General features: G+C 46.6%; 4 protein-coding genes across 8 annotated transcripts; all 4 read right to left on the reverse strand.

Annotated features, from left to right (window-relative positions):
- Positions 1-19765: 19765 nt before the first annotated feature.
- Positions 19766-21375, reverse strand: HOXC4 (homeobox C4). The gene is made up of 2 exons (XM_010221465.2): positions 20724-21375; positions 19766-20142 (listed from the first exon to the last, which is right to left on the reverse strand). The coding sequence occupies exons 1-2, from the start codon at positions 21271-21273 to the stop codon at positions 19820-19822; spliced, it is 873 nt and encodes a 290-aa protein (XP_010219767.2). The 5' UTR covers positions 21274-21375; the 3' UTR covers positions 19766-19819.
- A 1219-nt stretch (positions 21376-22594) lies between these two features.
- On the reverse strand, positions 22595-59924 carry HOXC6 (homeobox C6). Of its 5 annotated transcripts, none has more exons than XM_088536689.1 (3): positions 59721-59922; positions 46964-47188; positions 45519-46204 (listed from the first exon to the last, which is right to left on the reverse strand). In XM_088536689.1, exons 2-3 carry the CDS (start codon positions 47115-47117, stop codon positions 45879-45881), a joined length of 480 nt encoding a protein of 159 aa, XP_088392815.1. In that variant the 5' UTR covers positions 47118-47188; positions 59721-59922; the 3' UTR covers positions 45519-45878. The 5 variants fall into 5 exon arrangements, 4 of the variants coding, with proteins under 4 accessions (XP_088392815.1, XP_088392816.1, XP_010219763.2 ...); XM_088536690.1 differs by having other exon boundaries at positions 46964-47106; positions 59721-59921; XR_015914016.1 differs by lacking the exons at positions 45519-46204; positions 46964-47188 and adding an exon at positions 22595-22770 and having other exon boundaries at positions 59721-59924.
- HOXC5 (homeobox C5) lies at positions 40846-42431 on the reverse strand. Its single transcript, XM_010221462.2, has 2 exons — positions 41960-42431; positions 40846-41071 (listed from the first exon to the last, which is right to left on the reverse strand). The coding sequence occupies exons 1-2, from the start codon at positions 42411-42413 to the stop codon at positions 40857-40859; spliced, it is 669 nt and encodes a 222-aa protein (XP_010219764.2). The 5' UTR covers positions 42414-42431; the 3' UTR covers positions 40846-40856.
- Positions 59925-66788: 6864 nt separating the features above from the next.
- HOXC8 (homeobox C8) lies at positions 66789-69673 on the reverse strand. Its single transcript, XM_010221460.2, has 2 exons — positions 69210-69673; positions 66789-67225 (listed from the first exon to the last, which is right to left on the reverse strand). Exons 1-2 carry the CDS (start codon positions 69643-69645, stop codon positions 66933-66935), a joined length of 729 nt encoding a protein of 242 aa, XP_010219762.1. The 5' UTR covers positions 69646-69673; the 3' UTR covers positions 66789-66932.
- Between the last annotated feature and the right edge of the window lie 281 nt (positions 69674-69954).

Raw genomic sequence — 69954 nt, forward strand, 5'->3', positions numbered from 1 at the left:
CATCTTTTCTCCATAAATTAAGTGCCATATATGTATGTATTTATATGTATATATACATGGTGGACTCAGCACTGAGCATGTGGGAGAGGGAAATCACTGCATGTTATGCTGAAAGGGAGGAAATCACCCCCTATTCCCAAATCTTGGTCCCTATCTGGAATGCAAGGGATTTTTATGCCTTTTTCCCTCTTTTTTCCTTTAGCTCCTGTCATGGAGGGCAGCTCCATTTGGCCATGGGAATAAAAAAAGGGACAAAAGAAAAGGGCATTGAGAGCTGTTTGCAACTCGTTCCAGGAGAAAATAATTTAGAAAATAAGAAAAATTCCTCTTTTCCTGAAGTTTGGTGCCAAAAAGGCCCTGGGAAGGAGGATCCCCCTTCACAACTGCAACATGGAGATGATGACAATGGGAAAAATTGAGGAGAGGGGGAAAAGATCGTATGGATAAGCGGAGGCATCGGGAAGCAGAGGCCCCTTCCCGCTTCGGGCAGCGCTTTTCCAGCCCGCATCCCTCCGGAGCCATCCGGGATCGGGGAGCTTTGTGCGAGGCGGCTCCAAAGGCGGAGGAGCCGGAGGAGGGAAAAGCCGGGGGGAGATGAAAAGGGTCGGAGGGCGCCGGGAAGCGGCGGCTGTCGCGGTGATGGATGGGGGTGAGCGGCGGGTGAGGCCCCTCCTCGGCGAGCGGCAAAAGCCGCGGAGAACAAGGGAGCCCTGTTCACGGCGCCGCCAAAACGCGGGATAACGGGGCTGAATTAGCGGGAAATGAGATCGAGAAGGAAATGAAATGATAAAATAAATAATAGAATAGGATAGGATAGCAGAGAAGAGCATAGGATAGTATAGCATAGCATAGCATAGCATAGCATAGCATAGCATAGGATAGGATAGGATAGGATAGGATAGGATAGGATATAGGATAGGGTATAGGATATAGGATAGGGTATAGGATAGGATATAGGATAGGGTATAGGATAGGATAGAACAGGACAGGAGTAGAGTAGAACTAAGCTAAACAGAACAAAATAAAATAAAATAAAATAAAATAAAATAAAATAAAATAAAATAAAATAAAATAAAATAAAATAAAATAAAATAAAATAAAACAAAATAAAACAAAAACAAAACAAAACAAAATAAAATAAAATAGAATAAAATAATCCACTTAATTTCCCCTATATCCCAGCTGAACAGTGCTCTATGCAAAGCCCTCGTGCCGAGCGCTGACTCTATTCTTCCTCCTCCTTTTTTTTTCCTTTTCCCTTGTTTTCCTTAATTTATTTTCCTACAAATAAATAAGGGCCACGCAGACGTGTAAATGGCAGCGAGAAGTGGGCGCCGCCGCTGGGGCTCGGGGCTGCCGGGGGTTTCCAGCTCTTATTTGCTTAGAAAACAAAATCCTCTCGGGAGGAAGGAGGGAAGTGAAATCCCGGGAGCCGACGGGGTTTTTCCCAAGCGGTGCCTCCGAATCCGCTCCGGGTGGATGGACGGATGTCACTTTTGGTGGCCGTCTCTAATCTGCTCCATCCCACGTGGATCAGAGCTTCCCCCAGGGGACCCCCGTGCCCCCAGATCTCCCCATGGATGTGGGGATCTCAGTGCTGGATCTGGCTGGGCTGTGCCCACGTCTTTCCCTAATTCCATGTGGGAGCCAGAGAGATGGCAACTGGGAGCTGAATGCAAGATACCAGTGGTTGCACATTATTATTATTATTATTATTATTATTATTATTATTATTATTATTATTGCTATTTTTAATGACAGAACTTGTTAAGGACAGGCTGGATCCACGGCATCGTGCTGCCCCTCGGATGCGGACGTTTCCTTCTCCACTCAAGGTGACCCGGGTGCCTCTTGGGGACACCAATGGCTGCAGGAAGGACCCCTCACCTGGGTGACCTTCCCTGAGTGTCCCCAACCCCACAGGATCCCTGTACGCACCTCCACCCCACAGGTAAATCTCCATAGGGCCCATGAGGAGCCTATGGACAACGTATAGACAGAAACACGGAGGCAGGGACGTGCTGTAGCTCCATCCGGATCAACCACCCCCAAATCCTTCCTTATCTCTTTCCCTCCATGTCCTGTGCATGCAAGGACCATATATATACAGCGTGCACGTATAGAGGGCAAGCTCTATAGGTGCATCAGGCCAATATAGACCCATCTCTAGAGTGTCCCCAGGTCCCTCTCGCTGCATGCGGAGCAATTTGCATCCACACATGTACATGCATGAGCCGTATATAAAACCCCCTATATCTATATATCTATAGTCTCCAAATTGATGGTGTTGCACATGCATAAATCCGGCTGCTGCGCAGGGCGGCAGGAGGGATCCATAGGGAGCGAGGCCCCGATCCGGCTTTATCCACCATTGGTTTGACCCGGTTGTGTGAGCTGGAGAATCCGCTCGGCCCCACGCACCATTAGTGAATTTGCATCTCATTAGCATTCCCGACGGGGTGATTTTGCAGGCAAAAGCGGGAGGGCGGCTGCCGGGCAAGGAAAAAAAAAATAGGGATGCAGGAAAAGGGGAATGCAGGGGGGAAAAGAAGAAGGATGTGGGGAGAAAAGGGATGTGGGGGGAAAAGGGATACAGGGAGAAAAAAGATGTGGGAAAAGGGGAGATGTAGGGAAAAAAAAAAAAGAAAAAGAAAGGATGCAGGAAAAAGGAGATGCAGAAAGAAAAGGGATTCAGGGCCTGGAGGGGATGCAGGGACCAAAGAGGGGTCGTGGGGAGCAGGAAGGGGACATGGTGATGGGGAAAGGGATGTAAGGATGGAAAAGGGGATATGGGGAGCAGGAAGGGGACATGGGGATGGGGAAGGGGATGTGACAAGGGGACATGCAGAGTGGGAAGGAGACGGCGGGAGCAGGCCCCGGCAGTGGGAGCCGCCGGCGCATTGGGAAGCGAGTCACGTCAGGTAATTTATGGATGATGCTTGTGCGGGAGTTGAAGACCTCGCTGCCTTCCATAAACTATTTTACTTGCTTAAAACCCACGGCGCGGAGGAGGAGGAGGAGGAGGGAGCAGGGGGGACGCAGAGGAATTCGGGGGGCAGGGAGGAGGGAAGCAGCTTCGTTCCCTTTTTCCTTGGGAATATGGCAGGGAGGGGGGGGAAGCCAGGCACCAACGGGAAGGATCCCGGCTCCCCACGGCTGCTCCAGGGAGCAAGGAGGAACCGGTGGCTTTGTGGGTGTCGCAGCACCCCTGGGTGCCCTTGGCACCTTTTGCGCCCTTTGCAATCTTTGCACCCTTTGCACCCTCGGCACATTTCATGCCTTGCGCATGCTTTGCATGCATTGAAGCCTCTGCAAACTTTGCACCCTTTGCATGTTTTGTGACCTTCACAACCTTTGCATGCCTTGCACGCTTTGCATCCCTCGCACGCTTTGCATGCCTTGCAAACCTTGCATGCTTTGCAACCTTTGCACGCTTTGCATCCTATGCATCTTTTGAGTCCTTGGCATGCTTTACTCCCCTTGCACCCTATGAGTCTTTTATGCCTTTCACACTTCGTAACGTTTGCATGTTTTGCATGCTTTGCCCCCTATGCATCATTTGAACATTTTGGTGCTTTGCAATCTTTCTACGCTTTGCCCCTCATGCATATTTTGCACCCTTTGCACGCTCTGCAACCTCTGAATTCTTTACACGCTTTGCACCATCACCCCCGTGCAAAACAGGGAGCTGGATGAACCCTTGGATAGCGCAAGGAAGGAGGGCAGGAGCGAGGGGCAGGCGAAGAGCCTGCACCGATGCGGGGCTGCAAGCGCGCGAGCGAGCGCACGAGCGCGCAGCCCTTCCAATAGTCCCACTTGTCAAGCGAGACCATCTTTTAGCCCTCAGGAACAGCAAATCCCCGTGAACTCTGGGTGAACCAAGATTGAAGCCATAAATCAGCGCTACAAAAGCCGGCTGCCGGCTGCGGGTGCCGGGCTCCTACCTTTAACGCTTTCACGGGCGAGAGGAGGAGGGGGAAAAAGGGAAAATATTAAAAAAAATACAAGAATGAACAGCAAAAGTTCAGATTATCCACATGGAGGGAGGGGGGATTGAGGAAGAAGAGGAAGGGAGGCAGGAGGGAGGATGGGGATTATTTCCCGTGATGATTGCAGCCTGGTGCACCCAAAAAAAATGGGTGCTGGGGGTTTGGGATTCTGGGGGGGTTGGGGTGCTGGGTGCCCCATGGGACTTGCTGCTCAGGGGTGCTGGGGGGAGGAAGGAGAAGAAAAGCATTGATCCGGGAAAGGAAATAGCCGCCGTAATGGATCTGGAGGCGAGGGTTCCTTGGCGGAGGGGCCATCGATCCGCTAATGGGTGAGAGTAAATGGGGGAAAATGGAAGAAAAAAAGGGCTGCTAGGAAGGGCTGAGGTGGGGAGGGTGGCAGGGGACAAGGGCATGTGCATGGGGTCCGGGTGTGCACGCGGAGGCTGTTCTTGCACACACGTGTCTGTCCATGCACCACAGGGAGTGGTGCGTGCACACACTTATCCACCTGCACACGCACTTATGCATCTGTGCACACTCGTGTCTGCATGTGCACATGCTTGTGCACACGCTTATGCACGCGAGTGTCTACACATGCACACCTGGCCATGCACACGTCTGTCTGTCCTTGCACACTTGTGTCCGTGCATGCATGTGCACACCCATCCATGCAAGTGTGTCCAGCCATGCACACTCATCCCTCCATCAATGCACGAATGTGTCATCCGTGTGTGTCCATCCATGCACACACACATCTATCCATGCACACACATGTCCATCCATAGTCAGCAGGGTTTGTCCATCCATGCACACGTTTGTCCATCCATGCACATTTGTCCATCCATGGATGTGTCCATACACAAATACACCCATCCATGCACACGCATGTCCATCCATGCACACACATGTCCATCCATAGTCAGCAGGGTTTGTCCATCCATGCACATTTGTCCATCCATGGATGTGTCCATACACAAATACACCCATCCATGCACACGCATGTCCATCCATGCACACACACATGTCCATGCATGTGCAGACACATCCATCCTTGCACACCTGCCTCTAAGACTGTCCCTACACCCCAACACCCTCCAAAACAACCCACCCCACAGGGACATCCCCAGATCTCTCCCCCCACCGAGGAGGAAGAAGAGGCAGAGGACGAAGCACCCGCTCGGGGCCACCAACTCCCTGCTCCCCCCGAGCCCCTGCGCCCCCATCGCCCCACGCGCCGCTAATCCCCCCTGACAAACCCTGTGATGGATTCGGTTTATGTTAATGCACGATGCCCTTTTCCTGCAGAATTTAACTGTAAGTTAATGTACACCGGAAACTCCGACTCTACATGCGCCGCTAATGGGTTGAGGTATTAGCTGCTCCTAACGATGCATACAAATGTACTTGTCTCTGTAGGCTGCCCCAAGATTTATGGCTCTTTTGCCTTCTGTAGCTGTAAACAAGGAAGGGAAGAGGGGAAAAAAACGGGGAAAAAAAAAAAGCCTCTGCACCTCTTACTACCTGAAGGAGCCTTTAAAAATGTACAGATATAGATCGTAGGTGGGCGATGTGCAAGCAGGCAAGGCAAATGTGCGTGTTTTTTGGCAGGGTAAAAACGCATGTGTGTAGTGGGGGGGTTTGGGGGTTGTTTTGGGGTTGTTTGGGGGGGGTTGGGGTTGTTTTGGGGGTTGTTTGGGGGGTTTTTTGCACCCGCGGCGCCACGCGGGGCTGGAGCATCGTGCGCGGGAGGGGGGTCCCGGTAGGGGGGGGGTCCTATGGGAAGGGGTGGGGGGAGAGGCCTTGGGTGCCTCCCACCCTCCTCCCAAACCCACCCCTCCCTCGGGGATAAGGGGGGGGGCGCAACCCCCGCGCCCGCGGAGGCTCCATAGGGAGGAGGGAAGCGGGGGGGGGCGGGGGGCGCGGAAGGGACGAGTGACCCCCCCCTTATACCGGGGGAGGGGGGTAATTCGGGGGTCGGGGCAGGGGAGGGGGGGGCAAATAAGAGGAGGCGCCCGCGGAGGCTGCGCGGCTGCGGGCGGGCGGGCGCCGGCGGGGGCAGCTCGGCGGCTGCGGGCGCTCGGTTTATTTTATTAGTGGTATTTGCTTCATCATCATCATCATCATCATCATCAGCCCGATTTTTAAATCTCTATTTGCAGAGAGAAAAGCGGGAAACTCTCCGCGCGGATCCGCCGCGATTTTTTTTTTTCCGCATCTGCAGGCGCTTCCCCCGGAAGAGATTCCAAAAAAAAAATAAATAAATAAAAAGGGGAAAATAATAAGGGAAAATATTTTTAAAAATCAGCCAAAATGAGTGATATTTTTCAGGGAAATATTCGCCGCTCACCGCTTTTCTCCCCGTGACCGGCGGAGGAAGAGAAGCCCCGGCAGAGGCGCCGTGAAGCTCTTTGCAGCCAGATTTGGGGCGAAAACGACGGAATTTGGGTGCAAATCCGAAATCTTTGGGTCTGGGAAATAATATATATATTTATATATATACATCGTGTTTTCTTGTGCTGGCAGGTGAGCGGGGTGATTGTGTGATGGGGCCCGTTGGGCACACGCGTGTCCCCAAGCGGGTTGGGACCGCGGGAAGGCCCCGGCGACGCGCGGGACTTAAGCGGCCCTTAAGTTTCTTTTTCTCCTTCCTTTTACCGTGGCGGTTTTGGGGCTTTTTAGGAAAACTTGGCTACTTTGGGCAAAGTTACGGCTCTCGGGGCTCTTCGGCAAGTACCTTTCACGCGCTTTGCTCTTCACCATCGCGGCGAACATTATATATTTATTTAATAAATGTATATATATGTATATACACGCTCATACGGTGCTATGTCTATAAAATCGGATTGCATGAAGAGGGGAAAAATCAAAAACTCACCAAAATTCTCCGAGGAGAGGTGGTGATGGGCTCTGTTTGAACTCGCATTGGAAGCACCTTGCTGTTTGGAGCCGCGGTTTTGAGAGCAAAATGCAAGGAAAAAAAAAACTTTTTTCTCCTTCCTCTTTTCGCAACCAATGTTTGTGAATATTTTTATTATTATTACTAATATTATGTTGAGGGGAGGGAAATAAAAAAGACATCCTAAAAAAAATGGATGGCAGTTTTCTTTTCCGCCGCATTAAGAGAAAGTTCGGCTGTTTTAAGTATATTTTAATATCCACTTTAAGACCCGAATCACTTGTTTTTGGGGAGGGGGCTGTGCTGAACACGCTCTTTCCGCGCTGTGCCCCCGGCATCTGCTCTCTTTTAAAGCCATTTTTTAGGGAGGAGAAGGGGAGGAAAAAGTCAACAAAATACAAAATAAATAAATATAACCGCGCGGACGGGGTAAGAAAACCGAGTCTGCGGCGGGTCGGAGCCGCACAAATGTTCTCTTGGAGATGCATAAAATATTTAAAGCCGCAAGTCAATGGGTTTTCTTTCTTTCTTTCTTTTTCCCCCCTATTTATTGCAGTGTATAATTCAAAATTATCGTGTATTAATAAGCCAATAATGATAATCTCTATAGGAAAAGCCCGCTCGTTGGGCTGGTTTTATGACTGCCCTTATCCTTCCTAATAACCTTTGGCTCGGCTCGGCAATAACTCACCGCGAATGAGCAAGTGTCGGGAGGGCCTTAAATATCTCCCAGCGTTTTTTTTTTTTTTTTTTTTTTTCGCTTTTTTTAAAGCTCCTCCGCACCCCAGACCCCGCGCCCCTCCCCGCGGCCTTGGGGCTGCCACGTGATCCTTCCTCCAACTCCTGATCCTCGGTTCGAGTCCCGGCTCCGGCCGGTTGATCGGGGACAGTTTGGGGACATGGAGTGCGGGGACAGAGAGGAAGAAGAGTGTCTTTTTTTTTATCTCCAAAATCTCTTTTTTAACTCATTTTCACCCTTTTTATTATGATCATCAATTATTTTTTTCTTATTTTTATTATTATTTGTTCCTTCCTTTCTCAGCACCAAGTTTTGGAGGAAAGCAACCCCTGTGCTTGTTTTCTAGGAAAAAATAAATAAAATAAAAACGGGGGGCGGAATTTGGGGGAGCCTTTTGTCTTTTGAGGAGGGGGAGCCTTCGGGCAGGTCCTGCTGAATCCTCCCTTCCATTTTTTTCCAGAGGGAAATTCGGGTTCTCGGGAATGTTTTTGGCTTTTCTGGAGGGAATTGGGACCTGGCCAGAGGGACGTGGAGGAGCGTAAGGCCACGTGCACACGCGTGTGCAAAATGGGGTGCGCTCACTGCACACCAAGGGCACGGCCCACAAGTGCAACTTGCACACGCGCCTCCGAGTGTGCAATGCACACAGTGTGCACAACCACCTCCGAGTGTGCAACACACGAACACATCATGCACACCCACCCCCGAGTGTGCAACACCCATGAACACCCCATGTGCACCCACCTCCACGTGTGTAACACCCACAAACACCCTTCCACGCTCACACGTGCAGCCCCTAGCCGGCTATCCCAGGGCTCTACCCCAACTCACCCTCAGCCTCCGGGGCCATTGGAGCTTTTCCACCTTTTCCTTTTAATCGAGAGCCGCCAAGGCCTTTTCCAATGGCTCCCATGGTGCTTCCAGAGCTTTTGGGAGCACTGGAGGGAAAAAAATGGGCCGGGATCCATGTGTAACGGGACACTGTCCTGCTGCAAGGTCCCCAGCAGTGTGCATGGTGGGGACATCCCTCAAAGATGTATGCACGGTGCAGACCCCTCCATGCACCCCCAAAATAGCACATGAAGTGAACCCCCCTCCCCAAAATCACCCACACACAGTGCAGACCCCCCCAAAATAGCAAGCCCAATGCAGACCCCCCCCGTATGCCCCTAATTGCCAAGTCAATGTGAGCCCCCCACCCAGACACCCCTCACCATCTCCTACTATAGGGGCAACAACACCTATATAGGGCAGTAACCCTATTAAGAGCACCCCCACACACCCCAAATCCTTAATTAAGATCATCCCTCCTTAGCATCCCAGCACATTCCCAAGACGGAATGTGGGATTGGGGGGCCAATGCGTTGGCTCCAGAGCTAGGAGGCCACTTGGCTTTTCCCGTCCCTTGCTCCAATGGGAAGAGGGAATATTGGGAGAGGGGGATGGAATAACCCACCCCCCCATTCGCTCTGCTGGAGCAGGAGCGCGATGAGGCCAGCGAGGGCTTCTGCCTAATTAAGATAAATCTCGTCCGCGCCGCGGGGCCCCGCTAACGAGGGCGGCGAGAGGCGGCGGGGAGGCAGCCCCGGCTTTTCCCGGCTCCCCGGCGGCATCGCCATGGTTACCAGGAGCACCGAGAGCTTCCCCTTTTTCCCAACCTTTCCAGCTTTTTCCAAAGGAAAAAATAGGCCAAAACTCCAGCACGATGTCAAGGACTCGCTGGAGCCACCGGCAGGGCATGAATCCCACTCCAGGCCTGGCATTCCGGGGTAAAATGCAGGGTAAAAGCTATAAAATCAATCAGGGCTTCTCATTTCTCCTCAGGGATGTTTTCAAGGATATTCTGAGCCGAAACATCTTTTTTCTCTTATTTTGTTGCTGGCAGCTCTCATCGGAAGCAATGGATTCCACTCGGCCTAATGGGCTCCAGCCTTGCTTTGGGAATGTGCCCGGCACATGCTGCTCCATTTATGTATATATATATATATGGTGTGTATATATATATATAGTGTGTGTATATATGTGTATATATGGTATTTAGGTGTCTACCCAAGCATGGTGCATGTGGCTGGCCCGGTGGAAAATGCAGCGACTTCCCTTCTTCTTCTCTTCCTTTCATTGTTTTGTGGTTTTCTTCCCATCTTCTTCCCTAAAAAACCACTGATTATCCCCAAAATTTGATCCCAGAAAAGATGATTCCCCAAAAATGCAGTTCCTCCCCACCAAAAAAACACAAAGCACAGGAGACATTGGAGAAGTGGGATTTATTTCCTCTCCCTGCAAAGCGGAGCAGCCCTGGCATGGAGCGGGTCTAAAGGGAGCTGCTGGCTGGGTTGAAAGCTGGAGAATTGGAGAAAAATGGGAACGGGGAGAAGAGAAAGGGAGGGAAGTGAAGGCCGCAGACGGCAACATCTGCCACCAGGGATGGGATTTATGGCCCGTGCGGCGGCTTTCTGAGGAATCCCCTCTTCCCGAGGGAGAGGAAGGGCAGCCGCGCACAGCCGGGTGCCTGGCAGGCACCACCGGACGCACAGTCGGACGCACAGTCGGACGCACAGCTGCACCGCGCCAACGTGTGCATGGGGTCCCACCAGCACGTGGCCTTGAGACACCCCATGGTGGGACCGTCTGGACACCCGCACATCTGGGGAGCACCCCAGGTAGCGCCCCACATCTGGCCACCATCGCGTGGGGGCGGGGCCACATCTGGACACCAGAGGAGGGTGGGGACACCGCACATCTGGACAGCTTCTCCCAATGGCAAGCTCTACCTGCACCCCCAAAGGTAGCACCCACATCTGGGCACAGCCGAGGGGACACCCGGACCCCCTCCCAACAGGAGCGCCCCACATCTGGCCACCCCACCACGGTCACGCACATCTGGCCGCCCTCCCGCACCCCACATCTGGACACAGCCACCTGACCTCGTCCCCCCTCTACATCTGGACACCCCCCCACGGGGGGGGGGGGGAGGTAGCACCCACATCTGGACCGTGCCAAGGGGGCACCCCCAGCCCCCCGCCCCCCTGCAGCCCCTCACCGTGGCCCGGGTATTTTCCCCCCTCCCGTGACCTTTCCAAAGCCCTTTCCGCTCTTATCTACCCAAATTAGGAGAAAAAAAAAATGCTCTTCAGGCAGATGCTGTCCAGATAGTGAAGGTGTTTAGATTAACCCCCTCCCCGTGCCCCCACCTGCAGATCCCCCCGGACTTAGTTTGCCTGGAAGACGTATATGTATATGTATATGTATATGTATATGTATATGTATATGTATATGTATATGTATATGTATATGTATATGTATATGTATATGTATATGTATATGTATATAAAGCGTTTCAAACCCCCGAAATCCACAGAAATGAGAGGGCATTTCCAGGGCTGTGGAAAATCCAGCCTGGAAATTCCAGGCTGTGCCCCCCACCCGCCAAAAAAAAAAAAGAAAAATAAAAGAAAAATAAAAGAAAAAAAGGCAGAGGAGAGACCTCCAAGCCCCCTCCTTCCCTCCCTGCTCTTCTTTCTCCTTAAAGCCTCCCCAGCCCGGATTTTATTTTAAGTGGGGATTTTTAGGGAGCTTTTGCTTTCCTTTTGGAAAAAATAAAGGCAGAAAAATCTGAAAAAAAATAAGTGGCCCGGGAGGGAGTGGGAAAGGGAAATGTGTTAGGAATTATCCTGTGCCTCTCCTTCCCCGCAGCCGAGGCGAGCTGAAGTTTTCTCGGCGGGTATAGATGAGTGCATAGACATACATAAGATGGGTGCATAGACATATAGAAGGGCGCATATAGCTAAACCTATGTACATAGGCACCTATGCAGCCCAACGAGTCGCTGGGCCACTCAGCCAACGCCAGGGGCGATAAACGCTCCGCTAATAAGTGCAACGCTAATAAATATCTCTATTAAATATTGCTAATAAATAACACTCAGGAATAGTGCTAATAACTCTAAGATCGCTAATAAATACAGCTAATAATTTCCGCAGCTCCTTGAAGGGCTCTTTTAGGCACAGTTTGGCACGTGGCGGCCTCGGAGGTGCCTCTCTCCACGCACACACGTTTTTCTTTATTTTTTTCTTTTCTTTCTTTATTTTTTTTCACTTTTTCACTTTTTTTCTTTTTATTTTTTATTTTTTATTTTTTTTTCCAGATCGACATGGAGCATCTGTCCCCTTAGGAAGATAAGTTTCAAGGCGGCGGGAAAAAAATAAATGAAAGAAAGAAAGAGAGAAGAAAGAGACGAGCAGTCAAAGCCCCCTTTAAGAGAGGGGCAATAAACCCATTCCCGGCTGCAATTAAAATTCCCCCCGACACCACCAACATCCCGACTCGCCTGCGAGTCCGAGCCCATTTTGGGGCCAGAAACGGGGAAAAATGGGCCGGCCGAGCCACTCTCGGGCTTGGCTGAGCGGAGATTCCCACCTCTTCCCTCCATTCCCATGCAATTCCCTGCCATTCCCTGCCTCCAGCCTCCGCACTGCGCGCTGGGGTGGGGAGAAAATCCGCGCGGCCCGTGCTGCGGCGTGCACAAGAAGCTCCGTTTTCAAAGGTTTTATTTCTTAATTTATTTCTCAAACCCCAGTCTTAGCCCTATACGGGGCTGGAGAGAATGTGACTCATTAAAAAAATTAAGAAAATCTGGTATTTCCTGCTTCGAAACCTCCATCACCCCCAGCATCCCAATCCTGCTTCCCGGTCCAGAACAGGACACAGCCGGCAAACTTTTCACCCCAGGCTCGAGGGCTGGTGCCCAACCAGTAAATGAACCTGTTAGGATTTCTTTTTTTCCGTCTTTTTTTTGGCCACCCCAAGCCCAGACTGCGAGTCCGTCCCTCCAAAAAAAGCCCCTTTTGTCCTACTGTCCAAAGCCGAGGTCGTGACCCAGCTAATGCAGAGCCAACCTGGACGTAAACACTTGGTGGGCTCTTCTTTAAATATTTAGAGGCACTCGGAGCAACCTGCCCTGGGGTTGAGTCCTGGGGGGTGGGAGAGTTGCAAAGAATCCAAATTTCTCTCTCTTTTTTTTTTAACAAGAAAAATCTCGGCTCGTCCAATTGCAAAAGGATCCATTTCCCCGCATCTTCAAAAAATATATATATATATATACATATATATGAATCTGAGCACGGAAAATAAAACAGAGCCATCAGAGATGTGGTGGGGGTTGTTTTCACGTTGGACGTCTGATTTTTTTTAAGAGAAGATGAATAATCTTTGATGCATTTAAAATAATAGTAATAATAATAATAATAATAATAATGGTAATAATAATAAAGTGCAGTGGTTGTTAATGCAGCCTGGACACGGTATTGGTGGGTCCCTGCTCACGGACACGCGTGGGCGCCCCCGCTTTTATTGCTCCTGGGGAGGAGCAGGGGACATTGGTGGCCGGGTGGGGATGGAAAAGCCTCCCTAGAACTCCCTGGAAAATATGGGATAATTGCACATGTTAATTAAAAACGCCTCTTTCCGTGCACCCCCCCCATTCACTCACCGGTGCCTATAAATAAAGCCAGGGGAGATATGGCTGGGCACTCACATATGTATTTAAGTTAAAAGTAGCCACTTAAGGAGGGATAAGGATATTTTTGGGAAAGGGTCGCCCACTTAAACCCACAAACCGGTGCATCCAAGCAGCCCTGAGTCTCCCTATGGATTTCTTTCCAGGGAGGGGACAGCTGGGAGCCCATATATTTCATCAAGTTATTTAAAAAAAAATAAAATAAAGTAAAAGGGGAAAAATATTTTTAAAATAAGAGACTTAATTTCCCGAATCCCGAACCTCTTCCACCTTGTTTAAGTTTCTGATTACATAACGGGGGATTAATTGGGGGGAAATGCGGAGCAATTCCCAAGGAGAGGCCGGGGAGTTGGGGGGAAGGTGGACTGCGAGCTTCATCCTTCCCGAGGAAGAGGATGGCAGGAGGAGCTGCTGGGGATGCCCTGTCATAAATTAGTCCTCGTTTCCCACGTTTGCCTATGCTCCTTTTCGATGCTAAAATTGGGATTTTATGGGCGCAGGGGGTATTTGTTATGGGTTTAATTTATTTATTAACTCCGCTCGATGCCGGTCGGGATATTCTGCTCTGTTCTTACACCCTAAAATGACAAAATTATTATTATTATTTGCCAAGATAAATGCTATTTTGCTTCTTTCTGTCTTTTCCCCCCTCCCCTTGTTCCTTGAAGGGAGGCAGCGCCCGAAATAATCCGGGCCAGGACGGGGAGAAACTGGGGGCTCTTGGCTGAGTGACAACTGTCAGAAAAAAGGGGAAACCCCCCAATTTTAGCCACGAAAAAGGCAAAAATAGTTGAAGTTTGGAAGCAAACCTGGCCAAAGCCCCTGGCCGGGGCTGGGGCGGGAGAACCGGCCTTTTGCGCTCCAGCCAAAGGCTTTTCCCTGGCTGCTCCCTCCTCCTCTTCCTCGGAGGAAGGCCTAAATAAGCAATATATATATTATTTTTATTTATACATATGTATTTATGCACTTTATATATTATATATCCTTATATTGTATGTATTTTTATATTTTGCTTATATCTTAAAATACTATAATACATATAAGCCTCAAGAGATCCGCTGGACGGGGGAGGGGGGGTGAAACTACTGGAGTATTTTTAGTCCAACAGTTTCAACATCTGCTAAAGGATTTGGACCAAAGGTTTAAGAGAGAAGGGAAAAAAAAAACACATATAACAAGTTTCCTTTGGGGGCATAAAGCTAAATATTCCTGTTGCAACAGTCCCACCTCTCCCCTTCGCTGCGTCCCAGCAAATCCATTACATGGCTGGGGAAATTATACAATACATATGTTGGGTTGGAGAGCGAGGAAAATGTTAATTACGACATGGGAGGAAAAGTTAATCATTTACAAAGCAGGATTTAATTCCCTATGCAGAAAGGGATGATTTATTTATTTACCTCGTTTTTATTTTTTTCCCTCATTCCAGAAGCCTGGAGCTTGTCCCCTGCACATGTATTTTCCAGAAGGAAATAATAATGATAACTAAATATATATATATATATGGGAAAAAAACAACACTTTTTTCACGAAAAATAAAAGAAATACGACTACACTGAAAGTAAATCCCCCAACAATCAGCAAGAGGTCGTATTTGAAAACTGCCCTGCAGTCCCATCCTTTCTGTTGCTTCGAGAGGAAATACGAGTGTTTCCCTTCAAAAAAAAATCCCAAAAATGTTTAGTTTGGTACCTTGCCCATCAAAATTAATCACGGCGACAGATTAGGAAGTGCATAAAAACTATATCTCTGCGTCATGATATACGAGTGCACAATAAATAAAAGTTGCACGTTGGAGGTGCTGTCAGGTCCGGGGCGAACCAGTAATTCACTCATTTAACCCCGAGTGCGGGTTTGCCTTTTAATTACAATTAACGCCGCGGATGATTTTCTTTCTTATTTTTATATATTTATTTATTTATCCATCCTTTTTTTTTTAAACCCAATTTCCGAGGAAATTGCTGCAAGCTGAACCGCGCCACTTATATAGCAGAAACCGGGGGGCAAAAAGGGGTGAGAATAATATATCTGCATGGGGAAAAAAAAAAAAAAAGTTCTCATAAAACTGCAAATCGCTTAGTTTAAGCAATTGAGGGCCTTTGTCTGGCTGGAATTATCTCCCTTAAGCATCTCTGAATCTGTTGTGGCTTTTTTTGTCCCTAACAGGCAATAGAGGAAGGTCATTTTCTCCATCTCCTGCTCTAAATTTAAGGGGGGGGATGACCCTCCCTCGCAGGCTCTGGGTACAAAGACTTTTTATTGCTGCTTAAACCCTTCTGCAAGCGACTCTTGAGTCCTTTTAAAGACCACCTCCTTCGCAAAACTGGTATAACAGTAATAATAATAATAATAATAATAATAATAATAATAATAATAATAATACAACTGCAAAAGCAACCGGGAAAACTTTTATCGGGCAGTTTCCAACCAAACCGGTCTGGAAGAACATAAAAACCAAACTAATAAAATAATAATCCCCACAAAAGAAACCGACTTGGGCTGTTAATTTGAGCCTCCGAAATACGTTGTTGCTGGAAGTTTTACATCCCCGGGGCCGCAGCTATAGGTGCTGGACCATATAGCCCAGGCATCCCCTCGGTGGGGACTGTGTGATCAGGAAAACACTCAGCTATACATCCATCCCTCCATCCATCCCTCCATACATTCCTCCATCAGTCCATCCCTTCACCTACCTTCCTATTTTTCTACCCACTTACCTATCTATATCTCTCTCTCTCTATGTATACACCTTCCTATCTCTCCTCCCTACCCGATTTCCTACATTTTTTTTTCCCTATAGGAAATCTGGGTTATTTTGCATCATGACCACAGTCAAATCTCCCCCCTCCCACCCACCTCCGCCGGATTGCTGCTCATTCCTGATTTTCCGCATCCCTCTCCTTTTTGCCTCCTCATTTGGATGCCCGGGCTGCACATTTTGGGGCGAGAAGAGGTGATGTAGTGGTCTCTTCTCAGTGATTTTGGGGTCATTTGGGGGCAATGCGGGTTACTTACGCGGCTCTTGGGGCGATGCGGGAGGCCAAGAATCTCCGGAGCATAAAAAAGGAGAGAACTTTGGCCACCCTCTCCTCTCAACTCATCTATTTATTATTTTCCCTTCTATTTCCTTTTTTTTTTTTTTTTTTTTTTTTTTGTGGCCGAGCACCGACACAACACGCATTGCATCTGCCCTATCCTTTTTTTTTTCCCCCAAACCACCTTTTTTTTGCACGGGATTTAAAGAAAAAAAAAAAGAAAAAGAAAAAAACCTACAAAGAGGCTAAATCTGTGTCGGCGGAGCCGGGAGGGACACGGTGGGAGAGGCAGGAGGGTCAGGAGGGCTCGGGGTTACTTGCTCGCCTCGAATAGAGCTGCCTGCACAGAAAAGTTGCCCTTTCCATGAACCCGCTTTTTTTTTTTTTTTTTTTTTTGGCCGTTTACCCCAACTTCAGAAAGTTGCTGCAGCCGCCGCGAGCCAAGAAGGTGGCAGAAAAATATAAATAGACAGAAAAAATATTTATATATATATAAAGACCACGGTTGAGCCTGTTGGGATCTAAGAGCATCTCGAGTTTGTTTATTGTTATTATAATTATTGTTTTTTTATCCATTTCTCCCCTTCTTTTTCTTCTCCCTCTATCCCGGCCCTGCTGCCTCCTCTGTATAACGCGGTTATCATCTTGTCATGGCCAAGTCTAAGGAAGGGGGGAAATAAGGCTCGGGGGTGCTCACAGACAGGAGGGAGGTGGTGGGGGGAAATAATGATGATGATAATGATAATAATAATGAAGTTGCTCCCCCTCTCCGCTCCGTGACACCCAAGGGTGTCACCACCAATGTGAGTCCCATCCCCGGCCACCTCCTTCCACTTGCACCCCGTTGGGGGAGGAGAAGGAGGAGATGCAGCACCTACACACACCCAAAAACACATTTCCATCTCAAAAAAAAAAAAAAAAAAAAAAAAAAGGGAAATCCACAAAATTAAAGACACGCCCCCCCCCCCCCAAAAAAAAAAAAGCAAAAGGGGGCAAAAAATCAAACTTGAGTTGCATTTCCTTCCTCCCCATCCTCCTCCTCCTGCAGTCTGCAGAAGTGCTTCCCCCCACCCGCGCTCCCCGGAGGATATTTGGGATATTTGGGAGCTTGCGGGGCTCGCAGGCACCAACTCAACATTTTGAGGGGGCTGCTCTGACCTCTGGGCGAAAAATTTAACCCCCCTCCCCACCATTTTCATACAATTTTCCTCCTTTTTGCTGCTTTAAAGCTCCCTCTCTCTCTGCCCAGGACAGACGGATTTTCTGCTCTGTCTATACAGGAGGATATTCCGGATAGCCCCGACGCCACAAAATGGGCTGAGTCTGGGGTGCTGGATGTCGAACGCCTTTTTATCTATTTTGTTTCATTTTTTATTTTTCCCCCCTAAAATTCCGTGAGATTTTGGCTTCCCCTTTCATGAGAGGACTGAAAAGGCAATAATCATAATAATAATAATCATCATCATCATCATATCACAACTGGTTCCTAACTCCTTGCCCCGCTCGGTGGAGGAGATGGAGGAGATGTTTAAGGCGACTTATGGCTATAGGGCCCCTCTATAACTTTTAACTCGCAAGCCCTGCACTTAGAGCAGTAGCACGAAGCAAGAGGTGGAAAATAATTAATAAATGAACGATAGCAATAAAAACAAACCCCCAAAGCTTTGTATAGAGAATCCTCGGGATAAATTCCAGCCCTCCGCTTTTTCCCAGCTCTCACAAAGGGTTTAGGAGACTGTGATTTGTTTAATGGCAGATTTCATCCATTTGGGAGAGCGAGAAAACGGGGGAGAAGCAAAATAAATGGAAATAGAGGTCTGGAAAACCTCCTTTGCCCAAACTGCCATTTAAAAAATGAATTTATTGTTATTTTTTGTAGTGCAGAGGGCTCACCTAGCGATGCTCCAGGGATGCACCAGGGATGAAGCAGGCCCAGGGCTTGGGAGTAAAGGGAATGCAGCGAACTTCCCCAAATCCAGGGCCTAAAATAATATATAAATATATATAAAATAGGAGGGGGACACAAAATTCCCCCTGTTCCAGACACCTAAACCTGCTCCATCTCCTGCGCTGCCAGGCAGAGCCACAACCCCCTACACGGAGATGGGAGGGAAAGGAGAGACGAAATAGCTTCTTTTTTTCCCCAAATCCCACCTTTCCCCCGCGACCAGGTTGCACCTTTCATCCAGAGACCAAGAACGATCGGCTGCTCTTATTAAGATTATTGCCATTAGTGCCTTAACAGCCTCCTGCATGGCCTCTAAAATAAATAAATAAAGATAAATAAATAAATATATAGGAATATAAATAAATGAACCACATACATCCTCTTGGCCCTTTTTATGGGTTAATGCAACTAAAAAAAATCACCAACCCGCAGAAAAGTTCAACGGAAGGAGGGGGTTCAACCAGGCAACCTCACGTCAGATGCAAAGCACGATATAAATAAATATATGAATAGAACAATAATAACAACACAGAGGCATGAAAGGAAGAGGATCCCAATGCACAGCACTGCTCTTGGTGGAAAAATAAAATAAAATAAAAGGAATTCTGCCTCTTTTCTCTTTTTTCCTTCCCCCGCCCCTCAGGATTTGCAGGGTTGGGAGGGTCTGAGATTTAAAGTCACTGGCCACGTCGTGATGTCGTAAAATCGGGAGCCCAGAGTTATCTTTATGTTGGCTTAAACTTAACTTAAAGCAGCCCGCAGTGCACCGGGGCTACAATACGTCCCAGGCTTTTATTACTAATATTATTATTGCTATTATTAATATTATTCGGGGGGCGGGTTTGGAGGGGGGAAACGAGCATCAAAGAAGTCACCAGACATAAAAGTAAAACTAATTCACACTGACTGGTTTATTGAACACTGGGACTTTCACATACACACTAAAACTCTTTATTGCAAGTTTACAATGATCATGTAAAATCAGTCCGAAAAAAAAATCCCACAAATAACCACGACGAAAAAAAAACCTAGCTACTGACTTTTTTAAAAACCTTCTGTTTTTCTTTTAAATAAGCCACTCTCTCACACTCTCTCTTTTTTTTCTCATTATTTCTAGCAAAGATCCATCCACCCTTGTGTGCTGTCTCGTATTTGTTTTTGTTCCCTGTTTTAAAATGTGATTTTTAAGCTTTTTTTTTCTCCACTCCCCCACATTTTTACCAAAAGAACTTCGCAGCTCCCTCGATCTTTGTACATTTGTAATGCAGAAGAGGGGGAGGGGGAAAAATGCATTTTAAAATTATTTTTTCGTGTTTTTTCTGCTGCATTTCTCCATTTAATTCATGGAACAGAACATTCAACCTCGACAACCCCCCCCCTCATCCCCCCTCCCCCCATTTTTTTTAATAAATAAAACCCTGAAACGGTGTAAAAAAAATAAAATAAACTGCAGGTACAGCCACGTGGCCTCATGCTATCCGACATGCACCTAAAGCCTGTGGTCTTGCGAGAGACCCCCTTTTTGATACGCTTGGAAAATAATAATTAATAATAATATTAATTAATAATAATAATAATAGGAAGGGGGGAAAGGAAGGAGGGAAAATAAAGGGAAAAGGGGGATGAAAATATATAGATATATATATATTAGATTCTATAAATAATCCAGAGTCATTCGTGTGCGGGTGTGCGGGTGTTTATAACCTGGTGATATCCTCTGTGCGCGGCTCCTGCGCGGCGGCGGGCGGCGGCTCCGCGGCCGCGGGGGCGGCGGGGGCGGCGGGGGCGGCCCGTACTTTGGTGTTGGGGAGCCGGTGGTCTTTTTTCCACTTCATGCGCCGGTTCTGGAACCAGATTTTGATCTGGCGCTCGGAGAGGCAGAGCGAGTGCGCGATCTCGATGCGCCGCCGCCGGGTCAGGTACCTGTTATAGTGAAACTCCTTCTCCAATTCCAAAACCTGCTGCCTCGTGTAAGCTGTCCGGGAGCGCTTGGGTTCCCCTCCGTTGTAATTGGGATTCACTGGGAGGGAAGAAAAAAAAAAAAAAAAAAAAAGGAGGGGGGGAAACGGGGGAAAACGCCAAAAATAAAAATAAATAAAAAATAAAAAGGAGGGAAAATAATTAGCATGAATAGAAGCGAGAAAGAGCCCGAGAAACAGCAGAGAGAAGTGGAGCAGCTTGAGAGGCAAAAAGTAATAGGCTTAAATAGGTAATAAAGAACTTTGGGCAGCTCAAGAGTTGCTATTCTAATAGGAAGGGGTTTCCCTGGCTCAAAAGCCTGAATTATTTATGCCCCCCGTACAAAGCTCTCCGAGTTTCACACATACATAACAGAGCGAGCCACATGGCTCCGGCTGCCCACAGTAGCGCGGCTATAAAATTTATGGTGGGTGTAATTACCCATTCGGAGTCGTAAATCCAGTTCAATTGTGCTAACCCAAAGACTCTCATGGAAGGGAAGGAAATAAAAAAAAAAAAAGGAGAGAGGAAGAGAGAGAGAGGGAAGCACAGGGAGAGCATGGGGTGGGAAAAATATATATATTTATATTTTTTTTTAAATCAGCGAGCAGCGCGACGGAGAGGAAAAGAAAAGTTGCATACCGGTACTGACGTGGATTTTTTTCATCCAGGGATAGACTATGGGCTGTTTGGAGGCTGTGCTGGTGGGATGCTCGGGGTTTGGCTGGCCGCAGGCGGCGGGGGCCGGGGAAGGAGTGGTGGTGGCAGCAGAGGTGACAAGAGCAGCCTGCTCGCAGAGCTGCTGCGCCTTCTCCGAGAGGTGTTGGCCTCCTGGAGGTGGCCCGTGTCCCCTTTGGTGGCCGGCCGGGTTGCCGGCAGCTTGGATACTAGCACAGCTGTACTGGCGGTCGGGGAAGGAGGGTCGTGGCACTGGGTACAGCTCTTGATGGTGATGCTGATAGCTGGACTCCCTTGTCCGGCTATAATATTCCGGACTGTGGTCTGGGATGTAATTATTTTGCGAATATTCCTCGCATGGAGGAAATTTCGGATCGATGTAGTTAGAGTCCATCAAATAAGAGCTCATGATCATTAATTTCTGGAGTGGAAAATAATTTTTCTCGCTTTGTCGTTTTTCTGCTCCATAAAGCCCTCCTACTAGCTGGCGACCCCGTAAAGTTACTTTCACCATGTGACTCCCCCGGCCAATCACACCCGCCAGCCCAGTCCCCGGATAAGGAACCAAAAGCTTTTTTTTTTTTTTTTTCCTTCTTTTTTTGAAAAAAAAAAAAAAAAAAAAGCAGCCCCAAATTATTGTGGGGCCGCCGAGGTTGGGAGCGCGAGTGGGAGCCTGGGGGGCCGTGGGGGATCCCCCCCTCCTCCCCACCTCCTGGAGGGGGGAAGGGAGGGGGGGTCCGTCCCGTCCCGCCCCGCCGCCGCCCCTCACCGCGGCCTCTGGGCTCGGCTGGGAACAATGAGGGGAGACCCCCCCTCTCTTTCCTGTGAACGTGAGCGTCGCCCCCCCACCCTGCGGAGCTCAAGGAGGAGGGGGGGGTCCCAATCCAACCCCCCCACACACACCAGCACCCCTCACTCTGTAGCGGGGAGGAAAGGGACATTGCAGGGGGGGGAGGAGGGGGGGTACAAGGCAGGTCAGTGGCGATGCCAGGACATCTGGTGGCTTGTGTCGTGTCCCCCCCCATCCTCCTAGCAACCCCCCCCCCCCTTCTCCCCTCCTCCCCCCCTCTAAAACGGGGGGGAGAGAGTTAAACACTGTCAGCATCCCCGGGGCGGGGGGGGACGTGGGATAAGTTACCTGGAAGGTTTGCGGAGAGCGACGTTATTTCCAAGGCTCCAAAGGGACATGGAGGGACACGGGGTGGGGGGGGACATCTCACATGCCCCCCCCTCCCCGAGGGTCCCCTGGGGTGGCGCTGCCTACTTTCCCACGCCCTCGGGGCGAGGAGACAACGACAGTGGGGACCCCCCATCCTTCCCCCTTCCCACCGGGATCCTCCCCCCCAAAATCCTGCTGCTTTCTCTTTATTTGCGCCCCTTTTTGCCCTTGGTGCTCTAGAGCTGCAAGTAACACCCAAGAGCACCCAACAACACAAGTGTGCGCACCCAGGGCCTCCGTCCTTGAGCCGGCCATTTAACCCGCTCTTTTTCCCCAAATCCAGAATTATTCTATTATTGTCATTCTTACAAACCCCCCTTTTCTAGGGGACAGAGAGGGGGGTTAATAGGAAGCAGGGGCTGAGGATCCTCTCAGGCGGCAGAAAAACCTCCCTGCACCTTAAGCAAATAATAATAAAAAATGCTGGCAGCGTTTTGGGGAGTTTCTCGGAGTTTCTTCAATTAGGGCTTTTATCTATGGCTCACACTAAAGAGAGGGGCCGAGGAGGGAGGTGGGATATTCCCTTCTCGGGCTTGATAACAATTATAGTCGAAAAATCATAGCTCGCAGGGCATTGCCATATTTTACTTGATAACAATAAAAGTGACACATAAAGTTAACTGTTTATGTTTTATTTATTAGACTAAATGTGCCAGCGGTGTCGAAGGCTTTTGGCTGGTTGTTACAGCTTTTTATGGGGTTGTAAAACGCCATAAATCAGTCAGGGCGAAATGGTCGGGGCTCTTTTGTGCTCTTGGCTGCGAGTTGTGTTTGCGGTAGCTGCTGGTTCTTCTGGAGAGGAAAAAAAAAAAGTAATAATGGGATTTTTTTCGGGGGGGGGGGTGATTTTGATTTTTATCGGCCCCACCCGCCTCCACCCCCAAATCGTCACCGTGATTTCGCTCTACTTTATTATTATTACTATTATTATTTATTTTATTTTGCTTGTTTTATAACGAGCTGTGCGCTTGGATAAACTACCTTTTAAAATGACACAGCCCGGCTTGGCGGATTTAATTAGGGCGGTCGCAATTAAGGGCATCAAAGGCGAGCTGGGGGGGCGGGGGGAGAGGGGCTTCACAAGGCTCTGGCATCGTCCATATATTCCCCTAGAGACGAATTTGTGACTTTTGCGACGCTTACACAAATTCGAGCCTACAGGGTACATATAGGCGACGGGCGAGGGTTGCGGGGCAAAGGGGCTACCTCCCCTCCCCAAAATTCCCTCTTCTTGGCCCAAAGAGGGGGCAGAGGCCACTGGTCCAACTTGAGCTGGCCGCAGCCAGGGGAGGCTTTGCCTATTTGTGGCGGATTCCGCCCCCCGCCCCGAAAGCAAAGAGCGAGATCCATATATAAATATATATATGAATATATATATATATATATATATATATATATGAATATATATATTTATATATGTGTTGGCACTCAGACAGGGAATAACTCTCTCACTCGCTTGGCTGTTACTTAGCACTTCTTGTTTTTATTGGCATCTGATCCACAGGGCTTGACTAAGTGCTCCCCCCGTGCCCCGACGAAGCTGGTTCCTTCCTAAAGTTAAATATATATATATCTATACATCGAGGACTTATGTGCCTATATGGGGACACACTCTTTGCACCAGCAGGTAAAAATCCCTGCTCTTTCCAGAGGAGTTTCAGAGCTGGGGAGTGAGAGTGTGTGGAAATGGGAGCTCAAAGGTAGAGGGGAGAAATACATGAATAAAAATGTATGCTGGAACCCAAAACGTTGATTTAAATATATCCAATAAATTCCTCTTCCCCAGCTATACTTCATTCTGCCCAAACACCTCAGCCTCATGCGGGGTTTTGACATTTATAGTTCCGACTGATGCAACAACTTTATTCCAAGGCTGAGGGGATATTGAATAAAGATGGAGAGTTAATAAAGTAATTTTTACCTACGCACACCCTTTCCCCCCGCTCCCTTCCTTTAGAATATATGGTTTTCAATAAGCCCCAGCAGAATAAATAAATATCTACAGGTAGTTCTCTGAAAAATAGAGAATGGGCTTTAAAAATAAATAAATAAATAAATAAAGGAGGGGGGAGAGGAATAAAAGCAAAAGAAAACAACCATAATCCAAAGGTTTAGGGGGGAAAAATGCAAGGCATGAAAGTCACCTCAGAATCCCTGAACATCCTGGTCCCCAAACTGGAAGCCCCTAAACTCTTTGCTCTCCCTGCTCTGGATGACCAAGGGGGAAAGTGTCTCGATTCGCCCTGTTTGCCCTTTTTTTTTTTTTTTTTCTCTCCTCCCCAGTTCCCAACACAAATTTGTATTTTTTTCCAGAAAGAAAAAAAAAAAGCGCCTCGCTCCTGCAGGGTTCCCTCGTCGAGCTCCACCCAGCCCCTGTGTGCGCGGCTTGCCCCGAATTTCATACAATTCACACAAAAAAAAATCCCATTTCCCCCCTTGCTTGGTCTGGGGGGCAGGTTTTTACCCCGTCTTCTCTCCCTCCCTCCCCTTATAAACTAGAGCTTTTTGCCCAAGTATTTGGGTGATTTTTGTATTTTTATTTATTTATGTTTCAACCGCCTCCTGCTTTTTTTTTCCTCCCCCCTTGCTTTCCATAAAATAAAGTCTGCAAGGACGTGTGAAGAATAGTTGTACAAGAATCTGGCTCTTTTGTCTATAAAAGCAGCCCTCCCACCGCTCTCCATCCCTCGTCCCCCCAGCAGCACCACGATAAACACTTCGGGAGGGACCAAAAAAAAAAAAGAAAGAAAGAAAAAAAAATCCCACAGAAACACAGAACCTCACTATTAAAAAAAATAATAATAATATATTTTCTTTTTTTTTTTTCCTTTTAGTACCTTGGTACCAGGTTGAAAATATATATATATGGATGTGGTTCCCGTTGCAGGAGCATTTTGAAGTACAAAGCGCCTTTCTGACAGTACTGAAGAAAAATAAGTGTGCATTGTCTCTCCGGATTCATTGTGTTCGCTATTACCATACTGACCGTTTGGTAACCTGTACCTCGGCCCATTAGCAATCTGTGCTTTCTAGAAAAAAATGAAGTACCTATCTACTGGGGTTTTGTTATTCAGGGTTTCGTAATAATAGAAAAACAACGGGGAAAGGGAAAAAAATAAAAGAAAAAAAAATAGCCACTTGGCGTTGTATGAACTCTGCCTGTTCCAGGCTGGAAATAAATTTGGGGAGTGGAGTTTTATTCTGAGAGTTTAGAGGCTTGGTTGGAGGTGATTATGGCATAATAAGTTATAGGAGTGGGAAGGGGAGGAAAGACTGATTTATACATACATATACATATATCTATACATTTTGTTCAGGAAAAAAAAATACTTAGTGTCTCTCTGGCACATACAACGATAGGCAATTAATTAAAATTTAATTTTCCCTAACAACTTGAAAGCACGAATCGCACGGAAACCTTTCTTTCCTTATTTCTCCTTTTTTTTTTTTTTTTTTTGTTCCCGCACAATGCAAATAGACAGGTCTAATTTATGCAAAGAAATATGCAAATGTTTAATTGATTTTTTTCCCTTAAATCTGTTGTCAGTTAAAAGTAATGAATCGGCCTAAAACGATTTTAATAAGCAAAGGCTGTCACCCAAATTCCTCGCCGGCGCATTTTTCTTGCGAGCCGCTTTCGTCTCAAAGAAACTAATAATGTAAATATTTATCCCTTCGTTTTCAAATATTAAAGACGAATCCCTCTTGTTTGTTTGGGGAAAAAAATAAAAGGGGGGGAGAGGGAAAGATGCAAAACAGTTTCTCAATCTCCCTCTCCCCTCCTTCCACCCCCCTCCCCTTCTCACCCCACCCTGGAATTCAATTTTCTGCAAATCTCGTTGAAAGTGGCTTTTTAAAAAGTGGGCGCATTTTAATATTGGTTAGACAGCGTGACCTGAATTTCACCTCAACTGTTTGACTTGATCCAATAGGTCACTGCCAAGGAGTTATTGATGGGGGAACTCCATTGAAATTTCTCTCCTCACAAATGGCCTTTAGATCTTCTAGCGAGTTCAATAACTAGTTATAATGTAGAAGGGGAAAAATGAAGCCCAGAGGCAAACTAATTTGATGTTTCATTTTTATGCTGGAGAAATTGTTGGTTTTTGTTCCCCTCACCTCCCGCTCTACCCCTCTCTCCCTCACCAAAAGAGAAAATATATGTATATATACTTTTTTCTATATACGGTTTGAGTGGGGAGCCCTTTTAGGCGAGCTGAGATTTGGCCGTGTTATAAATGCCTTTCGGTATTATTTATATTCTAATGGGCTCTGGCGCTTCAGCCCGTGAACTCTCGAGGACTTGGCGCAGAGGCCAAAATGCAACTTGATTTTTGGTAGGAAATACACTTTTTAACCTCAAAAAAGAAGGTGGTTTAAAATAAATCCGAGCGGCCCCATAATCGACTTAGAGCTCGAGTGGCTCCAACTTCTCGTGCGGCCTCCAAGGCCCCTCTCTGTGCTGCCCCCCGGATCAGCAGCAAACCTGACCCTCCAGGAGTAACTTTAAGCCCTAAAAATTCAGCTTTTATGGGATTTTATTCCTTGGGCTTGCACTGGTTTGCACTATTTAATACAATTACATCCTGATTCTCCTCTACCATTTTATTATTATTACTTAATTTTATTTTATCTTATTTAGGTCTGAGAAGAAGAATGGTGGGGGGTTCCTTTTTCCAGATCCATTTTTAGACGCAAATATATATATAAATATGTATATATATACATTGTGGTCAGGGCTTGCTGCTGCCAGAAGCAGAGCAAGACCCCGGAAGAGGGTTGGGGGTCATTCTTAAGTGACATATACACTGGAGACACGCTTCCTCCTTGAGTTTTTATTTATTAATTAATTTATTTATTTATTGCGAGGAACAGCCTACTCATAATGACCCAGCGCATCACGGCTGAGCCATAGGTTAAGTCGGAAAGAAAACATTGGTCTTGCTATGGGGTCGGGAGAAAGTTTCAAGGGAAAGTGATCCTGAAAGGGGGGGTCTGGGGCGGGGGGGCTTATGGCAGCCCATTAACAGCTCTATAGCTGTTATTGTATAGGGTGGAAATATATACAAACTTTCGGCTGCCCCTGATGTGGAGGGTTCGCACTTGAGCAGTGCTTAGAGCTCCCTCAGCTCCCTTCGGAGTGACAATATTAATTATTAACGTCCCCCCTCGTGTCCCCCCCCGCATCAGCCGCCTGCCCCAGCCCCCTCTCGTGTTTGCAAATGCCCTTCGGAGCTTCGATAACGTCCCGGCCCTTTTGCTTGGGACTGAGGGAGAAAATAAATTTGTAAATATATTTTTAAAAGAGCAAAGGGGAAGTTTTTATGGATTAAGGCACTCAAGGGACGCGAGGATGAACAACTTTCACGCTGCTCGGGAAGTTAATCCGGCCCCAGCTGGGCGTTGATACGGAGGAATTTGAGAAAACGAAAAAAAATGAGGGGAGAGGAAGGAAAAAATAAAAAGGGGGGATGAGGGGAAAAAAATAAGAGAGAAAAAGGAAGAATAAGATCTTCTTTTAGTCCCAGAGTAAATCTCTGCCAGGCATCTCGCAGGCTTCATTTGCAGGGAGGCAGAAAGCTGCAGCCTCCCTGCCTCAGCCCCCCACGGCAATGAGGGGTTGGAGGGGTGAAAGAAAATAAAAAAACACTCGAATAAAATAAAATCTTCCCCTTCCCCCGTCTTGGCCGGAGGACCCTCTCCCTTTCCCCCGCCCCGGGTAGTTTAACCGCCCGGGCTCGTCCCTTTTGACACTCTTTGCAATTAAAAATCAATCGGTGCCGTGGATGCCTCGGGGGACACAATCTCATCACCGAGCACTCCCCCCACCCCCCATTTTATTTTATTTTAATTTTAGCAAGAAAAAGACAGTCCAAATCTCCCCCTCCATTTTTTTTCCCCCTCTTAGCAAACCCATCCCTGCCCGGTGCCTAATGAGATCCTCGGCCCACGTCGATGCGCTGAGAGCCTCGATCAATAGGCGGCCGGTTATTAAAACCTTTAGGTGTCCCTCGCTCTGCATGGCGGGCTTGTTATTTAAGGGAAGCATCTTCGGGAATCAAACTCACGGCGCGGAGGAGTCAACGCTTGGGTTAAAGGCGAGGCCCCTATAGCTGCCCCTATAGCATCACATGGAGGGCAGATCCAGGCATTTTGGAGCAATTTGCTGTGAGGGGGAATTAAATGATGGCTTCAAGTCGTGTCCCGGACTGCGGAGAGGTGCAAACCCGCTCTTAAACCTCCTCTTACACATGCTGGTCCCGGCGCACATATGCAGCGCCAGGCGCATTTGCAGCTCCCGAACCTCCGAACCGAGCGGGCCTGGGGGAAACGCACCTGAGCCTTGACAGCTTGTGGAGAACTTTATTATTTCGTAGAGAGGGGTATTTTGCTCATCCTGCCCCCATTTGGCATAGAGGGGAGAAAAAAAGAGCGCGGTAGGATGCAGGGAAGAGGCAACGTCTCAGCCTTAAGGGTAATATCCCCTCAGAGACAACACGTCAACCCGCAACCGGCCCACGGGGACGTGCGTTTTTAAGGGCTGGAAGTGACTCGGGAAGAGGCTCCTCGTGCAGCTCGTTCGCGTGTGGCATTTATTTATTTATTTATCTATTTATTTCCACCAGGGTACTTTCAGTTTAATCTTTCGCAGCGCAATAAACTATTATCTTAGTTAATCCCCAAGGCGAATCCATCAAGGCCCTTTTAATCAAGCTGCGTCTCCCTCCCGGTCCTCGGCCCCGCTTTTGGGGAAGATGCTTCGGCCCCCGGGGGTGGTCTGGGGAGCAGGTTCCCCTCCTCGGAGGGGCCATTAGGATTCCGCAGGCATTGGGGAGCCGCAGGAGCCCATCACTCACGGGAAAGGGGGAAAAAAATAAAAGGAGCAAGAGGAGCCGCAGGGATGATAGAGAGGAGAAGGCCGCCGCCAGCATCAATCCCGACCCTGATAAGAAACTGGCGGCTTTCTTGGGGGCAAAATCATTACAAATAACTATAAATAAATATAAATAAGTATAAAATGACAATAAATAAAAAAGCCCTCTCGCCTGGGCTGGGGATGCTTGAGGTGGAGGGGGGAATAAATAAATCCCAAATGGTGAGGCCGGCCGAGCTAGGTAAGGTGTGTGGGTTTGGAGAGGAGGGAGGAGGAAGGGGACAGAATTTTGTCCAGAAGACACGGTGACGGAGGGCACATGTGGCCTTGCTAGGGGTCAAACCCACCCCCGTCCCCCCCCAGCTCTGTCCTCTCCTTTGAAGCATCCCGGAGCCGCGCATAAAACAGCTGCACATTCATCACTTCTCCCCTTGCGCATCGGGGCCGAGCAGATCTTTTATTAATTATTTATTATTATTATTATCATTAAAAGAATCCTATTTCTCCACCCTATTTCAGAGAAATCATTTCGACAGAAAGGTAAGCGGCGAGGAACAGACACAGAGGTAAAGAGTCAGGGAGAGCCTGCAGGTAAATATTTTCCTACCTCCAGCACACAAAGGGGCTTTATTTTTCATCGAGAAGTGACAAAAAATAAGGAAAAAATTAGAGAGGTTTAAAAAAAAGGAAGAAGCGGGATTTTGGTTGCTGTTTGCTTGCTTTTAAAACGCAGGAGCACCAGCGGGCGATTTATTCACAACGACACCAGCAAGAGGTTGGATTTGAGCACGCAGGGCCGCGCACACCTGGGTGCACGTGTCATTTCTCGCTACATAGGTCCCCCTCTCGCCTATATGCACCTATAGAGGCGCATATAGGGGGTAGCTTGTACAAAGTGACCTGCCCCCCCCCCCCCAAAAAAAAGAAGAAGAAGGAAAAAAGCACCCGCTTTCTGAGGGCTGCAGAGCCCAGGGGCTCTACTAAGGGAAGAAGAGACCTTGCAGTGAGGAGGAGGATGGCCGGGCTGCCCGGGAGAAGAAGGCCAACCTTCCTCCACGCGCCGATTCCAAAACCCAGAGGTTTTGCCTGGAAAGGGACCCATTTTTGCTCGGGGACCCCTTTCACTTAGCTCGACGTTAGGTCATTTTTTCTCCTTTGAGGCTTCCTCCTCAGTTCTCCCAAACCCAGGACTTTTTGGGGGAATGCAGAAGGTCCCGTTCTCCTGCTGACGCTTTGGAGGTGCGGGCAGAAGAGGAAGAGGAGGGCTGGGGAGGAAGGCAGGTGGGGGCAGAGCTGCTTCGTGGCTCATCCTTGGGAGGCAAAGGCCGGGTGAGAGCGACGGGTCCTGCTTTCCCCAGCCCGGCGGTGACCTCGGTCCCTCCCTCGAGGACACAGGGAGGGAGGGAAGGAGCGGGGGGGACTTTGCGGGTGAACGAGGGGACTGGAAATAAAAAGGAGGGGAAGATAAAGCCCAGAGAAAAGCAGGAATCGCATCCCAAGAGCCGGCCGGGACTGGGCTGCTCCCTGCTCCGGGCTGCTGCCGGGAGCGGAAGGACGTGGGGGTGCCCGGAGCGAACCATCATTTTGGGCAGAAAAGGAGAGTTGGTGGGACAAGAATGCAGGGGAAAGAGGGTGAGGAATAAAGGAGAGAGGCAAGATGGGGTGAAAGAGGAAGAGAAATACAGACAGGAAGGGAAAGAGAGGGAAAAAATGAGTGGGAGAGAAGGAGGGAAGGAAAGGCGCGGAAGAAGGGGGAAAGAGGAGAAGAGAAGAGAAGAGAAGAGAAGAGAAGAGAAGAGAAGAGAAGAGAAGAGAAGAGAAGAGAAGAGAAGAGAAGAGAAGAGAAGAGAAGAGAAGAGAAGAGAAGAGAAGAGAAGAGAAGAGAAGAGAAGAGAGAAGAGAGAAAGAGTCAGTGAGGAAAGAAGAAAATAAATAGAAAAGAGAAGGAAAGTAGGAAAGAAAGGAGGATCGGAGGAAAAACAAAAGGAGGGAGAAAAGGTGGAAAGAAGGGAATAAGAAAAAGAAGGAAAAAGGGAAGGAGAGAGGTGTATTTGAGTATACCCAGGGCAGGACAGAAGAGATCTCTTGGTGTCCTTTGCTGAGTCTGGGTTTGTTTTTTAGGGTTTTTTTTGTTTTTGTTTTTTTGCGGTTTGGGGTTTGTTTGTGTGTCGTGACTGGTCCCCCCCCGCTTTCGGAGACGAGCTGGGGGCCCTTTACAGCCCCGGCGCCGCGGCCCCCGCCCGCTTCCTGCCATCACAGCGGCCACCTCGCTGCGTTTACGACCCCTCGGCCCGGCCCTCCCTCATCCTGGCAGGAAAAAAAAAAAAGAAAAGAAAGAAAGAAAAAGAAAACTCGTCCTGCAATAAAAGTCTAGCCGGTCAGCCCCTTGTGCGGGAGATGAAACGGCCGCTGGGCCACCCCAGCCCCTAAAACGGCAGAGCGAAGGCACTGGTTTCGAGAGAGGTCAAGGGGGGCTCGGGATCCTACAAATAAAACGAACAAAAAAATCATAACATGCTGCTGTCTCCCTCTATTTTCTCCGTCTCCAAAATTACACGAAAAAAAAGTAATGACATATATATATATATTTAAAGAATTGCGCGCCGAGGCTCTTCCCTCCGCACCGCGACTTGGCTTGGATTCCTCGCTGCGGATCGTGCGAGGATTTACACCGCAGTTCGGGTTACCCACACTCTGGCAGACGCTAATCCTGCCGTGAACACGAGTAAATACGAGGGGTCAACGGTAGCTGCTCGATTTCCCATCGGGCTTATGTGAGTTTGGAGTGGGAATGCCAGGAATCCGTTAAATACCGATATATATACACACACACACACATATATATATATGTGTCTATTAACCTAACTGTGCATGGAGACACGTGTCCCTAAGCATCCCTTCACCTATATAGCATATGGTTCTATATGGTGCAACTGTGCGCACAGACATGTCTCAAGCAGGAAGAAAAAGAGCACGGATTTCTGCGGAAATTCTGAGTGCGGAAATGAGATTTCTTCATTTCTGTTCAAAAGCCCGTTCTCCTTTTTTTTTTTCTTCCGTTTGTCAAGAAGGAAACGAGCTTTGGGATTTACATGTATGTATAACTAAATATACAGATATGTATACAAGCAGTAGAACAATTAAGTGAAAGGACCTTTTATTTGCTTATTTTCCTTCCTCTCCTCGTTCCTTACTTGATAAAAGAAGGAAAAGCAGAGAGGAAAAGGTGGATATTCCCAGTCCATACCAAGGGAAAAAAAAAAAAAAAAGGTCGAGGTCGCAGCATTCATGTTTTCCAGTTTAGAGGAAAAAAAATCGCAAGCCCCAAAAAGGGAGAGAAAAAAATCGATAACTCGGAATTCAACTCTTGACCGGGAAAACCCAGCTCAAACCATCATTTGATAGAGATGCTCTTTGAGACCCGGACCATAAATCAATAAAATCAATCCATCAATACAATCTGCATAGACAGCCGGGCGCTGCAGCCTGTCTCCTCGCAAATGGAAAGGGGGAAAATGGAAGATGATGGTTCAAAACTCTTCTCCACCACGAGGAGGAAGGGAAAAAAAAATCCTAGATTATTAAATAACAGCGTGATCCCCCTCCCGGGCTGCACCTATGTTAGCTGGATGTCCCCAGTCCTTCAGGTCAAAATCTCATTTTTTCCACCTTTTCAAAAGAGAGGTAATTATATTCCCCGTTCTTCTGCCCAATTAAGCAGAAAATTATTTTATTTGTTGCCATAAAGGCGGGGGGTGTCTTCATACCAACTATATATATTTGTATTTATTTATCTCATCATTCAGAGACTAGGCAAAAAGACCCAGGAGAGCGTGTGCACACGCAAGCAGCACCGAAAATTAAATCAAATCTTTCCTCCCCAAAAAACATTCTGAAGAGATGCCCATAGTTCATCAGCAGCTACGACCTTACATTTATTTTTAATGACTCTCGCATCTGCCAACGCCGGGAAGAGTTGGGAGATGGAAGATCACACGGAAAAAATAAATAATAAATAAATGAATTAACAAAACTCGTTCATTTCAGAAAGGGAACGGAAAAGTCTCCAGCCAGGCTGCTGGAGGATCCCACCCCCCGCACCCTCCCGGCCATCGGGACGTCTGGGCCAAAGCTGCCTAATTCGTTCCCTGAAGTTGCTTTTTTTTGGCAGCACGGGACACCCGGCAACGCCAATCGGGGGAAAAAACGCCCCCAAAAGCATTTTTTTTTCCCTTTTCGCTTTCACACGTTTTTACCCTTCTTTGCAAGCCGGACAGTGCGCGGAGCCCCCGGACCTGGCACTGCCCGCGGGGAGCAGCGCCGAGGACATGAGGGCCAGGACATAGACCGGCTGGGGACACTGCGAGCGGGGGGGTAAAATACCATTATATCCCTTCCCTATCCTTATTTTCCCCCCCTTTTCCCGCTAATTTTGGCCACATTCTCCAAGGTAACCTGATAGTGCGTCCGGGAGGGAGGTAGTGCGTACATCATCCTATAGAGCCCTATAGACGGCGGGTTGTATATAGCCCTATAGACAGCCCTGTAGGCAATCCGCCCTATAGCCGTCGGGGCTGCAGGTAGATCTGGAGCCCCCCCGGGGTGGGTGGAAACAACGGCCTGGGGGGAGTTAAATCAGAGCTTGACGCTTTGCAAGAGGAGGAGGATGGCGAGGGAGGGGGAAGGCTTTTGCTTGGGGAGAGCGAGGATGACGGTGATGATGGTGATGAAGGAGATTTCCGGATGCTGGCGAGATCCGCTGGCGCCTGCGGATTTATTGGAGATGCCCCCCCCACCTCCGCTCCCTTCCCTGTCCCCGGCTCTGCCCAGCCCCTCACAGAGCCACGCACCAAGAGACCCCGAAAGCGGCGCGAAACGGAGCAAAACCACAAAAAATAAAAACAAAAGATAAAACTAGAAGGGTCCCTAACCACCCGCGTTTTAAAAGAGGCCACAAAACGCCTCCTTCTCATTCCCACCCACGGATAGGGAGGGAAAGGGTTGGGAGGAGGTCCCAAGGCCTCCAGCAATATTTAGGCGACGCAAGAGAAAAACACCCACCCGCACAGCAAGCCCCCTTCCCAAAATGATCCTGCAGGCTCCTTCCAGCAGGATCTCTCCACTTCCCCCACGAGATGCTCAGTCCCCAGGACACAACCGCAGCACCCCCAGAGAGGGTCTCAAAGTCCACCAGGGTCCCCAAATGCTCCCAAGGGGCTGACGTTCTATTTCCAACTCGACCCCCTCGGTTCTTTTTTTGGTGGGGGGGCACCCAGGGACAGGAGCCTCCAGAAAAAGGAAAATCGAGGTGTGTGTGGGGGGGGTACCTCATCATGTCCCCACCTTCCTCATGTCACCCTCTCCCAAAGTTTAGTGCTTCACAGTGGGATTCAGCCTGGCTGTTTCCCTGACCAGGAGCATCTCCAACACCCCCCCAACACTTATTTGCTGTGGAAGGGGGGACCAACCTGCCCCCCTTCTGCAAACTCTTGCACACAAGTGGAGGAAACATCCTGGGTAGCAAACAGGGGTCCCAGGGGTGGGATCTGGACCTGGAGGGGCCTCGTCCTCCTGGGAGCAACTTGGGATATGGGGCAGAGGGGAGAGCTATAGGATAGAATGAGCACATGGTGGGGGGTTATTTGTGCATGCGAGTGTGCCGGTGTGCATGTGCACGGTGGCACGTGAGGATCAGCACGCACATGCACAAACTAGTGCATCTGCACTCCTGCATGCAAGGGGCACACATGTGCATGTCCCTATGCATGTGTTCCTACGCCTGTGCATGTGCCTATACGTGTGTGAGTCCCTATGCATGTGCGAGTCCCTATACATGGGCATATCCCTACGTGTGTGCATGTGTCCCTGCATGTGTGCACGTTTCTACACATGCGCGTGTGCACCCAAAGGTGCTACTCTTCTGAAGAGCCTCAGAGCATCCCTGCGATGTCACCCCTGCCCCTCAAAATGACATTTTCCCACCTCTGTACAAGGCAAAAGGACCCTCTCACGACAGGGACCCCCCCTGCTCTCGAGACACCCTGGGGGCTTCTTCCCAAGCACAACCCGGACTTGCTGTCCTGGTGTCCCACGCTTGTCCCAGACAGTGCCACCAAGCTTGTGACAACTCCATAGCCCCAAGACTCCCTCCCCAGAAAAGGCAGTAAATGGCTAACACCCCTCTCCCCGAGAAGGGAATATTTCCCCACCTCCAAACAAAGCTAGGCCTGGAATAAACTGGATTTAGGCCTAGAATAAAGCAGGTTAGATCAGGGGCAGGAGAGGAACCCAAGGTTCAGTTTCCCCTCACCCCAGTACCCCAAGTGGGGAGCAAGCACCCAGGGCACCCACACAGAACAATAGGGGTGTCTCCATTGTGCTTGGGGGCCCCGTTGTTCTCCATGGGATCCGGGACCCCAGGGTGGGGGACACAGAGGGGAGCTCAGTGTCCCTGTCCCCACTCCAGGCCACGGCCGCCTGGCAGTTTTAGCCCCACAGGAGACCTGCCCTGCTCGCTGTCACTCTGTCACTATAAGGGGGTGCTGACCATGACCCCTCCACGCACTTTGTGTAGGTCCAAGAGGGATAATCCCACCCTCTGCCATAGGTTTATAGTTCTCAGGGGAAAACACGGTTGTCACCCTATAAAGATGGAGGGGGGACACGCAGCCATGTCCCCTGCCCTTGCCCGACCATGTCGGGGGGGCAGAGGGGACAACGCTATTTCCCCGACGTTGCCAAGCGGGGGGAAGGTCTTTCCTACAGCTCTGCAACGAGGGGTCCGACCGGAGCCCCGCCAAAACCCACAGGGAATGGGGGGGTCCACCAAAAAGGGGGGTCCACCAAAAAGGGGGGGTCTCGGCGCTTCCGTGCGCGCACCTGCCCCGCCACGGCGCCCCCGCCACCTCCCGCCTCCGCGCATGCGCTTCCCGCAGCCGCCGCTACATCCTATTCCCCCGAATAATTAAATAAATAAACGCAATAACCGACCCCCCTCCCCTTCTCGTAACGGGCGCTGAGAACTTTCTCACCGCCATTCGAGGAAAAAGAAGGAAAAAAGGAGCCGGGGGAGGCTGCGGATACGGCCCCCCGCCTCCCCGCCAGCCGCTCACCTTGCAGAAAAGGTTGGCTTTGCCTGGAGGAGGATGGAGGGGCTGCAGGGGGGTATAAGGGGCGCGGAGGGGTCCTCTGTCCCGGTAACGTATAGACCTCATTGGCCTTATCTGCCTGGCTCCGAGCACTGGGCAGGGGGCTCGGGCCGCGGGGGGAGAGGAGCCCGATAAACCGCCCGCCTGCGGCTCATCCTGGCCCTGCAAAAGTGCTCCAAAGCAGCCAAAAAAGCAACCACGACCCCCCCAATCCCTCCCTGTGCACCTCCAGCAGCGCCTTACCCCCCACCTCCACGTCATAGATAGACACATATATATTTATATATTTTTTTTCCCGTGTCCCTGATTTTCTTTTTAATAGGGACAAATAAAGCCCAGAGGGAAGTGAGATCTCGGAGCAACTTACGGAGGTCGCCGGGGATCCCGCGGGCGCCGCAGCGGAGCCGCCGCTCTCCGCACTAAGCGCCCGGTCCCGCTGTCCCGCCGTTAAACAGCTCGAGCAGCTGCGATGCTGGACAGTTAACATTATATATGATGTAAATATATTGTGGGTTTGTCAGCTCCCCCAAACCATAAAACTTAGTTTAATGACACCACGTGCTCGCGGGGAGCCACTCAGGGCTTTTGCTTAGGGCCATCCACATAAATAACCTTCAAAAGTTTTAAACTACTAAATTCGCATAGAAGCCATGAGTATTTCTGCTAATGTTCTCATGTTCTCGGTGAAACTAAAAGATCTTTGCTTTTTTTTTGTTTTGTTTTGTACTTGATTTTTTTAACAACAACAACAAAAAGAGGCCTGGATTTATCTATCTATCTATATAAAAAATGGAACTTTGGCTTGTTTGTTGTTTTGGGGCCATTTTAAGTTCTCTCTGGGTTGACACGGATTGACGGGGCAAGGTAAGTCCTTTTCTATTTCTTCTTGTTCCACAGAGGTCTTTGGGAAGGGATTGAGCAGCCGAGAGGGGAAATTCAAGAAATGAATAAGAATAATAGTTAAAAAAAAAAAAGCCACCCTCCTTCAAGACAGCAGCAGCAACAACATCCACCAAACATAAACCAGGCCCGAGGGCAAATAAATATATCTATGTATATATAGATATAGATGTTCTCTAAAGAAGACAGGGATAAGGGGTTCAGGGAGACCCATGACCCCCCTTCCCAAGGCAAGATAAGGGAATAATTCATCATAAGTCAGTCCCGTCTGCTCCGCACGAGGGAAAGGCAAAAGTTTGGGGTTTCCAGCGCTACTTTGGTCCTCTCCGAGAAAACACGAGTGGCTCGGAGTTGCTTAACCCTTGCCTCGACACTCCCCAAGAAAAAATCCCCCCACCCAAAACGCCTTGACAACTTATGGGGTAAAAAAAGAAAGCAACGGTGCTGTTAGAGTGCAAAAGTAGGAGCGAGGATAATGAGAATATTAAAGAGAAGCTGCAGTAATAACAACAAGGGGGGAAGCGAGAGCTTGTTTAAGAGAAACCAGGACGGAATAACGAGCACAGACTAAGAGATTTTTTGTGCCTGAGCAACCAGTCAATAGATTTACCCAGCATGGGGAAAAAAAATAAAATCCTCCTAAACGAGAATGAGTGGAACCGCTAGCGAGTCCTCCGAGAATCCTCCATAGGCCCCAATAGTTCCCCCAGTCCCAGTGGTGAAGGAGGGGGGGAAATAAATAAATAAGCAGTTCAGGCAGAAAAATAAATGTACAACACGAGCATGGCTTTGCTTTGCAGTATTTCACTCCAGCTGGATGTAAAAGTGACAGTGCAGACAGAAGGAATACATAGAGAGAGAGAGAGAAAGAAAGAAAGAAATCAGGATTTTCGACTGACTGTTAAATAACAACGGAATTAAAGGGCCCAGGGAAGAGGCGAAAAGATTTTTTTTTTTGATGTTGTTATTTTTGCGGATCACCGCTAGCCGAATCACCACGCCACAACCTCATAAATCCCAAATAAATAATAATAATAACAAATAATAATAATTAAAAAAAAGCTTGTTCCGTGTGCCTCGGGTAATAGCGAGGGAGATGCCCTCGCTGGAACACGCTGTGCTAATTGTACCCTTAAAAGCCACCGAGGAGCTGCTGCTGCAAAGGGAAACTTTTGTTCTCTGGTTCAGGAAATTGTTCCATTGTTTTCGACGTGTAAAGGAAATCCTATAAAGTTTTATGGAGCTTATAGGCTTTCGCCCGGCGGTTGTTCCGACAGTAAAGCGCTCGCGGGGCGGATGAGGAATGGCCTTGGGTGTGCGTGTCTGGTGTGCACGGAGGCATGCACGAAATAAACGTATATATAAATAGATACGCGTGTGTGTGCGTGCGCATATGTGTGTGTATATATATGCAAATACGCCAGCTCACTTATATGCGTCTATTAGAGGCTCCGAGTGGGTATAACTTGCCCAGATGTATGGGCGCGCATGTAGCCCATACCCGCCCCCTCCGCCCCCGTTTTCTCACACCCGCGCCTATGGAAGGGGGAGGGGGGCCATATATGCGCCTTAGCACGGGCTTGCGGGCGATGTACGGCCCGTTATAGGTGTTATAGGTATAGCTCTATAGGGCCTGTAGGTATGCCCGCGGGATTTGCACGCCCAGCCCCAAGGCGCCCGCGCGAGACCTTCGGCGTTGGGGCGAAAAGGGGGCAAATAATCATAATAGACAAATAATAATAATAATAACAGTAATGTTAATAATAATAATAACAATAATAATAAGGGTTTCGGGTCATTGTTCCCGGAGAAAGCAGAGGAGGCAGCATGTTACCAGCCCCAGGCCCGAGGGAAGATCCTGCTTCCTCCCCTCTTCTTCCTCCTCCTGAAATCCCCCCCTCCTCGGGCGGTTTTCCTGGCTCTCTAGGGGGTGCAACAAGGCTTGGAACCCCCCAAACTCCAGCCCCCCGGCCCGATCCCGTCCCAGCCCCGTCACCTCCACACCGGGAACTCCTTGGCCGGGTCCAGGTGCTGCCCAACCTGCCGAAAGAGACAGCGGCCGCGAGGCTTTGGGGCAGAAAAAGTTTCCTGCCGGCTACACATTTGGGAACGGGAGGGAGGAGAAGGGGGGGAGAAAGAGAGAGAGGGAGAGAGAGGGTATTTTTAACCCGATATTGCTATGAAAATGCCATCTGCCCGGCGAGAACCCCCCCCTCCCCAGCCTTAAGTGCTTAAGTGCTGGCTGAGCTATCACCAGTCTATGGGAGGGAGCCGCTCACCGGAGCGCTCAAAAAGGCCCACAGAGGAGTTAAGAAATACATTTAAAAATCACATACAATAGAAAACGTCCCCCCAGCACCTCCCTATGCACCTCTGACAAAGAGGAATAACAGTTAGTACTTTTTTTTTTTTTTTTTTTTTGAGGGGGAATCTAAAGAACCCCCTCCAACATCTTCTCCCCCAAGACCTTCATATATATTTATATATATACAACTAATAATAAAGCAAAAGTAGCAGAAGGACCCGAAAGCTACTTCGAGACGGAGAAGGAGCGAGGAAAATCATCTGCCCGGCACGCAAACTTTTTTTTTCTTTTTCTTTTTTTTTTTCAGGGTAGTCATTCGCCTTTTATTCGATAGGAACAGCTAGAAGTTGCCCCGTCCTTTCGTGCACGGAAAGGGCACCCAGTAAATACAGCAAGTGCGTTATAGCAAGGAAATTATTATTAATAATAACAATACTAAACCACCCCAATTTACTGCAATAGGCCGAATTTCCGCAAAGATGTACAGATCTGGGGTCGTCTTGGCTCTTTTTTAATATATTTTTTGTAGCATTTAGCGGTTCGACATTAATTATGCAACAAATAAATACACAATAATATTAGGTCCAGAGGGTCATTTCTCCCTCCCATGCTGAACCCCACACACACCCTGTGCGAAGATTTCGGGATCCCTCGTCTATTTACTGCTTCGATATGCAAGGAAAAAACCAACCAAACAAAAAAACACCCTTCAAGACTCCCCCAACCCAAAGGAAACCCCATCCTTTTTTTTTTTCTTTTTTTCCCTCTTTGCTAAGTCTCGGGACAAGTGCATTTAAGGAAAGCAGCCGAGCCCCCCCCCCCGCTTTTTTTTTTTTTCCTAGCCCCCACCACGGGTAAATATTTTCTTTCCGACTTCAGAAAGCGAAGTGGAGGTGTCAGAGCATCCCCTCCCTCCGCACCATCCCATCGGGCAGATGTTGCCTCCCACCCAAGCGAAACAGAGCAGCAATTTCCTTCTCCCCCAAGGGCGACCAGACAGTAAAAGTCTGGGACTTCAGATAACTTACTTGGCATTTGTTGTTGTGTTGGTTTTATTTTTTCTTTCGGAGGAGGGATTTTTTTGCCCCCCGCCCCCCTTTTTTACCTCCTTCTGCTCCTTTGTGCTATGAATAATGCCATTTTCCATATATGCTTGCTTTGGATATTGCCATTTTACAGCTGATAGCCCATGACCCAGTCACCCTGGAGATTGATATATATATATATATACACTACATATGCATATTTTCATATCGGTTTTGAGCAGTATCATGGTGATTCCCCGTCCTCCCCCCACTTAAGAAAAACACAAAAAGAAAATAAAATAGCATCCCCGAACGCACAGGTTAAGATACTTAATAACAATCTAAAGAGAGATACACCAAATTTTTAGCATGAAGCTAACAGCAGGATCTGGGTATTTTTTTCCATCATTTTTGCATACTAATCAGAGCCCTCCTTTGTCTGACGGATTTGCGAGGGTTTGCAACGCAGTCCATCCAGCACTCCCCTCCCCGCCCTCCCCCAAATAAAAAAAGAGAAGAAAATAAACTTTTCGCCATGTAAATCACAACAAAACCGGTGTCAAGATTTCAATATTTCGACCCTCATCTAGACCTCCCCCTCTTCCCCCCCCTCCCTTTTTTTCCCCTTAAAGAGCCTCTTTGTTTTTTAATTTGGAATCTTTCTTCCACTTCATCCTCCGATTTTGGAACCAGATTTTGATTTGTCTTTCATTTAAGCACAGGTTATTGGCTATTTCAATGCGCCTCCGCCGGGTCAGATATCTGTTAAAATGAAATTCTTTTTCGAGTTCCAGAGTTTGGTAGCGAGTGTAGCTGGTTCGGGAGCGTTTGCCATCTGTTTCTGGAAAATGAGAGACACCACATGAAAAGCCAAAGCAATGATGGATTTTTTTTCTGATTGTTTTGTTTCTTTTTTTTTTTCTTAGAAATTTCATTTTTCAAGGCTAAAATCAGGATGCAGGTTATCCCCTCTTTTAAAAATAATTTTAAAAATATTCAAAGAGAGAAAATAGGCTGAAGTTTTCTTGCACACTTCGGGCAGTTGCTTTTTATTTTTTTCCTCTGACCGCAGAGGAAGGTTGGGAGGGAGCTGAAATTCTTCATTCTCCAACACCTTTAGATTAAAGTTCTCCCCACACCACCAACCCCCTCCTTCCCTTTATTTATTTATTTTTAAGAAAAGATCAAACGCATGTAGATTAGCCAGAAGTGAACCTGTTTCCTCTCAAACAATAAGGAAGTGTACAAAGGGAGGGAAATATCCCCTTTTCTCCTTCCTTTTCTCTAGCGATCGCTTATTTATTTATTTATTTAATCCTCAACCCTGGGAAGGTGGAAGGGGGGAAATTTATACACGACCGTGATTCTCCCTCTCCACCTTCTCTTTGGGTTCATTTTTTTCAAAGCTTTAAGAACATGTGTATTTCAAGTTATTTCTACCCCCCCCTTTTCTCCCTCCTCCCCAAAAAATGGAATATTGCCTTTTATACACGTTTTGTTTCTATGATCCAATTATGCTGTCATAAATTTGGGCGTATATAGCCTCTAAGCCTTTTAGTGGACAGTTTTACGAGCAATTGATGCCTTAGTCGTAAAATTTACGACCTCGGGTTTTTTTTATTATTTGCCCCGCATGGCCTATAAAACCGAGGCAAAAAAAAAATCCTGTGAAACAAAATCAAGAAGCGAAAGTTTTTTTTTTTCCTTTTTTTTTTTTTTTTGGTTTTACCATGGCTCATGTGCAGTTTGGTCATCCACGGGTAAATTGGTGGAGGTTGTTGCTGCTGCTGCAGTTGGGGTCCTCCCGCTTGGCTCGTTGGCACGGGTTCCGTTTTGATGTCGCCCGCGCTCTTAGCTCGCTCCTCCAGCGCCGTGTTACTCTTCTGCCTGTAAATCCCCGGGTTTAAAGGTTCCTCTCGGGATAAAGGATGCCCCGGAGAGCCCAGCACCGTGCACGGAGGTCGCTCGGGGGGGCTTGAAGCCATGTCCAGAGGGTGCAGAGAGCTGGAAGCCCCCGCGGGTGCCAGCGGGGTGCTTAGGTCCAAGCCAGCGTAGCAGTACCTGGAGGGCTGAACCTCCGCCACACTTCCATAATTTCCATAACTTTGCATGGCATAAGCGGCAGCGGGGGGGCTCTGCTTGTACAGCGAGCTGCCCACGTAAGAACTCATGTCGGAAGGCATCAAAAATAATAATAAGAAAAAAAATATTTTTCCTTTTTTTTCTGAAAGGGGACTCTCGGTTTTTTTTCTCTCTCTCTCCCTCTCTCTTTTTTTTTTCTTTTTTTTTCTTTTTTTTTTTTCACCTCTTTGATTTAGCTTGATTTGTGGCCCTTTGAAGTTCGCCGTCGGCGTGGATGGGGGGGGCCTGGGGGGAGACGGGGCCGTTTCGCCCCTCTTAGAGTGCAGAATTTATAGGTGGGGATTCTCCTCGCTTTCCCCCAATTCGCGCTGCCCAAATATGGGCTTTTTTTTTTTCCTCTTTTTTTTTTTTTTAAGGGGGCGTCACGTGACGTCGGCGGCCAGTCATAAATTTGGGGGGGCTTGAGGACCCCCCTCCCTCCTCCTCTCTTCCCCCCCCCCCCCCGTCTTTAATCGCGGGCGGGTTATTGATGGGCGCCCGCGAAGCGCCGCGCAGAGGCGCGGGGGGAGCGCGCAACGCGGCCGCGGGGCGGCAGCGGCACCTAGCGCCGCGCCGGGGCACCGCAGCGCCGCTCCGCGCGCCCTCCTCCCCCGCGCAACCCCCCCACTCCGCGCACCGCCCTTCCCCGCGGGCCTCCAAAAAGGGGCTCGGGGCGGAGGGCAATTGGGGGGGGCGAGAGCAGGGCGCAGTTAGGCTCCCCTAGCAGCGCCTGCTCCGCGCACCGCCGCGCAAGATGCGCGCGTTTTTATACCCCCTTCCTATTGCGCGCAGTGGGGGGACGCGTAAAATTTTTTATTTTTTTTTCCACTTTTTTTTCCAGTTTCCCAGGTGTTTTCCGGGGTGCGGGCGGGCCCCGCGGAGCGCTCCGCATCCTGCGGAGCCGCCTCCCCCACACACATTTCCGTGGAGGGGGGAGCTCGTGGCCGCGCTGTCCCCGGGGGCTGCGCGGAGCTGGGGAAGGTCGGAGCACGATGTGCGGCTCGTCCCACGCTGCGGCTCCTCCGGGGCGCCCAACTTTGCATTTTTCTCCTTTTTAAAAATTCATTTTCTTGATTTTCTTTCTCTCTTCTTTTTTTTTCCTTTTTTTTTTTTTTTAACCTTTACCACCACAATTTATTGTTCGGAGAAGCTCGGGATTCCTCGCCTGCTGCTTTCGGAGAAATCAGCCCTCTCTCTTCAAAGGGCATCCCGGATTCAATAAATGCTCCCCGAGTCGAGGTTTTTACCCCCTCCTTTTCGCCCTGGTGCTTTAGAGCGGGGGGGTTGCAGCAAAACAGAGCCCCCCCCCTCCAGTCTGCTTCGCCTTTGGGCTTTAAATCGCGGATTTGAGCACATTTGCTTTATATTCCTTCCGTAGCCGGGCGCTGTATGGAACGCAATGCAGGCTGCCTTCCTCCTCTCTATACGTGCGCTAAAACATACATGTGTGGTTGTGGGCAGAGGCATTATTTTCCTTTTTTTTTCTCCTCTTCTTCCTCTTCCTTTCTTCTTCTTATGTCTTATCGCTTTATAAATTTTAATTTCAGCGAGGGTGAGCGGCGGTTTGGCCAGGAAGTCTCCTGTTTTGTCGCCAGGTCGCCCTTCTCCGTTCAAAATGCTCCTGGGTCCCGCTGGACGGTGGCTCGTTTTGTTTCGTATTTTTTAGAGGCAGATTTAGGGGTGTGTGTGATTTTTTTTCCTGCGTCTTTGGGAAGAAAGGGGAAAGAAGTGCGTGCACATTCCAGGCTGGGGAAGAGCAAATGATGGTGTGAAAAAAAAAAAAAATCTCCCTAGGCTTTTTTTGCAGTTGTTGTTATGGCCGTTTAACACTGAATCCTGCTTGTTTCATTTAGGGGAAAAATAAATTTAAGGCGACTTTAAGCTCCTTCCAGGGTAGCTTTTGCCCCGCGTAAGAGCTGCCTACCCCAACAACCAAGCAAATATTAGAACCCTGACAAAGAGGCGAGGGAAAGAGGGAAAAAAAAGCCCTTTCTCGGACAGCCTGGGTGAGACATGATATAAGCCCCGACTCCGCACTTTTCACATCAGCTCTGCTTATTTCGTGGCGTTATATCGGCAATTTCCGCTCTCCCGAGGAGCAGTTTGTGGAGAGAAGAGCCTCCCCCCTCTCCCTGGCAAACGAGGTTGAAAGGGTCTGGGGTGAAGTGTGTCCTTCCATACAGCTGCTGCTCTGCGGCTTAAATCAGGCTTAAATCAGAATCAGAATTAAAAAAAATAAATCCGAAATGCAAACACTTTGACCTGGGATTTGACTGGGGAGGATTGCAATAAGAAATATATACTGTTTTGAACTTTGGAAATCCATTTTAATCATGAAGCGAGAGGTATGGCATAGATTCCTGATGCCAGCGAACAATACAGTAACAAGACTCATTCAAGGAGACAAAGCAGAATGTATTTTCCCCCCTTATTTTTTTTTTCTTGCCGGGGGAATAGTCTTGAATGAGAGAGATATGAAGAAAAAATAAGGCCAGAGGGAACTGATTTTTTTTTTCAAGGAACAACACACAGAAGCTAAGTGAACTTTCTAACAGGCTGTTACCAACACGGAAAAAAAATAGAAAGAAAGAAAGAAAGGGAAAAAAGGGTTTCGACTGAAGCTCAGAGGCCATTCTATAAACTTTAAAAATAATATTCAGTTTTTATTAAATACTCAACATAGTCCTCTGGACATGACCTTTATACATGAGAGGGTGTAACACAATTTTTTTTTTACTTTTTTTTTTGCATTTTTTCCTACTGCTATAGAACTCCATTCACTTTATACCGTGGAACATTACAGTGCTAAACATAAATATAAATACAGGTACCACGAACACAGTTAAAAATATCCACACAGAAACTGTCACAGTTTGTAGTATGCAGCGATGAGCCCAGGTTTAAATACGAGGAGGATGCTCTCGAGAAAAAATAAAAAAATAAAAACTAAAAATAAAATTATACCCCAAAAATAAAAACAAAAACAAACCCAAAATGCTAGATTTGGGTTGAAGGAGCTTTTTCGGGGAAACAGATTTGCACCACGGGGAGGAAAAGTCGCTCGTCTTGGAGGAAGAGGAAGGAAACCCCGGGGTAGAGTCCATGTTACAGGGGGGGGACCCAACATGGGGAGGCAGCACTGCCGGGTGGCTGCGACCCCCCTCCCCTTTATTTTTTTATACATAATCACAGGAGGAGAAGCGTGCGGCTTTAAACACAGTCTTATTCCGAGTTAGATAAATAGGCAGGGCGGAGGGATGGCGGAAGGGGGGTGGGTGGGTTGCAGAGCCCGCACGGGGCGAGTCCGTGGAGTTATGAACTGTGATAGCAGGGAGGGCCCACATTCTTATTATTTATTATTATTTTTTAAAATGTAGCCAAACATCTCAATTGTGCCAGTGATAAATACATGATGGGAGGAAGGGCGGGCAGGGGGGTGCTGAGCTGTCACTCTTTTTATTTTTATTTTTTTTATCAATTTCCCTTAACTTATTTCCTTTAATTATTATGTTTTCTCTCGCTCCTTTTCACTCTTTCTGCTTCTCCTCTTCTGTCTCGTCCCGTTTCTCCTCCTTGGCGGCCAAGCTGTCGGCGGCGGCGGCGGCGGCGGCGGCGGGGCCGCTGCCGGCTCCGGACAGGGTGGAGCTCAAGTTACTCTCTTTTTTCCACTTCATGCGCCGGTTCTGGAACCAGATCTTGATCTGGCGCTCGGTGAGGCAGAGCGCGTTGGCGATCTCGATGCGGCGCCGGCGGGTCAGGTAGCGGTTGAAGTGAAATTCCTTCTCCAGCTCCAGCGTCTGGTAGCGGGAATAGATCTGGCGGCCCCGCCGGCGGTCGGCCCCATAACCCACTCCTAGGGAAGCCGAGACAAAACAGACTAAAAATCGTGAGCGCTGGAGCGGCGAGGAAGAGGAGGGTGAAGGGAGGGGGTTGCTCGGAGGGGTTGAGGGGGGAAGGGTTGGGGATGGAGACGCGGAGGGCGCCCGCGCCCCCTCCACCCCCGCGCAGCCCCGCGCCCGCCCTACCCCCCCCCACCATTAACAAAAAATGAGAGGGGACCCCCCCTGTCTACACCCCCTTGCCACATTTTTCCCTCTAAAAATCCCCATTTTGGCCCCAATTTTATTTTCCTATAGCGAGCCAATCTCTCAATTAAAGCTCTTATAAGAGAGAAGGGGGACCCCCTTACCGTTTATACATATATATATATATGTATTTACACAAACACACATACACACATATATATATATATTCCCTTTCCTCTTTTTTGCAAGGAATCCAACCCCAGGCAATCTCACTTTCCCTCCCTCTCCACCTCGCCTTCAAACTTATCCCCCCTCCATAATATTTGGGTGCTTAACTCCCAAGCAGAGCTCGCTGCACTTTATTATCGATATTTTACACTCTCGAAGTCTTTTAATTAGAAAGAGCATAACAAGCCATATTTGCTTGCAACAACTTAACAAATAAAAGGCCTGTAGCTGCAACTGTGAAGGAGCTATATTATTGTTTTTATGGGGCCATAAAAAGTCGCTCAGCCTGTTCTGCTAGGGAGAAGGTCGTAAAGATGGTTCAGTTTATTTAATTTATATCTCCAAGCTGTAAAACTTACCACTGTGGGAGTTCATACGCTGCATCCATGGATATATTTGAATGCTAGTTTTTTGTTCTTGCGAAGTGTTCCTGTTTTGGTCACTGGTAAAATCCTGTGCGATTGATGTCTGTGTATTATGTCCCATAGAATTTTGCCTGCAGCTAGAAAGCATGTCTTTTTCTTGGTAAAAAGCATTAGATCCATAGTCATAAGGTCCTCGGCTGGAGCTAAACACAACATTATCTTGCGGTGAATAAAAAGGAGACGAATAAATCCGGTTTTGAGCAACGGCTGCTCCATAAGTAGAAAAATGCCTGACAGGGTCATAGGCAGTTGAATTGAGGGCTACGTTGGGAAGCACCTCTTGGCCACTGGTTAGATGGCAGGATAAAGATGGGTTTGTGAAATAGGAATTCATATCGTCCTCTATACCTGGCTGTGTGATTTCTTTAATATTTATTTCTGTCTCCAGTTTGTAGTCTGAACTAGATTGTTATAGGGAAGGCTCTGCTCCAGGACAGACAAAATGACAAAGTCAGCTGACCCGGGGGGAGCCAATGGGGAGGCGGGTGTCAAAAAGGGGAAAAATTGCTTTTTGCTTCTGTTGATTCCCCAGTTGCAACTAAGTGGGCATGCAAAGTCAGGCTGTACCCCCAGCACCCCCCCAGGCAGCCCCGAAGCTGCGGGGAGGGAGAAAAAGGGGCGCTGGGGGGTGCAGCAGGCCGTGGGGAGGCAGAAAGTCCCGGAGCCGTCGCTCGCTTTATGTTATTTTATTATTTATTTTTTTTGCAGAAGCAGCTGGAAGGGGGGATTGGAAAATTTCACAAATTTCACAACCCAACCTTAACTTTTTGTGTGTGTGTTTTTATTTTTCCCTTCCCTCTTCTCCCCCCACCCTCGCCGCCTCTCCCCACTTTGCTGACGGACACGGAGCTTGGGAAGCGCAGTGATTTTGTGTTATTATTATTGTTATTATTTTGTAAGAAGTGTTTGCTTAATATCTTGTAATAAAACAGCTCAGAATTCACAGCCATAAATCTCACATGTCCACAGAATATTAAGCCATAAATTACCCTGATTCCACCTCACTCTTCGCCCCTCTTCGCGCCCCCCCTTTCTTCTTCTTTTTTTTTTTTTCTTGTTCTCCTGTAGCATTGGTCAATATTATGGAATCAAATGTTTGGGCTCCTGATGAGAAAATATGACATAAAGAGAAAGGGGGGAAAAAACATGGCGACTTCGGGATTGATAACGTGTTTGAGAGCATTCCTAAAGTAGGTCTTTGAGAGAGAGGAAAAAGAAATATATAAAAATAATAAAAAGGAGGAAAGCAATAAAAGAAGCACAACATTGCGAACTCGCATTAGCTTGGAAGTTAGATCCCCCTAGTGCAGTTTGACGTTTCTCCCCTCAATGTTTCCCTCCTTGTTTCTTTGCAATGTGTGGCGATGCTGGGGGATATTTTACATTTTCAACAGCAGTTACAACCCTCTCCTCAAAAAAAAAAAAAAAAAAAAAGGCTTTTGTGTGTGTATGGAAGTGGGAGTCTGCACTGGGGACCCTTCCTCGTGTTTGGGTTTGCAGCGATTCCTAGTTTCAGATTTTCGCAACTGATGGGGAAACTTCCGTGGAAAATATTGAGGGAGATGAAAGAGGGGTTTATCTGAGAGCTTCTCTGGGTAGATTGCACCTAGCCCTAATTGAAAGGAAGGCAGCTAATCTCATTTTAATTTCAATCTGCAGCCATAAATTGCCCCCTTAAATGCAAAACATACCTGCTGATCTGTAAATATTGCGAGGTATCTTTCTCATGCTGGTGGCTTGCTATTTAAAAATTCAATTATGGCAGGGAAACCCTGGCCTCCTTCTTTCCTTCCCCTCCTTCTCCTTCCCTTCGTGTCCACATTTTTATTTTAAAAGCAAGGGTGTGCAATGGCCGAGGAGAGGAAGCTTTAGGGGTGCATACTCACATTAAAAAAAAAAAAGGAGCATTTCCTTGTCTTGCTCTTAATCAATATACTTATTTCCTTTATTTTTTATTTTTCTTTTCTTTTTTTTTTAATGATGTATTTCTAAGAGTTTTTAGCTGACAAAGAAGGGCTGGACGGGGGGGAAGGTCTATATTTCCCCCCCAGCTATAACAGGAACCCGGATGCCAAAGGATTTTATGCTCTTTTTCCTCTGTGTAACAAAGCAAAGTAATCAATGGTAGCAATAAAACCATAAACGAGACTACAAGTGGAAAAAAAAAAAGGAGGGGGGGCTCGTGTATTCATCTTCTATAACGTTGAGGCTTCCCCTGAGTGTCACTAAGGGGGGAAAAAATAAAGTTTCTAGACCCAAAAAAGAAGATAGTTGAAGCAGGCTCCGTGTTATTTAACAGATGTCCCTTGTTAGTGAACACAGCCTGACTTGCACCTTCGCTGCCCAAACTTGCAATCATCCCAGTACAGATATAAGACTCATGTGGAAGAAGGGGGAGGTAAAGATTTACTGGCATTTCCCACCTCTCCAAAACAGCGAACTTTGCTTTGGTTTCGTTTCTCTTTTCCCCCTGTCTCCCCCTTTGCCCCCATCCCCCCAGCCCTTTGCCACAGTCTAGCCGGGGAACCAAAGCAGCAGGAGAAAACAATAACAATAAATATATACATATATTTATATATAAAATTAAAGTAAGCACATTAATGCAATTCCATTGCTCCTTTTGCTCCGCGCTAAACACGCACCCCCAGCTGCCCCTAGCAGCACAGGCAGACAGGGGGGGCAAAAAGTGTCGAGCTGGGGGGGCATCAACTCCTTGAGCTCGGTTCCTTTGGAAACCCGGGCAGCAAGGCGGCCTCCAGATATTAAATTGTGGCAACGTCCAACAAATGGGATGGATGGAGGGATGGATGGATGAATGAGGGCTTTTTAGTTATTGGCGTGTTGTCTCGCCTTATGTATTGCTCGCAGCCCAATGCAATTTGGCGAGTGAATTAAAAGTAGCTCCAGCTCCATGGGTTGGACCTTGCCCAGGACACATTCACGTGGCGCATTTCACCTAGGCAAGGGCATTAATAATCATGCCAACCTTGCCAAAGTTCGGGAGGAAAGTCTAGGCTTTGGAAGGAGTCCTCCTGCTTTTTTAAATTATTATTATTTTTTATTTTGATTTTGGTTCGCTTTTTATTTTGCTTGCTTCCTCTTCCATATATATATATACTTGTGTATAGGTGCTTGGGGCTGTTGTATCGGAGACCTGTGTGATAACCGTGTGACTAGGAGTCGAGAAAGTTAAGTGTTTTATTACTTCTCTAAACAGAGGGCAAGTCTTAAAAGTCTGCTCGATTTATAGGGAACAGAAACCAGCTGCCGCAAACAAACTTAAAATAGGGTTGTTCTCCCCATCTTAAAAAAGAAAAGAAAAAGGAAAAAAAAAGAAGAAAAAACAAAGAAAAGAAAAAAGAAAAGAAAATATAATAAAATCAGATTTCTGTGGAGGGAATAAAAGAAAGCGGCCCAAAACAACCCCAAAAGCTCCTGCAAATACAGACGAGCAATCATTAAAGTCCGCTTTACTCATTGCAGTCCATCAGCCTAATATTATATGTATATATGTGTATATTTCCCATTGATATTTTTAGCAGTTTGGGGATTTCATGAATCTATTACACCGTGCTATGTCAGTACACTGAAAAAGGTATTTGTTTATTTTATTTTATTTTATTTTATTTTATTTTATTTTATCTCCCCCATGAAAACATGCACAAGGAATATGTGGGGCGCTTGCTGGTTAAATTGGTCTGCAAACAATTATGTAAACTCATCAGCAGAAGCAAGAACAGATGTTTTATTAAAAGTGCTACACAGCAGTGGAAATATGTACAAGTCTTCGAGTAGCTCTTTAATAGGAGTTGCTCTTTGTTCCCAGAAAAGAGCCCATAGAAAATCTGAAATAACATTCGCCACTCATAAGCTATATTTACACCCCCACTTTTTTTCTCTCTTTTCCCTCCTTTCTCCCCACTCTGATATTCACACAGAGAAAAAACTATAATAAAAAGGGGAAAAAAAAATGTGTCAGGAGATTTCCTCCCCCTCTCAGCTATAATTAGCGAATTGATGAACTGATTTAGAAAGAGGGCTTCGACGTAAATAAATAGATAAATAAATAAATAGCAATCCCAACACATGTGTTTTCTATCCCTCAGTAATTACTGAAAGGAAACAAATCCAAATCGGTGTGTGCGTGTCTCCCCCGTCCCAGCCCCCCCGCCTTCCTTAAACAGCCTTTAGCCTTAATAAACCGCTACTGTCAGGCTCGGAGCTGCTCTGCCCCCCCGAGACGCTGTTTTTTTGCTGGCAAAGGGGATGGATTTGGGGATTTTGGGGGGGGGGGTCCCCTCTTTCCCCTCCCACCAAGGTGCCCCCCCCGGGGGTCCAAGACGAGCCCGGGACCGCGGCTCGGGGGCTGCCCTGGGCCCCGCTTCCCTTTCACCCCCAGCTCCAAATATATAGGTATAAATAAATACTCCCTCCCTGGGGGTTCCCGCATGGATTTCCCCCCTGACACCTCGATTTTGGGGTGTCAAGGAGGTAGAGGCTGGTGGCTCCAAAGGCGAAATTCCCTCATTCCCTCACCTCCGCGCGGGCGCAAACCACGCGCGCACTCCCCTGACATATGGCCATGAGGGCTGCGCGCGCCCATCTGATTAAATCCTCGAAGCTGTTAGAGGTAAATACAAGCGAGGCCATTAGAAGCCTTTTATTATTATTATTGAAACGGAAATCATCTTATGTACGTTATCTTTTTTTTTTCCCCTCAATTTTTTTTCTCTTTTTTTTTTTCTTTTTAACTTGACATTTATGGCGCACGTGAGCCCTAATTATTTATTTGGGGGCTTTTGCTGGGAATTTCTCTCTGCTTTTCTTTCTTTTTCTTTTTTCTGCAACGAGGGCTTCTCCCTGGTCCAATATTGCTTTTTGCTGTAAATAAGGAGCAAAAGACAAGAAGTAAAATAAATAAATAAATAAGTAAAGGGAAAAAAAAAGAGAGAGAGAGAAGAAAGGAGTGTGGGGGGGAAGAAATGCGGTAGCAGCAACAAACTCTTGGAGGTTTTGTGGAGCCTATTTGCCACAGGCTACCTCTCTCGCAGCCTGCAGTGGCTCGTATTGTTTTGAAGACGGGTCTAGCCTGTAATTACAACCCTCGGAGGCAGAGAGCTCTTGATTAAAAATATATATATAACAAGAGAAAGGAAAGAAAGAAAAGGGGAAAGAGGAAGACGAAATCTCGCCTTCCTCTGAATACTTCCATTCAGCGCTTGATAGACTGTTTAAACTTTATTCCGGCGCTGCCGACACGGCGCTTTTGAATACGAGGGCCTGTTTGCGAGGTTTATTTGACAATTAAAGGCATCTCCTTGACAGAGATGCAGCGAGCCCAGATTAGCGAAAACATCTTTTTCTTTCATTTTTTTTTAAATCCCCCCCCTTCCCCCGCATCTCTTTCCAACAAGACGCACTTGCAAATGAATGAATAAAGCGAATTAAAAAAGCGCAATCTTTGTGCAATCTTTATGCAAACACCCCGCTAAGCCCTAGGTAGCTAATGCAGACAATATTTACCGTAGCGTGCATCGCCCGCAGAGTTGCCCAGGAGGCGAGTTATTAGCCCTTCCCTATGGATTCCTGCCTCTGCTCAGTGAGGAAAAAATAAAATAAAACTCCTTATTTCCCTCCTAAAATTTTTAATCCCGAGGTATTTTTTATAGCAGTGGTGCCCTTCGGGTGCCTGAGCGCTCAGCAAAGTTCATGGAGACTCCGCTCGTTTTGCAAAGCGAGCGGAGAAAATATATAATAAAAATAATAGTAGTGCTTTTAAAAAGATATATATATATAAAGTAAAAATCACTCTTTTTTTTTCTACTTTTTTTCACCCTCTTTGCTCGCAAAGACTCGGGCGCTGCACATATTTGCAGGGAAGGGGATAGGGAGAGGTAAAAAAAAAAGAAGACAGAATTCTGGAAATCGTCAAAACACATGTCTGCTCCCCAGGAAGCTGGGAGGTGTGTAGGGAAGAGAAATTAATCTGCTCCTGCTTGGGAAATTTACCCCCTCCTCTTACTTATTTATGTATTTATTTATATATTTATTTATTGTTTTGTCTGCCGAGGTTGGAAGTGCTTTTGACCCCCTTCGAGCGTTTATTTATATTTTCTCATCGTTGCTGTTGCAAAACTGGGGGGCGGAGGCGCCGCTTTCCGCAACCCTCTCGCGTGTGGATTGATTGACTTCATTATTATTATTACTATTTTTGTCTCCTTCCCAGATATATTGGCGAATCTCAGCCCAACAAAAGAAGCCAGCACCGAAACCTCTCTTTCTTCCCCCCTTCCCAAAAATGTAGACTGCCAAGTGACCACGTTGTAAAAGTTCCCCGCGATGCAGCATTAGGGCACCGAAAAAAGCATTGAGGGAGGGGGAGAAATACCCCCCCCTGCCCAGTTTAATGCAACTCCACGTCCAGCTTTTGCTCATTAAACGCACTTATGAATAAACATCTCCAGTGCTAGGAAGCGGAGCCAAAACCAGCGAGGGGAAAAGAAAGAAAGAAAAAAAAAAGTCCATATTTTAGGAAATGCAAGAAAAAAAATCGCTGAGTGTTGCATTGTTTACATGGGAAGTGTCTGGCGGTTGGGGAAACATTCCTCGCCTCTCCTTTTGCTAAAAGTGTGGATGAGCTGGTTTCTATTCGGCCACAGGCAGGAAAGCAAAAGGTCTTTTTTTATATATATATCCCTTTCCTTATTTAGGGGCTGCAAAGTGGGGATTTATGTGCGGGCGCCTCAGGTCGTGCCCAGCACCCGGGAGCAGGTAGCGACTTGCAGGAGCAGGACATTGCAGCAGCCTGGGGGGGTCGTTTCAATTTTTGAGGCTAAATCCCCTTTATATTCGACTTGGAACACCACCCCCTCCCCAATCTGTCCAAAAAAGGTAAATTAAAAAAAAAAAAAGGCCAAAAAGAAGGACATTCACACATATGACGTCACGGAGAGCGGCTACCGGCGTAAAATAAGGAAAAGTGATATTTCCATACATGCATGTGTGTATCTATATGCTCATATGTGCGCGTGTCAGTGTGTATATATATATATATATATGTATAAATACCACCACTTGTGCTCGGTGTGCAGATTAAAAATAAAAAGGAGGATTATGTTATTATGTTCCGCAAGGATAACTCAGGGATGAGATATTGTTGTCATTAAGTATAGGCAGCTTTATACTTTATTATTTGCAGATATGTAGGCAGAAATTTAATCATAGATTCGCCAGCAAAAAATAAAATAAAATAAAATAATAATTCAGGAAACAATAATAGTTGCCTTAATGATGTTTTTTTTTAGAGGCGATCACTTAGGCAGAATTAAACTATATATTTGGAGACAACCTCTTGTGCACTTTGTTGAATTTATACATTTACATCGTCTTTAATCGAGCAACAATTTAATATTTCAGGATTTGCTTAAATACACTCATATTTTCAAGGGGAAAAAATGCCGTTCCCGAGTTGACATGCCTTATCTATTTTTATGAGTTCCTGTACATTGGAATGATTTAAAACACGGCAACACGGAGCGAAAGGCGCTTAGGAGAGAGAAAAAAAAAAAAAGTGCTGGTGGGGAGACTAAAGTGCAACCGAGGAGTTTCACGAGGCTTTGGGAAACTTTGGGAAGTTTTGCTCCCTTGGCGCCTTAAGAAGACGGTTTTAAGGGAAAGGGGCTGCAAGGCGAGCGGGATGGGGGGAAGGAATGGGGGGAAAACTCATGTGCCGGGATTATCCATCTGAAAATTTACAAAATCGGGACTTTGGTGTCGGGTCGACTTTTTTAAAAATTAATTATTTTATTATTTTATAAATTATATATGTATTATGTATTACACTATATAATACATATATATATATATATAGGGGAGAGCATTCGCCCCCTCTCCGCCTCGCAGAGGCTGTTTTTTTTTTAGCTCCATGAGACCCACGGCGCGATCCCAGATCGTCCCCCTCCTCCTTAAAAAACACATAGCAGGAGGAAAAAAAAAAGTAGAAGGAAAAAAAACCACCAAATTGCAAAATTGCTGGACTGCAAGTTTCTGTCACTTGGTGGCAGTATACAAAACAAGTAAATAAAAACGTGCGGAAATTAACAAATAAAAAAAAAGATAGAAAAAAAAAAAAAGAAAGAGGGGAGCAAGGAGGCGGTTTGGGGGCCTCTACGGGCCGCTACATGTGAAACACCCCTCCCCACCGCTGGAGGTTGTTTTATTTATTTTATTGTATTTGCTTTATGTATTATCTTTCCCCTCCTTTTATATATTTTTTCTGTATTGTTTTTAGTCCTGTTTCTCCCCCCTGTCTTATTTATTTATTATTTTCCCCCTCCGACTTTCCTCCTTACCCCCCCCTCCCGTTGAAACACCTTTCATTTTTCCTTATTTTTAAATTTTCTTCTCTTTCCCCCTCCCCTTCTCCCCCCTGGCTCCAAACTCTTTTTTTCTTTCTTTCTTTCCTTTTTCTTTTTTTTTTCTTTTTTTTTTTTTTAGCACGGGGACAAAGCTTTTTACAGCCAAGGTGTGTCCCCATGCGACAAAGGCAGTGTGAGCAGCGTGTCCCCGGCAGACTGCGGCCAGACACCCGCAATTTCGGGGACTTCTGGCTTTTATTGTGTTTGTGTCTGGCCAGGGGGGGAGGGAAAAAGCCCGGCTCGTTTTCGACCGACTTTTTGGCTGACAACTTAGTTGTCGCCTTCCGCGATGTTTTCCTTCCTTTCACTCCTCCCCTTGTCTCCCCTCCGCCCCGTCCCTCCGCACTTAATTTCGCCTCTAGACGCGCCGCAGGCTGGAGGTCACAGCGCCCTTCGGCCCCAAAATCGCCATTCCTGCGCAACGTCTTTGCCCCCCATTTCCTCCTCTTTTCCCCCAATTCCGCGCCCAGCACTTTAGCGAACTGCCTGCGGCCCACGCTGCCAAGCCGAAAGCGATCGGGAAATCGGGAAAGGCCTTTTATTTTTAGCCCTGACCTCAAACATTAGGAACGGTTTCAAATTTGCATTTTCTTTTTTTCTCTTTCTCTCTTTTTTTTTTTAGTTTTCTCAGAGACGGCGAACGGCCAGGATTACACCAAAACTAGCAATAGTAACAAGAAGCCCGGCTATTTTTCCCCGAAATAAATAAAACCCTTGATCCCCAATGCTATGCCCGATATTCTCCCCAAATCTCTTTGCCTCTCTATGACGAATTTTTTATCTCCTCAGCCTGACCTGGCCTCGCTTACATATATATATATATGTTATTTTCCGTTCTTAATTCATAATTATTTTTAGAGCATTTATCTGACTATCTTCCCGATTTTACCCCTCGCAAACCTCTCTCTACACAAAGCAGAAGCCCGGCCAAAAATAACATTTTTTTGCCTCCCGCAGCGTCGGCGACTCGGAGCCCGTTGAAAATCGAGCATTTTCCGCGCTCCCCGCTTGTGCCCGGAGCCAATGCGGGGGTTTTGCACCAGATCCTGGCTCCTTTCCTCGATTCGTTCCCTGAGCCCAATCCCTTCACGCGGCGAATTTGGGAAATCGCCGTGTTAGAACATCCCTTTTTGTAGCCGCTTCTTGCCAAGCCTCTCACCGCACCGGGCGTAATAAAACACCCACTCATTCCTGCTCCCCATGTAGATAGCTGATCGCAACGCGCCTTTTAGATATAACCTTTATATATAACTTTTATTTATAACCTTAGATAAACGCCCACGCGCTGCCGAGATTGCATCAAACGGGTTTTACGAGCGCAAGTGTGCGCGGAGGCTGTGAAATGTTGACTCTTTCCAATAAACAGTGAATTTGCGGTGTTATGTGCAATATACTTACACACTAAACGCACATTGTCTCTCTCTATATAATATATTCAATGTATTTGATAAGACACCCCTACAAATAAAGAGGTTTTCGGGGCAGCAGAATATACTTGCTCAAATGTTGCGCCCTCTTTTTTTCCTCCATCTCTACCGAAAAGCCATTATTTCCTTGGAAATCCATGTAAAAAAAAAAAAAAAAAAAAAAAAAGAAGAAGAAAGAAAAAAACACGTGGCGTTTTTACTAGAAACCCTCCTGAGCACTGGTGTTAGAGATACAAGAAACAATTTATTTCCTCTGGTTTAGTCTGGCGAGAAAGGGAGAGGGGAGGTGGGGGGAATAAAATCAGAGAATATAAATTACTGCGTTATCCTAGAGCCTAAAAATGTTTCTCAGCATCGCAAGTGTGTGAAGGATGAGAAGACGGCGGGGCAAGTCCAGAAAAAAAAAAACATTAAATATATATATATGTAAAATATAATATATGTAGTTTTGGGCAGAGGCTGCCAGGCCTCTCAAGACAGAAGCATGCCGAGGAGCCCGAGCTCCGGGAGAGGAGGCAGACGGGTTATTTTGGCCTGAACACAAGCAAAGATCCCATTTCTGTAATCATGTGCTTCCAATAAACACTCATTGTTTGCTCGTAAAATGTCTTTACGACTCGCCGGATTAGAGGCAGAGCCTTCCCGTGCAACTTTTTTTTTTTTTTACTACCGAAGAAAAAGCAGACACCATCTCCTTTTTTTTCACACGTTTCATCCCAAAGCTTTTATTTCTTTACCCCTTGGGAAAATAATAATTTAAAAAAAAAGTGGTAGAAATTGAGTATTTTTCCCCCAAAGGCGACGCATTGCACAGACACTCCAGAGATCTCGGTTCCTGCACGGAGCAGGGGTAGGAATTGCTGCAATTTGGGGATTTCGCTGTTGTTGTCTAGACCGACCGAGAGAAACGGATTATTTCCAGACTCCAAAACACGTGCGAACACAATATATTCCCCAGATTTCGCCCAAGAAAGGCCAAGCAAACAGAAAGGCTGCTCTGCAACATTTTTTTTCCAAGTTGTGATTTTTTTTCTACCGCACACACACTTTTTAACCCTTTTTTCTCTTATTTTTTTCCATATTATTATTTTTTAATAAACACATCGCATCACCATCAATAACTACCCGAGAACTTTACATAAAGGTGTATATATTTTTTTTGATTTAAAAACAACCAGACAGGGGGAGAAAAACAGCACACAGACAGCACAACAGCAAGGCAGCAAGTGAGGAACTCCAGATTCCTCCAGTGTCACCATTTCCCATTCCTCTCGCTAGCTCCAAAAATTCCCCTTTCTGCCTCGGGCCCGCTCGCCCGTCTGCTCATTTAAATCTGGGAAACCCCGAAATCGTCTTAAATAAGGCAGGAAAAAGCGTATCGCTTGGTCACCCTTCCCTCACGGCGGGGCCAAAGCAAAATCTGCTTTATTTGCTGTATTATATATATATATATATGTGTGTGTGTGTGTATCCTTCTGTCCATGAAGCCCTTATAGTGCACAGACAACGCTGAGTTCACCAGCAGCAACCTCTGCTAACACGCACGCTCCATATATATATATATATATATATATATATTTCCCACGAAAAAAATAAATAGCGAAAAAAAAACGCAGCCTTGAGAGGAAATGAAGTCACTGTGTTATATATCTTCTTACACGGAACCAATATATACATGAAGAGAGATAAGATTAGATGATGGATAGGGAGGTGGGCAGGGACGAGGGGGAAGGTAGATGGGAAGGTTAGGGGGGGAAGGGTCACCGCGGTGAAATTCAGGTGGCCGTGGGAAAATAAAATTAAATAAAATATAAATAATAATTTAAAATATAAGGAAGAGAGTAGGGATTTCCATGCCAATCACACCTAAAAGCCAACCGAGTTTTTTATGAGTGATTATTAATAGGACAGATCTTAGGGTGCTGTTCCAAGTAGCTCTTTTTTTCCCCTTCCCTCCTTATAACGTGGGGGGGTGACACGAAATTCAATAAAATTAATCCTTCCGCCGCACTTTTTTCACACAAATTAGCCAGACATCTTTTTCCCCCAAGAGGAAAAGGAGGAATCTTGGAGGGCAAAGATTTAATTATTAATTATACCCCCCGCCCTTTTTTTTTCCTCCCCCCGCCAAGTGCTGCATGTTCATTACTGTAATTAGCAGTACCCCATATCCCCCCGCCCTGGAGGGGGATCAGGCCCCGCTGCTCCCGTTCAAGCCCCGGGTCCGGGATGGAGGGGAGAGGTTGGGGGGTAGAATGGGGGGGGGGCACCCAAGTCTGTGTTGGGGTGGGGGGGTGGGAATGGGCGTGCAAAGCGCGGGCCTTGCGCAAGCAATTAGCAGCGCAGCTCATTAAGTATCGCACGCAGCGCCCAGCCTTGGCCGACCCACCCGCCTCTCTGCGCATGCGCCCCCCCCCTTTTTTTTTTTTCTTTTTTTTTTAGGATTAAAAAAAAAAGAAAAGTTGGGAGGATTATTATTTTTTTAATATACATAAAGACCCCCCCTTCCTCTTCCTCCTCCTCCTCGCTGCACCGCGCCGGCACCCGCGGCTCCCCGCGCACGCTTCCCCCCCTACCTCCCCCAAGAAAAAACCGCAGCCCCCGACCTGCCTCCGCACCCCAGCTCGGCACCGAAGTGACATCAGCAACCCCCCGGCTCCTTTTATTTTTTATTTTTTGCCCGAATTCACCGCGTTTCTGCCGACCCGCCGCATATTTCTAACCCCCCCCCCTTTTTTTTTCCATATCCAAGCTACACCCCTCGCTCGCACAACGATGCATCATTATCCTTAACACCCGGGCTATGGATCATTAGTTACACATTTGAACCAATAAGGGAACACTTACCCGAGGCTCCTGTCTCCCCCTCTCCCTCTCTCTCTCTCTCTCTTTTCTCTGTCCCTCTGTCTTTCTGTTCCACTGACGCTGCCGCTCAGCTCCACAGAAACATTAAAAAAAAAAAAAGAAAAAAAAAGATGGAAACAAAAGCAAAACACTTCTTCTCTGGTTGGACAAGGGATGGGGGAAGCGTAAGGAGGAATCCCTCGCTCTTTTTTTCTTTTTTTTTTTGGCTAAAAAAAAAAAAAAAGGTATTTACAACTCCTCGTGCCCCCTCATCATCGCATCCTGCAAAGGAAATGCATTGCGTTTTTTGCCCCTAGGGGTGGGGAATAGGAGGCGGCAACCAGACGCAGCAGTAAACTCATTAATGCCAAAATGCCCAAAGCAACCAAGAATTCCAACCCCAAGGAGAAGAAAAAAAAAAAAAAAAAGCGAAAGGGGGAGGAAAAAAAATCTTTTTTTTTTGGTCCCTAAAAATCATCACGCTAATAATTAAGGGGGGTAAAAATACCATCCTACCCCTGGCACTGCTTGGACTGTTAAAGGAAAGACTACTGCGAAAGAGTCATAAGAGAAACCACAATAAAAAGTTCACGTTCATGGATGGAGTCCACATGACTTCCTGTGGCCAATCCAACTTGTGATTCAGTCGTAAACTTTTATTGCTTAGCTGTAAATTTTCTGCAAACAACCAGGAATGCGTTGCATTTTTGTGACGAGTGCAAATGCTCTCGTCTGTCGCCATGTTTATACAATTCCTTCTTAATATTAGTAATTTTCCCTACCCTCCCCCCCCTTTCTACCCCCCCCCCTTTAAATATACTTTTTTTAATTATTATTTAAAATCACCACGTTCATGTCGGGGATTTTTTTAACTCGTATTTTAAAGACTCAGTTTTATTTCATGATTATTAGCCGTTCGGGTTAATTTTATTTAACGGAGGAGATTTGGCCTTCGGCAGAGAGTGGTGTTGCTCTCCTTTTTGGTCATTAATGGGGGTTTTTTAGAGGAAAAAAAAAAAAAGAAGGGCACTGACGAGGGATATGGAGCAGGCACTATTTTTTTTTAAATACAATTACATTATAAGAGCATGTTCATTTTGAGGACATAGATTAAATATTCGAGAGCAACATGCTTTAAAGAGGAAAAAAAAAAAAAGAAGGAAGCCCATTCATATTCCTGACATTCCCACGGTTTTCCCTGCAAAGGGTGTGTCCGCTGGAAATGGTAACCGTCGCGAGGCCAAAAAAGCACAGACAGCGTGTCCTTTCTCACCTTCTTCCTTCCTCATCCTCCTCGCTTCTCCCCTCTGCCCCACGCACCCCGCAGAGCCCCATATGGGATGCCAGAAACTGCGGGAAAATCGGGAACTGTCCGAATTCGCCCCAAACTCGGGCCACGGGCGCCATAGCGACCTAGAAGCTCTTGTCTGCTAATTTTCTAGATTTGCCAAAGCTACCCAGTTTTATAATATCTTGGATGATTACATATAGAGGTACAGATATTTATTTATGCTCCTGCAAATATTTACCGACGTTTTCCCTCCCCAAACAGCGTTGCAGCCTTTTGTTTTGTCGCGCCCAGGCACCCGACGCCGCGACGCTCTTATAAAAATGCCACTTTTTCCTATGCATATTTTTATTATTTCCCGCGATTTTCAAGCTGGGTGGCGGAAGGATTTGGGAATATCGATCTGGGGATGGGCGAGCGACATTTTTTTGGTCGTGTCGAGGCCTGCTCCGGAGGCAGGACACGAACCGCAAGTTGTGTAAAGCGGCGACCGCAAAGCTCAGATGTGTTCAGAATTACCCCCCAACGTGAAAGGCTGCAAATGCCCTTCCTCCTGTGCGGAAAAAAATAAAAATAAATATATACATATATTTAAACAGGGAAAAATAGGGTGTAAAAAGAAATCCATCTCAAATCTGAGCCTCCCAGGGTCATGCACACAGTGTATTCGAATGGGACTCACATGGAACGTTATAGGGAGGTAAAACATATATATATGTGTATATATATTTTTGTCGCAATAACTCCAGCCATTCCTTCACCGTTTCCTACTGAGCTCGCACATTTCCAGATTTCCTCCCACCTTCAGGTATTCCTCCTGTGCGCGCCTGCCTGTACTTATTATTTATATTTATTTAATCGAGGGGAGGAAAAAAAAAGTATATATTTGTATGTTCTGAAAGGGGAGGTTACACCCCCCCCCCCTTTTATTTATTTTTTCCCTGGCTGGATGCGTGTCTGGCTGCCCAAAACAGCACAAAGCTCGCAATACAACCGGATGGAAGGGAAATTACTTTATTCACTTTACAAACCACCAATAAATTTTATAACAGGTAGTTAAAAATTACGAGGGGGGAAACTACCAGCACAACAGCTTCCAGAGCACAATGGAGATTTTTTTTTTCCAGAGAGTAGACAAGATAATAAGAATCCATGAAGGAAGCTGGATTTTTTTTATCCTTGCAGTCAAAGATATATATTTTTTTAAGCAATAAAATAAATAAAGTAACCTGCGCATATTTCGGACCGTCGTCGGATCGCTTTTTGTATCTGGACTGTCTATAAACCCACCTCCTCTCGGGGTTTTCTTGAGTTCAATATTAGCGAGGGTATCTTTTTTTCTGGGGGGAAGGGGAAGATAAAAGAGCGCCCGTTTTGTTGCGACGGGGAGAGACGAAATAAATAAATAAAGGACGTGCTCGTAATTGGGCTAGAAATGCCTCTTTCTTTCCCCACAAGTCTGGCTCCCAAACTTTCGCCCACCTCCGCCCCTGCTCTCCCCCCGCGCATCCCTCGCCACCCGCTTTTCTCCCCGCGATCCGCGCAAATAACAAAATTTAACGCCCGAGAAATTCGTTGCCTCTCAAATATCATCTCTGCCCATTTCGGAGTATAAAACCTAAACGAATTTTTTCGCCTAATGGCTGCATTACCGCGCCGCGGCGGCTGTGATTAGAATAATAAATTAAGGCAAAATAAGCAATATGCTCAAACTCAGCTTTTCGAGGAATTATATTTTTCACAAATCACAAATGGAGATCCGAAGGAAATTTGATTGGCTAATAAAAAAGCGTGGAATAGGACGATATTTCTTACTTCAGGCGGGTAGATGAGTCTAATTTCAGTAATACCGGAGCTATGATCATTTCTGAATAAGCCACTTTGTGGAGAGCGAATCTTCTCTCAAATTACTATACCCCATAAAAACGGTCTCTTCTCTCTCTTTCCCCCTCCCCGCCTTGAAATGATGGAGTGATTGTGAAAATAACTGGATGTCATCTGAAGACGCGACTCTGTTGTGTTGACTACAGACCATAAACATTTACCCCAAAAAGTAACTGCTGCGGTTGTAGTTTCCATAATTTAACTCCGGACCCTTTTGATAGATAAATGTCATTCTCTAGTATTCGTTCATGTAAAACTACTTAGATTTGTGGGTTTAAATATGATGGATAGAGTGCGAATACAGCTCCTTTTTTTAAAAATATATTATTACTCTTTTTAAACTGAACACTTTGATAAGTTCTCCCATCTTTCCACTCCCCCCCCCCTCCCGCCAACATCTCGCCGGGAACAATGTGGATATTTTCTATGCAACGGTTTTATGGCGATTTGGAGCTTTTTAAAAGTACCATAGCAGAAAATATTTTTAACTGATTTTCTTTTAACGCGGGTTAAGCCGAGAATAAATGATCAAGCATCCTTCCTATGACAACAATAAAAAAAAAATCCTTGCTGTAAAAGCTGGATAAATATCCCCCAAAAAGCAAGCTCTGCTAGAATAAACTGCTCTGTCTGGTGGCTAATAAAACCGCTTACCTTCCGCGCTTGCCTTCGGCATAGAAAAGTCTAGAATAAACCATTATTGCCTTTTTTATTGTATTTGCGGGGGGAGATTCACGCCAGGGTATTAGGGATGCAGCCAGGAAGGGGATATGGCTTTTGATGGGTGTTTTGTGCGTGGGTTCCCGGCGGCGAAGCGGTGCTGGGGCAGCATCCGCACCCGCGGGTGATCCGCGCACCGCTTCGCCGGGCGAAAGTGGGGGCCAGAGAGACAAAATAAAATAAATCTTTTTAAAGGGGGTGACTTTGGGGACATCCACGATCTTTTTTTTTTTTAATGCATAACTGTGTTACTTCTCTTTTTTTTTTTCTCTCTATTATTTAATTCCTCCCCATATTCTCTCTCCCCCCCCATTTTCTTTCCATTTTCTTCTCCCCAACAGTCCCGTCTTTCCGTCCTTTTTCCATTCCCCCCCCTTTTTTTTTCTTTTTCTTTTTCTTTTTCTATTCTTTTTTTTTTTTTTTTTTTTTTAATCCCGGCCCCGCTGGGCAGCGCCCAGCGCTTGCAGCCGCGCAGGCATTTAAAGCCTTTAAGCCTGGTGGCGTTTTTTTGGCGGGGGGGAAGTCTCAAGCCCATAGCCGAGTCTCCAGACATAGCTCAGCGCAACCGTCTGCAGCTCAGGAGCCTTCGGGCTGCCTTATCTGCGGCATCTGCGTAAACATCCCGTCCACTTCTGCATCTCTGGGCTCTATAGCATGTAGTCCATATATCAACAGAAAAAAATACAGATAACCCCCTAGTTTCTTTTCTTTATACATTTTTTTTTCTCAATAGATCCCGTTCAACGAAACAAGGCCAGTGGAAAGAGCAATATTTATAAAGTCCCCCCCTGCCAGACCACTCTCGGAGACCTGAAGACCTCCCCGACAGGTTTTGCTGAAAAAAAAAAAAAAAGAGAGAGAGAGAGAAAGAGAGAGACAGAAAGAAAAGGGTGAATGTGTTCTGTTGTTGGATGAGAAGATGGCGGGGGGTGGTTGAAAGGGACTCTGCTTTTGCATCACCAAATTAAAAAAAAATATTCATCTCATACTTTCATTTTTTTAAGTGCTTCGTGAGCCTTTCACGTAGGGAAATGCGTCGCCATCTCGTGCAAAAGACGAGGAAAGAGACGGAAAAAAATGTTTTAATGAACACCTAATCCCTTTGTAGGCTCCCAATGGCTTTTTTAACGCCCGTCGGCGACCCCCGCCCCTTGCACCCAAGGCTGGGAGCAAAAATGCGGCTCGGGGTTATGGTCATCCCCATCTGAGCGAGGAGAAGGAGGAGGAAGGCTTATATATAGCATACATATTTGATATACATCTCGATATGATACCTCATAGTCAGGGAAGACCCATTTCGAGATGTTTCAAGGAGCAGTTCCTAGTTGGGGGAAGCAAAATCCAGCTCTGCGTAGGTTTTTAGGCACTTTTCCCCTCCTCGCCCTGGGAAGAAGAGGCAGGAGTTTTTCCAGAACAGAAGACCTTTAGCAGTGGTCGAGGCATCGCAATATTTCATTTATTTATTTATTTTTGCAGACCCGCACCTTTCTCGAGCTTGTTCTCTTGAGCAAAATCGCTTTTAAAATACTATATTAATGAAGGGAGCAGTGAAATGCCCATTTTCAAGCAAAATCACTTTGGCCAGGGTGGTGAGAGGCTGAATTCTCCTTCCCACCCCTCATCCTCATTCCGCGTTCTTCACCTCCATTTATTGCGGCAGAGCCCAGATTTTCCTGATTTCCTTCCAAATTAAAGATGAGTCTTGGTTTCAGAGGGTGCCAAAAGGATTTGAAGGATGAACTATTAGGCAAGAACCCACTCCTGGCCCGGCAGCCAGGATGCATACATGCAAATAAAGACAGAGCACATTAGGCAACGCAATCCTTTTAAAATCTTTTTATTATCATTATTATTATAATTATTATTATTTACGCAATGTCTCACGTATACAATACAAATCCACGGTGTCCAGAAATGGTTTTATTATTATTATTATTATTACTATTTTTTTTTTCTGGCGGAAATTGCTACATTCAGAGTTTGAACACGCAGAACTATGCTTTTACATAAAACAAATGACGATTTTTTGTGTGTTTCGAGCATGTCGCATTAACAGATAAGTCAAGACAAATAGATAACTATACATTCAGTGCAATTTAGTTCTACACTACTTTATAAGCACAATAAAATAATACAATACTGTGCGTTCTCAACTAGGCAGTTTCAGTTGTTGGGATTATTTTTTTTATTATTTTTTATTATTATTTTCCAAGAAAATAAGCAGCAACAAACGACAATAAAACCGCATTACAAATACTTTCAAAGCATGACTCCTTCTATAGGTAGTGATAAAGTACAATACAAGGTTCGTGGTTCGTTTCATTTTCATCATCATTATTATTAGCATTATTATTATTATTTTCCCTGCTACTTAGTAGCTTGCATCAGGGCAACAACGCAGCTCGCTCTCGCTTAAATAAATTCCGACCAAGGCAAATTTAGGATATGTAAGCCCCTTGCTGCTAACACACTGGATTATTATTGCAGGTTTTCCCTTCTAGGTAGTACAGGAAGAATTTCGAGTGCTCACACAGTCAAATGGTAAACAGCGCCTATAGGGAGGAGGAGGTTGCCAGCCTCCCTGTATGTTTTGGCCTATCAAGTCTTAAGCAAATAGGTATTTTTCTACAGACAGTCACAATCTTAGAGCAATAAAATGGGGGGGATTGGGAAGGGTTTTGCCGGCTCTACCAGGTATGTCCACCCTCTCCTTATCTCCTTATCCAGGGGCCGCAGGAGCGGCTCATAGCAAGGGAGATGCACAGAGATACTGCAGCAAACTAGCTAAGGAAACTGCAAGCCGCACCACGCTTCTCCCTGCAGCCAGGGGAGAAGAAAAAAAAAAAACACACAATATATATATCTTTATGTATTTTTAAAGCACCAAACAAAAGAGCTAAGCCCAGCCTGGGAAAACACAACTATATTGTGCAGCCATTCCTATATAGTGCGTGGGCACAGGCAGGAGCGGTAGCATTTGCTGCCAGGCTCGGGGTTGTGCTGCTGGGGCATAGAGAGAGGGGGTTTTGATTTGGCTCTATATTTATTTGTTTATTTATTATAAATTGCGGCCGAGCCAGCTATGTATTTATGGAAGTGGGAAAAAATAATAAAAAGAAAGACTGCTATTAAAAAAGGTAAAAAAAAAAATAAAAGAAAAAATAGGGGAAGTTTCTATGCCAATAAAAAAAAGGCTACAACTGTTTGACAGGTAGTTACTGCTGTGTGAGCCTCTCCATTCTATACTCTATAAAAGCAAATGACCGTCGTAAACATCTCGATTTATCATCTGCCATAAAACGAGACTTCAAGGGGCTGAGAGCTCAGTCCTTGCTTTCTTCTTTTTCCTCTTCTTCTTTTTCCTCTTCTTCGTTCCCTTCTTCTTCCGTTTTCTCCTCGTCCCTGGCCCCCGGCAGCTTATCTTTGTTGTTTTCTTTTTTCCACTTCATCCGCCGGTTCTGGAACCAGATCTTCACTTGTCTCTCGGTCAGTCCCAGGGCGTGAGAGACCTCAATCCGCCGCTTCCGTGTCAAATACGGGTTGAAGAGGAACTCCTTTTCTAACTCCAGGGTCTGGTACCGGCTGTAAGTTTGCCTGCCACTGCGTCTTCCGGGAGCTGTAGGACACAAACAACCACAAAAAATATATATCTTATAGTTATGCCTTCCCCGCTCCCCCTTTTTGCAGGTTCTTGCCTCATCTTGGCTTCATTTTTTTCCCTGCAGAAGGTGGTCCCCCCAACCCAAAATCCCTTATAATAAAAGCATGCCTGGAATGGGTGTTATTAATAGCAATAATAGTCCTAGTAGGGTTTTTATTAGTAATAACACGATGCCTGAAGCTCATTCTGTAAGGGTATATATATATATATGTATATACATATATATATATATAAAGAAGCAGCTCTGGGTCCTTTTGTATAGGGGCAGAGGGCTGTGTGCCCAGCTCCTGCACCGAACAGAGGTGCCCAGGCTCCTCAAAGGTGATTAGATGCTAAGGAGGGGATTGCAATTCAGAAAATTTAAGTTATTTCCCCCTCCATTTGAAGTTATTTATTTATTGAAGTTATTCAATCCCCTCCACGTTTTTCTTTTATTCATTTTTTTTCTCCTCCCCAGGCAATTGAGAGATTGCTTATTTTTTTTGCAAAAATGCTCAGTTCTGCTTCCCTTTTCCCAAACGTGTCCCACTCCCATCAAATACAGGCTCAGGGTAGGCATCTCTGATGCTAATACGACCCCGAGGATGTGAATTTTGCCCCTAATCCACCCCCCAAAATTCCTCTGCCCGTCCTTTCGTGTGGGGATGAAGGTGTACGGAGATGGAGATGTGCCTCAATGCAAAAGCAGAGATTGCATTGGAAAGAAGCAGCGAGATGGACATTTGCAGGGATAGCCCCAAAGAAAGAAAGAGGACATAGGTATGTGCAGCTGAGCCCTTTATTCTGACCACTATCTTCTCCAGAAGAGGAGAGGAAAAAAAAGCGAATTATTTGCTAAAGTATCCCTCAGCTCGAAATGATTGCATCCTTGAGACTATCTCTAGGCCAAAGCTTAGATAAATAATGTGGTGGTTTTTTTTTTTTTTTTTTTTTTTTTTTTTTTTTTTTTTTTGCTTTGCCTCTATCTCCCAGCCTCTCTGGGCCACATCCTCTCTACCTTAGCTACAGCCTCTCTTTATTTTCTATTTTCTTCATATTTTTTTCCTGGTGTTGTTTGGAAGGGAAGAGTGGGGAACTTTGTTGCTCGGCTTGTCTTTAAAAATTAACACTAACTTTCACATGTTTTGAATTAACGAGACTGCTTCTAAGCCAACCTTGGAAGTTCGGTGGGGGGAAAACTTGTACTTTGAAGTATTTCGGATTCTGTGCAATTATCTGGACTTCACAGGAGTAAAGTCCCAGTCAGCACGAAATATTTTGAATTTCCAACCTCCTTTTCTTCTCCTTTAAATATATATATATATATATATATAAGCACAGGACATTGTAATGCTGTCTGCCACCCCACCCCATAGCTCTGAGCTAAGTTTCCCTTTCTGCTTAAACTTTTATCTCTAGGCTTTAAGAAACACATGTAAAGTATTAGCAATACTTATACAAGTTCCCACCTTTCAGACTTCGTCTCCCAGCGGTTATGAAAGGCGATATGACATTTTAAAGAGCGCTGTATTATCAACATGCAAATAACCTCGTGGGAGCTGTATCTTATTGCCTATCCTCAAGGCAAGCAATAAAAAAAACAAGTTTTACTTTATAGTGATTTAAGCCTTTTTGCAGGGAATCACCTTGCTGGCTCTCTAGCAACTGCTGCCTCGCTTGCTTGCAAAGGTCTTCCTAAAAAACAAGCAACGTTAACACAAAAGCTGCCCATTCCTTTCATACTTCACATCTACGCCTCTTAGATTTGTATATAAATGCATGCATATATGTTTATGTGTGTAGATATGCATATAGATACGTGTGCCTGTATATGCATACATATATATACAGAGAGAGGGAGAGAAAGTGAGAGCAGAGACAGAGAGAAAGCGAGAGGGAAATCAAAATTAAAGGAAAACATTTAAGGAGGAGGTTAAAAAACAAAAATAAAAGTCCTAACCGTGAGGTCTCATCCATGGGAACATGAGACTGGGAGACGAATTTTGATTTAAATGCCCTTGTCCCTCGCTAGAGTTACTGTTGGAAGACGATTTACAGTCAGGATATTGTACAACAGTCGTCTCTTGCTGAGCACCATAAAGCGATTGCCTCGGCAGAGCTTCATATCCATAGAATTTAGAAGCGTCTCCGTGACAAGCCAAGGCGCAGGGGTTTTGCTGGTATCCCGAGTTGGAGATGCTGGAGGTTCCGTGGTGGAAAAACTCTTGGACGTGGTGTGAAGGGTGCTGGAAGGTGGGAGCAGTAGTGCCCGGACCATACACGAGAGCATGGCTCCTGCTGACACTTTGTGGGAAGCGGCAGTCGTAGTAAGTTGGTTCCAGCGATTCCCCGCCTTTGTACTTGGAAAAGAGCGGATTTACAAAATAGGAGCTCATGACCCTCGCATGCAAAAAAAAAAAAAAAAAAAAATTATAATAATAAAAAAAGGCTTTAATTCTAGATCAGTGTCCCTGGACTGTCTCGAGTCCTGATTTTTTTTTTTGAGTGGCCTTTTTTGTTTGTTTGTTTGTTGCAAATCTTTTTTTTTCTTTTTTTTGTCTTTTTTTTTTTGTCTTTTTTTTAAGGCGATCTCAAAGGCGTCTCATGGTGCCTCCGTGTGCCCGCACGCTTGGTCCTCGGTGCTCTTGACTTCTCTGGCAATCTGTCGGTAGGTAGAGCTCTCCCTCTCTCTCTCTCTCTCTCTC

The sequence above is a fragment of the Tinamus guttatus genome, unplaced genomic scaffold, assembly GCF_059628265.1.
Source record: "Tinamus guttatus ecotype Peru unplaced genomic scaffold, ASM5962826v1 Tinamus_guttatus_pri_ptg000699l, whole genome shotgun sequence".
Taxonomy (NCBI): Eukaryota; Metazoa; Chordata; class Aves; order Tinamiformes; family Tinamidae; genus Tinamus; species Tinamus guttatus.

Excerpts from the sequence above, each read along its gene's own strand:
- HOXC6 (XM_088536691.1), bottom strand. The coding sequence starts at position 47,363 with ATGAATTCCTATTTCACAAACCCATCTTTATCCTGCCATCTAACCAGT. Across the intron at positions 46,229-46,963 it reads GCGTATGAACTCCCACAGTG|TCTGTTTTGTCTCGGCTTCC; the intron begins GTAAGTTTTACA and ends CACGATTTTTAG.
- HOXC8 (XM_010221460.2), bottom strand. The coding sequence starts at position 69,645 with ATGAGCTCCTATTTTGTAAATCCGCTCTTTTCCAAGTACAAAGGCGGG. Across the intron at positions 67,226-69,209 it reads CCCATGGATGAGACCTCACG|CTCCCGGAAGACGCAGTGGC; the intron begins GTTAGGACTTTT and ends TGTGTCCTACAG.
- HOXC5 (XM_010221462.2), bottom strand. The coding sequence starts at position 42,413 with ATGCCTTCCGACATGAGTTCTTACGTGGGCAGCTCGCTGTACAAGCAG. Across the intron at positions 41,072-41,959 it reads CAAACTGCACATGAGCCATG|AAACAGATGGCAAACGCTCC; the intron begins GTAAAACCAAAA and ends CTCATTTTCCAG.
- HOXC4 (XM_010221465.2), bottom strand. The coding sequence starts at position 21,273 with ATGGTGAAAGTAACTTTACGGGGTCGCCAGCTAGTAGGAGGGCTTTAT. Across the intron at positions 20,143-20,723 it reads AAAAATCCACGTCAGTACCG|TGAATCCCAATTACAACGGA; the intron begins GTATGCAACTTT and ends CTTCCCTCCCAG.